Source organism: Carex rostrata, chromosome 6 (genome assembly GCF_964058835.1).
Source record: "Carex rostrata chromosome 6, lpCarRost1.2, whole genome shotgun sequence".
NCBI lineage: Eukaryota > Viridiplantae > Streptophyta > Magnoliopsida > Poales > Cyperaceae > Carex > Carex rostrata.
The window spans coordinates 6,576,668-6,637,056 of NC_135923.1; the positions used below are offsets into that span (position 1 = coordinate 6,576,668).

The 60,389-nt window shown below is 34.0% G+C and overlaps 5 protein-coding genes and 1 long non-coding RNA gene across 9 annotated transcripts; 3 read left to right on the plus strand and 3 right to left on the minus strand.

Annotated features, from left to right (window-relative positions):
- Positions 1 to 12,684: 12,684 nt before the first annotated feature.
- LOC144555882 (uncharacterized) lies at positions 12,685 to 15,754 on the minus strand. Its single transcript, XR_013512147.1, has 3 exons — positions 15,511 to 15,754; positions 15,316 to 15,417; positions 12,685 to 14,731 (listed from the first exon to the last, which is right to left on the minus strand). It is a non-coding gene; the product is annotated as an uncharacterized LOC144555882 (long non-coding RNA).
- A 15,022-nt stretch (positions 15,755 to 30,776) lies between these two features.
- Positions 30,777 to 35,032, plus strand: LOC144555188 (putative inactive receptor kinase At5g10020). Its single transcript, XM_078303431.1, has 3 exons — positions 30,777 to 32,101; positions 32,413 to 33,830; positions 34,159 to 35,032. Exons 1-3 carry the CDS (start codon positions 31,267 to 31,269, stop codon positions 34,768 to 34,770), a joined length of 2,865 nt encoding a protein of 954 aa, XP_078159557.1. The 5' UTR covers positions 30,777 to 31,266; the 3' UTR covers positions 34,771 to 35,032.
- Positions 35,033 to 35,234: 202 nt separating this feature from the next.
- On the plus strand, positions 35,235 to 37,636 carry LOC144556143 (guanylate kinase 2, chloroplastic/mitochondrial-like). The gene is made up of 4 exons (XM_078304633.1): positions 35,235 to 35,553; positions 36,415 to 36,546; positions 36,659 to 36,850; positions 37,203 to 37,636. The coding sequence occupies exons 1-4, from the start codon at positions 35,314 to 35,316 to the stop codon at positions 37,539 to 37,541; spliced, it is 903 nt and encodes a 300-aa protein (XP_078160759.1). The 5' UTR covers positions 35,235 to 35,313; the 3' UTR covers positions 37,542 to 37,636.
- Positions 37,637 to 39,006: 1,370 nt separating this feature from the next.
- Positions 39,007 to 40,795, plus strand: LOC144555869 (membrane steroid-binding protein 2-like). 2 transcript variants are annotated; one of them, XM_078304307.1, is made up of 3 exons: positions 39,007 to 39,438; positions 39,596 to 39,910; positions 39,950 to 40,104. In XM_078304307.1, exons 1-2 carry the CDS (start codon positions 39,101 to 39,103, stop codon positions 39,891 to 39,893), a joined length of 636 nt encoding a protein of 211 aa, XP_078160433.1. In that variant the 5' UTR covers positions 39,007 to 39,100; the 3' UTR covers positions 39,894 to 39,910; positions 39,950 to 40,104. The 2 variants fall into 2 exon arrangements, with proteins under 2 accessions (XP_078160433.1, XP_078160435.1); XM_078304309.1 differs by lacking the exons at positions 39,596 to 39,910; positions 39,950 to 40,104 and adding an exon at positions 40,311 to 40,795.
- A 17-nt stretch (positions 40,796 to 40,812) lies between these two features.
- LOC144555866 (uncharacterized) lies at positions 40,813 to 46,192 on the minus strand. 2 transcript variants are annotated; one of them, XM_078304304.1, is made up of 14 exons: positions 46,036 to 46,192; positions 45,747 to 45,894; positions 44,772 to 44,845; positions 44,580 to 44,663; positions 44,374 to 44,454; positions 44,201 to 44,281; positions 43,136 to 43,228; positions 42,523 to 42,699; positions 42,342 to 42,409; positions 42,162 to 42,213; positions 41,866 to 41,919; positions 41,691 to 41,780; positions 41,321 to 41,387; positions 40,813 to 41,156 (listed from the first exon to the last, which is right to left on the minus strand). In XM_078304304.1, the coding sequence occupies exons 2-14, from the start codon at positions 45,883 to 45,885 to the stop codon at positions 41,065 to 41,067; spliced, it is 1,152 nt and encodes a 383-aa protein (XP_078160430.1). In that variant the 5' UTR covers positions 45,886 to 45,894; positions 46,036 to 46,192; the 3' UTR covers positions 40,813 to 41,064. The 2 variants fall into 2 exon arrangements, with proteins under 2 accessions (XP_078160430.1, XP_078160431.1); XM_078304305.1 differs by lacking the exon at positions 46,036 to 46,192 and having other exon boundaries at positions 45,747 to 46,029.
- Positions 46,193 to 47,279: 1,087 nt separating this feature from the next.
- On the minus strand, positions 47,280 to 52,968 carry LOC144555208 (bZIP transcription factor (DUF630 and DUF632)). Of its 2 annotated transcripts, none has more exons than XM_078303450.1 (6): positions 52,607 to 52,968; positions 51,140 to 52,059; positions 50,464 to 50,538; positions 50,056 to 50,270; positions 48,813 to 49,036; positions 47,280 to 48,278 (listed from the first exon to the last, which is right to left on the minus strand). In XM_078303450.1, the coding sequence occupies exons 1-6, from the start codon at positions 52,966 to 52,968 to the stop codon at positions 47,594 to 47,596; spliced, it is 2,481 nt and encodes an 826-aa protein (XP_078159576.1). In that variant the 3' UTR covers positions 47,280 to 47,593. The 2 variants fall into 2 exon arrangements, with proteins under 2 accessions (XP_078159576.1, XP_078159575.1); XM_078303449.1 differs by having other exon boundaries at positions 50,056 to 50,273.
- Positions 52,969 to 60,389: the final 7,421 nt, after the last annotated feature.

Sequence of the window (60,389 nt, forward strand, 5' to 3'; positions counted from 1 at the left end):
GGCGCTAAACACGATCTTCGTATAAAAAATGTGCTTGAATGTTAAATTTTATATGTTCTAGAAATTTTTAACTATTTTTTTAAATAGATAGAAAATAACTTTCAATAATCAAGTTGGTTTAGTAAACTTTATTTTTTTCATTTATGGTTTCTAAAAGAAATTTTTTTTTTTGGGATCCAAAAGTAAAATATATAAAATAAAAGAATTAATCATGATCCGGCTCCTCTCCATTCTAGATCATACATCTCAAGTTAAGATTACTGCATTACTATTCTACAAGTGAGCTATATCTTTATTCAAAGTCCAATAGTCAATGGCGCTAAACATGATCTTTATATAAAAAATGTGCTTGAATGTTAAATTTTATATTTTATAGTAATTTTTAACTATTTTTTATATAGATAGAAAATAACTTTGAATAATCAAGTTGGTTTAGTAAATTTTATTTTTTTCATTTATGGTTTCGAAAAGAAATTCTTTTTTTTTTTAGGATCCAAAAGTAAAATATATAAAATAAAAGAATTAATCATGATCCGGCTCCTCTCCCTTCTAGATCATACATCTCAAGTTAAGATTATTGTAGTACTATTCTACAAGTGAGCTATATCTTTATTCAAAGTCCAATAGTCAATGGCGCTAAACATGATCTTCATATAAAAAATGTGCTTGAATGTTAAATTTTATATGTTCTAGAAATTTTTAACTATTTTTTTAAATAGATAGAAAATAACTTTGAATAATCAAGTTGGTTTAATAAATTTTATTTTTTTCATTTATGGTTTCTAAAATAAATTCTTTTTTGTTTTGGGATCCAAAAGTAAAATATATAGAATAAAATAATTAATCATGATCCGGCTCCTCTCCCTTCTAGATCATACATCTCAAGTTAAGATTATTGTAGTACTATTCTACAACTGAGCTATATATTTATTCAAAGTCCAATAGTCAATGGTGCTAAACATGATCTTCATATAAAAAATGTGCTTGAATGTTAAATTTTATATTTTATAGTAATTTTTAACTATTTTTTATATAGATAGAAAATAACTTTGAATAATCAAGTTGGTTTAGTAAATTTTATTTTTTTCATTTATGGTTTCGAAAAGAAATTCTTTTTTTTTTTAGGATCCAAAAGTAAAATATATAAAATAAAAGAATTAATCATGATCCGGCTCCTCTCCCTTCTAGATCATACATCTCAAGTTAAGATTATTGTAGTACTATTCTACAAGTGAGCTATATCTTTATTCAAAGTCCAATAGTCAATGGCGCTAAACATGATCTTCATATAAAAAATGTGCTTGAATGTTAAATTTTATATGTTCTAGAAATTTTTAACTATTTTTTTAAATAGATAGAAAATAACTTTGAATAATCAAGTTGGTTTAATAAATTTTATTTTTTTCATTTATGGTTTCTAAAATAAATTCTTTTTTGTTTTGGGATCCAAAAGTAAAATATATAGAATAAAATAATTAATCATGATCCGGCTCCTCTCCCTTCTAGATCATACATCTCAAGTTAAGATTATTGTAGTACTATTCTACAACTGAGCTATATATTTATTCAAAGTCCAATAGTCAATGGTGCTAAACATGATCTTCATATAAAAAATGTGCTTGAATGTTAAATTTTAGGGAAAATTTCTGGTGTACCCATTAAAACTTTTAAAATAGCCAATATCCCCATCAAAACAACATAATATCCTATATCTCCATCAAAACAACACAATATCCTATATCCCCATACAAACTTTGTTTTATTTCTTCTATCCCCTTATATCTATTTACTTATTTATTTAATTATTTAGAATATTTAATTGGCAAATCTACCCTTCTCCTTGTTCAATACTCTTTCTAGCTAATTTTTTCCATGTCCGTTCCTCTCAAGCCACCATATCTACTCTCCCCCCCCCCCCCCCCTTAATAAAGAAAAATTTGCTACTTCTGCCTCTCCTCCTCGTCTCCAGTACTCTCTTCATTAAACGGCAGCTCGATCGAGAACAGATTGGTCCGATCAAATCAGAATTCTGTTTCTTCCAAACAATAATAATGAAATAACCCCCTTTGGTGCTCCGCTCCATTTGGATCCAGTGGAGAGCTATTCTGCTTGATTTGTCTCTTATTTATTTTTATTTTTCAAAATTGTAGTAAGAAATAATTTTTTATTAGAAAAAAGTAAGAGAAGATTTATGTCGTGTAGTTATAATGAAACATAGTTAATAAGATCTGTCAATAGTATCTATTTACTTTTGTTTGTCATTGTTTGAATTGTCAGTTTTAGGTGTTTGTCTTCCGTCAAAAATGGCGGAGAGGGCTGGACCTCTTTTTGATCGGAGGAAAGGGTATATATGTCAGTTCAATATTTAAAATAGTTTGATTAAGAATTAAATAGATAAAAGGGGATATTGGAAATAATATAAATTTTGTATGGGGATATAAGATATTATGTTGTTTTGATGGGGACCTCTTTTTTTATATCTTCTAGAAATTTTTAACTATTTTTTTAAATAGATAGAAAATAACTTTGAATAATCAAGTTGGTTTAATAAATTTTATTTTTTTCATTTATGGTTTCTAAAATAAATTCTTTTTTGTTTTGGGATCCAAAAGTAAAATATATAAAATAAAAGAATTAATCATGATCCGGCTCCTCTACCTTCTAGATCATACATCTCAAGTTAAGAATATTGTAGTACTATTCTACAACTGAGCTATATATTTATTCAAAGTCCAATAATCAATGGCGCTAAACACGATCTTCGTATAAAAAATGTGCTTGAATGTTAAATTTTATATGTTCTAGAAATTTTTAACTATTTTTTTAAATAGATAGAAAATAACTTTGAATAATCAAGTTGGTTTAGTAAATTTTATTTTTTTCATTTATGGTTTCTAAAAGAATTTTTTTTTTTTTGGGATCCAAAAGTAAAATATATAAAATAAAAGAATTAATCATGATCCGGCTCCTCTCCATTCTAGATCATACATCTCAAGTTAAGATTATTGTAGTACTATTCTACAAGTGAGCTATATCTTTATTCAAAGTCCAATAGTCAATGGCGCTAAACATGATCTTCATATAAAAAATGTGCTTGAATGTTAAATTTTATATGTTCTAGAAATTTTTAACTATTTTTTTAAATAGATAGAAAATAACTTTGAATAATCAAGTTGGTTTAGTAAATTTTATTTTTTTTCATTTATGGTTTCTAAAAGAAATTATTTTTTTGGGATCCAAAAGTAAAATATATATAAATAAAAGAATTAATCATGATCCGGCTCCTCTCCCTTCTAGATCATACATCTCAAGTTAAGATTATTGTGGTACTATTCTACAAGTGAGCCATATCTTTATTCAAAGTCCAATAGTCAATGGCGCTAAACATGATCTTCATATAAAAATTAGTTTTCGGATATAGGTAATATAGGTTCTTGCCCTACCCTAAAAAAATGATTTGCCTTACCCTGAGCAGTGGTTGAGCCAGTAAGGCCAAGGCCTGGATTTTAAATTTTGAAAAAGATTCTCAGGTCACCATTTTCAATTTACCTTGTTCTCTTTCTCTCTGTTGTTCTATTTTTTTTTTCAAAAAATTTCAAGATTCTGTCTACTTTCTAATGGAGGAGACGATGAGAAATATTAAATGGAAGTGGTGCACATGAGCCATAGAATCATTTCATAAAGAAACTATGTGAACCGAAATAAATTAGAAAATTTCATAAAAGTGGGATCCGTCAGTCAGTATTAATATGAGAGAAGGCCCAAACTTTCCATTTTTCTCCTCCAGTGCACTAGCTGAATCAACTAATTCAATTTTCTCTCCCATTTCCTTTCACCCTCTCCATTTTAGTGAGTGAATGATACCTCCATTTCCACTTAATTTTGTTTTCCGATTTGCTTTTAATTTTTTTTCATGTTTTATTTTTTATATTTTTGTTGCTCCTTATGTTCTTTATTTTATTTCTTTTTTTATTTTCCTTTTTTTACATTCTTTATTTTAATTGAAAGTATATGGTTAATCATGATTAATTTCATGAAAATCCTAATCTAAATAATTTTATGAATATTATCTTGATAGTTATTTGAGATTTTACAGTTATCAATTTAGGAGTCAACTATATACAGTAAGAGTTAAGGTTTAGAAATTAAATTTATCCTCATAATTATTGTTTGGTTGTCATTTTTTTTTTGTATTTTATGAGAGTGCCTCTAATGAGATGTAATTTGTCATGAAAACTAATGACTAATTTAGCTAATAAAAAAAGTTTAGATGCATATGGAATACAATTTTTTGAAAAAAAATATGTTTTTATCAATTTTGTCCAACTTTCTATTACAAAACAAGTTTTTATCTAGTACCCGATTAGTTAATGAGTTTTAACCCGATTGACTATTTTAATCCGATTAGTGCCCTACCCTGATCGAAATCCTGGATCTGCCCCTGCCCCTCTCCCATTTAGATCATACATCTCAATTCTCAAGTCAAGATTATTGTAGTACTATTTTACAAGTGAGCTATATCTTTATTCAAAGTTCAATAGGCAATTCATTTTGCTCAACACGATCTTCATATAAAAATGTACTTAAATGTTAATTTTTACATTTTCTAGAAAATTTTTAACTATTTTTTTAAAATATATACAAAATAACTTGATCTAAAAATTCTTGACCATTCGAAAGTAGTGATTTCTACCTATCTAAAATATAGTAAAATTAATTCTAAAAAATGTAAAAGTTAATTTCCAGTACCATTTTAAATAGAGATCATGATGAATTAATTGGATCAATTATTTAAACTTTAAAAATTAAAATATAAATCCATGGTACAGATCAAAATACGCTATGTATGGACCGTAAGTTCACTCCTATTTTATAGTTTTATATAGCTAGAGAAGAAATATTTTTTATATTTTTAATTTACCTCAACTTGTTTTAGACTAAAGATTGAGTTGTTGTTGTTGTAAAAAAGAAGAGAAAATATTCTTTATGTGGACATTTTATATGAATTATTTGTGCTGCTAAAGAATGATAGAGGGTAAATAGTATTGTGTGCAAAATTAATTAAGATTCCTCACATTTTTTAACCGGAAAATATTTCCTCTCTTTTCTAAATTTGTTAAAAGTTCATCTCGGTTTGACAAAAATACTGGGCCAAACCAAGATTCCAAAACCGCTGCAACCGTGGCATGGCACATGAAGCAGGTCCCAGCAGCAGTTGACTTTGCGCAAAGTTTTCGACTTTTTAACATCCTGACAAACAATTTTGTATCATTCGTAATTGTTTATTTCTGCAAAGGCTGTGCATATCTGACATCAACGACTATAAGAAAAGGAGAACTTACAAAGTAATTTCTATTATTGTTTTATGTGCAGGAATAGAAATTTTGAATGAACAGTAACAATATTTACATGTAACTCATGTTGGGTTCTGCACTTCTAGATAGAATCTTCACCTTTTTAGAATGGGATCATACTTATCATGATAGTCCTGTCTCAGATCTTAGTAGTCATTTTCTGACCATTGTCCTTTAATTTTGCAAACACATGGCATCCCTCCTTCCCTTTCCAAAAACTTTAAGTTTGATCCTCTATGGCTAGAACAAGACGATTTCCTCCAGTTATTACCTAAATGGTGACAGAAATGCCCTCTTCAATTACCAGATATTGCACATTCTTGGAACTGTAAACTTTTTTTTTTTGAGAAATAGTGGTATTTATCACCGATTTCATTAAAATAAAAAAACCATTGCGTATCTGATCTGGTACCTAAAATTGGTACCAAAACAAATACAACAAGTCTGTACAGCTGTTCAAAACAAAAAACAGAAAAAAAGAAGGAAAAACCAAAGACAACATAACATGCCCACAACATAAGAAAGTGCAAAAATATCATAATGTGCATAAAACTAAGTACTACAGATCTAACAAGTCTTCATCCTCCTCATCGCCATACATTAGAGATAGGGGGTTGCCATCCCCAGAACCTTGCACCAGAAGGTCCAAAGCTTGGGTCGGTTTTGGACTTCTGTCCACTTTTAAGTTTTAAATTTTGAGTTATTAAAGTTTTTAAAAATTGAGGCATGATGAAGGCACAAAATATTGAGGCATTTGAACCCTCCTCTTTATACATATATGTATGTATGTATGTTAAATTGCTAATGTATGTACGGAGATGATACATGATACAATAAAATTTTCATAATACAAATTAGTTGTATTTATTATCATTTTTTTTGTTTTGAAAAGTAATTTATCGAAAGCACAAATTGAAATGTCAATGGCACTTTTTTATTCATTTATCTGACTCGTACCATATTTGAAAAAAAAATGCTATCATAATGAATGCGGGTATAGAAATATCTCCACCCAATTACCTGTTGACATCCTAACCAGGATTAAATAAAAAAAAAACTATTTTTATATATCAAGGACAAAATATTTTGTTATTTAATTTATTTTTATTTTATTTCTGACTAGGCTTAGAGTTGAATGTTTGGTCTTGAACGGAGACATATGCTTCTTGAGCTGGGTTCAACACGTAAAAATATATAAAGATTCTCTCGTGCTATCCTAATTTGTACGGGAATGATTTTAAAAATGCATCTACCCAGAAAAGAACAGAAACCAGTTTTGATTTCTAGAAGTTGACTTTAATACATCATTAAATAAATATGATTTCTGAAGATAAGATCTTGGAATGTCAATTGTCATATGCCCCTGTTGGACGCAATGGTTGAAACTTGAAAATGAAAAAAAAATATCTATGACTGCTGATGCAACAGTTTGTTTGTTTATTATTAATTTATTGTGTTAGGTTTGAAGATTGTTTTGTTGGACTCGGATCATTTAAATTAATAAAAAAATAAGATATGGTTAACCGTGACCGATGTTTTCATAATACCGTGTCTCGAGTTATTCACAATGGTTTGACGGATACTGAGAGACAAAAAATATTTAATTAAAATTAACAATATGTTTTTATATATTTATATAATTTTTTAATTTTAATCAGTTACTTTCATTAATGTGAAGGTCACTAGTAAGTTGGTTTTTATAATCATTTAAATTCCTTTCATATTAAAAAAATAATAATGGTCAAATAACTCCATTTTATGTACGTAAATTCGTTCAGCTGAATAACTACTGCTCGAATAAATTTATAAACCCAAAAATCATAAATTGAAATTTTTGTGTTAGATTGGTAGTTGATGGATTGTCAATTTCAGCGGCCCATATATCACTTATGAGAAAGAAAGTGCTTCTATGATGGCATTTTTTAGGCCCATTTGAAAATCTAATAGCATCAATTTCAGCAAGTACGATGCATTTCAATGTTAATCTACTCTACTGTTTAGTTGAGTTAGTAGAATAGCATGCTAAATTACAAAAGACAAACAAAAAATAGTTTCTTTTTGCTAATCCAAACACATCCAAATGTAAAATAATAGTTCAAAATAGTAATTTACCCGGGTTAGCACTATTCTTTGCCTCACCCTAAGTTGTTATTCTGAAGTAGATTATTGACTGTAATTGTTAGGCATATTATGACTTTGCTTTTGATGCCAAACAATAGTAGGCGTTATTTCTATGTTTAATTAGTGGACTGTAGTCTTATTATTAGTTGCTTGTTTTGTGTCGTTTGATCTAAGAATTAATTGTTGATTGTGAGTCATAACACAGTACAGGGGCGGAACTCAACTTTAAGTATAGGGGTGCTAACTGACTAAACATCATATATTTAAAAAATATTAAAATCAAAATCAAAACCTATAAAATACAAGATAATATGATTCTTCACTATTTGATTTTATAAAAGTTACAATAATTAATAAATTAACGCCAATAAATGACATGTTTAACAAAATTAAAAAAAAAACATAGCATATTCATACATCATATTTTTTTATATTATTCAAATTTAGACTTATGCTTTATTAAAACATCAAATTCTGCAATAATCTCATCTAAGCTAATCTTATTAGTTATTTCATTCTCGATATAAAAAAGCTCGTTCTGTAGTAGCAGTTGAGACAGGAAGAGTAGCAATTAATTTTATCTTTCTTATTTTGAATTTTTTTAACCTCATAAACTAATTTGTTACTTTTTTAATCCGTCATTGCCTTTTCCTTCGCTTTTTATTCTTATAACTTCTTTTTTAGTTCTTCTAACATTACAATAACTTTTCTTTTTTTGGTAACTGTGCACATCACGTTGTCCTTTTTCTATTTTAGTTTGTACCTCTCTATATTAAACCAGTGTTGTAAATAACGATATGCGCTCGTCAGACTGACATAGTATCGCTAAGCAATTAATCAGGAATAATCAGTCACAATGGGAAAAATTCGGCCGATTAATCGGAAAATTTCTTAACGGTTTGATCACCGCCAACGACTAATCGGATGATTAATCGGCCCGAAAGGAAGTTTTTTACAACACTGTATTAAACAACTTTCCAAGTTTTTAAGTGAGATGTTTTAATTTACTCGGTCACGTGATCTAGTAAGTTGGAGAACCAAACTACCAAAGCAAGTGAAGTTGACGTTATTCTTATACATATACCCTCTAATTTTTTTGTAGAGTAGAACTAGGGTGCTCTTAAGCTCACCAAAGTTTTGGTGAGCTTAACTCTAAAACTCATCAAATCGATTTCAAATGACGAATCCGAACCGTTGAAACCCGCCTACCTTACGTGTGATGCATCTACATGTGAAATTTTTAAATATTCGAATTAATTTAGTATAAAGTCAAGCGGTCAAAATTAGAAGGTTAATAAATTAATTTTAGTGCATTCATTTTTTGAACGTTTTTTGACCGCTTGACTTTATACTAAATTAATTCGAATGTTTAAAAATTTCACATGTAGATACATCACACATAAGGTAGGCGGGTTTCAACGGTTCGGATTCGTCATTTGAAATCGATTTGATGAGTTTTAGAGTTAAGCTCACCAAAACTTTGGTGAGCTTAAGAGCACCCTAGTTTTACTCTTTTTTGTATTATCACAGGGGGCTGAGACATATAAATTAAATATTTTAATAAATTTTCTAGGTACCTTATAGAAAAATTAAAAATCTTTTGATTTACTCGGCTAACTTTGACTACTACTACCTTCTGCCACTGACACAATAGCCATTTCAATTTGTAACTGGTTCCAAAAATTTCTCTAATGAGACAGACAATAGCCTTTTATTAAAAAAAGTTTGTTAACCTTGTATTAGATACTAATTATAAGTTGAGTTTTCTTTTTAATGATGCTTGCAAGATTTTCTATTTTAAATCTGTTTATGGTGGAATTTTCTTTTACATTTTGTGTTGGTTAGCAATTGGTGAAAATCGTAGTATTGAAAACTAATTTAATATATCTTATATACATTCCTTGAGTCTATTTTCCTCATTTATTTAAAGAAATTTGTTGTCCCAGTTAGGAGTGGATCTATGAAGACCAAGGTAAGCACCTGCCTACCTCTGAGTTTGAAATTTATTGTAGATCCAGTGTAATTCTATTCAAGTGTCTACCACTAGCCCAACTTGATGCCCACCCCTGATCTCAGAAATAGAAAATAACACAGGCCCATAAAAAAAATTTAATTGTCTGCTTCCCTATCTATCCGATCAGAATTAATTGTGTTGGCTCCGCTGTTGAGAAACCCAATCCAAAAAGAGAAGATTCGCTCATCGCTAGACAGTCAAAGACCAAGAAAAGGAAAAGACTTCGCTATTCTAGTCTTCCTACACAGTCAGAGAAGAGCAAACAAAAGGCGTGCGCGTTAATTGAGATAAGATATGTCTCACTCACGAAGAAAGTACAACAATCGCTAGTGAAATTATAGCAATCGGCAGCGAAACAGGACCCGTGTGGTGTAGTACTTACTGTAAAACGGAGGAGCTTGTCCAAGAGATAAAAAAAAAAACTTGCGCTTGGAACCCTCACCTATTTTAATGTTTTAATTGTTTTTCTTTTCTTTTAAATTTCTTTCCTTTTAATTTATTTCATTCAATTTCACCTATTTGTATACTTAATGTATGCTGATGTAACCTTGGACAATTTTCATTAATGAATTACACATTTACACCTACGGGTTTTCTCTAAAAAGAAAAAAAAGGCATGTACATGCAAGATAAGTTAATGGGTTTAAAATCGTTGCATATTTTATAAACATATTTACTAATCTGTTATTTGATTTTCATGTCGATTGTTTTTGGAGACAAATTTCATGTAAATTGTTTTTTCAGATTTACTAAAATCATGCTATTTATGTTGATTTTTTTTAATCTAGTATCCGATTAGTTAATGGGTTTGAATTCAATTAGTGTTCTATTCTGACAAAAACTCTGAATCCGCTCCTGATCTCAACTACACATATTTGGACCAAATTGGATAAAGATATTGACAACATTGTTTCGGCTTCTTGCATATTACTCGTGGCTCTATATGAAGCCCAAACAACGCTATCTCAAGGGTTGCAAAATATTGATAGTTATTCAACTCGCCTAGGGAACTCCACAGAGAAACAAAAAATTGATCAAAGATTCAAAGGTGAAGACGAAGACAGAGCTGGTTTGAGAGTCGTTTCGTGATCGGCTGCTCCATCCCGCCTCTCCATCTGTCCTCCCTCGTCAGCCCGGTCTATCTTGTTTCGTCTCAATCGAACGGATAGCTTCATTTAAGGGTTTCGTCGCTTGTTATCTTTTTCGTTCGTCTCAACTCTTTGGGTTTTACTGAGGGTTTGTGAATTCATTCCACCCTGTAGTATTTACTATATCTATATATGAATAAGGTATGTGGTTTTTATTGTTGCTGATGACGAGAACACAAATAGTTGTCTCCTTCTTTCTCTTTGAGGGAGTGGTGACCGTCCTGGTCCGGTTGATTCAGTTCCCGGTTCCGGTTTGATTCAGTGCCATCTCGGCTGACTGGTGATTGTCCTAGTTCGGTTTGATTCAGTGCCCTCTTCTTTCTCTTCTCTGAGCGGTGACTGTCCCGTTCCGGTCTGATTCAGTGCCTCTCGGCTGTGAATCCCTCTAGGCAGCGTCGAATTCGAAAAGAAGAAGACGTTTCGGCCTCAAGGAAGTGTTCGATTATGCAACTCGAAGAAATTACTGCTGTGTCTACATTATCAGAGAAGAAAATCGGAAGGCCTACCTACTTGTTATTCGGGCGCGAATATACCAATTCGCATTCTCTGACTTCACGTATCTTTTATTTCTAGACATAGTAAATTAGATGATTGTACAAGTAGCTCAATGTATAGGTTTTAATGCTTTTCAATTTAAACAAAAGAATCATATGTAATAGCTACTTTGTAAATCATCGGATCAATGCAATTGCCTACGGGCTTTTAAACAAAAAAAAAAAAAAAAAATCTTGATAGTTGATAGAAATTGAAATCATGATAATAGTTATTGGGGCGTCTGTTATATATTATTTTAAATGAGAATCTACTGCCAGCAGAATAACGAGAAAATAATCAATCGCCAGCAGTGTTGTAAGTTGGGAAATTATAAATCTAATTCACTGACAATATCAAGACTAGTGTTAGAGGGCGACATGATAGCACATCATTAATAGACAAGTCCAGAAAATCAAAATTAATTTGATAGTGAGCCACAGAGCCTCTATTTTTATTTATCTTCTGGATTATTTTTTCAGCGAAGCTAGCTATACATTACATCATGTTATAATGTGGTGGACCCACATTGTTTTAGAGATAAGCAGTGAATTTTGAAAATTTAGTACAAGTCTATGTACAATTAGATTGTTGCTTATTCCTAAGAATTTTTTTGCAACCTCTGAACAATTCACAATCTAAATTAACTAATTCACAACAGTCAAAAACCCACTCGTTGTATTAGTAATATTTTTTCCTATCCTGATAAAAATTGTGACTATGCCCACGATGCTATTTATATTCGATAACTGTTATTTTTATTGGAAGAAAATCACTTAAAATCTTAAATCTCGGGAAAAAAAAATCCTAGCCACTGCCGCATCAAATCTCCATCCTCTCTGCCCCGCTCCTTAGTCTATCCTTCTTGTTCTCCATCTCTGCCAGCAACTCACTTTCCATCCTCCGTCCGAAAGGAACGGAGGACAGAGACCAACAGTAAGCCACCCCTAGCTCCACTGATCTTGTCAGCAAGTCATCTCTTCCTTTTCATTCCACGGTCTATCGCAACTTCTGCACCTCCACATTGTGCTTTACACTCTTCAGGAGAAGAGAGAGTCGACGATGATAGCCCTATCTGCTAGCTCTCTCGTCCCCTGACACCTTCGTCTGGAGTTTCAGGGAGAGTTGGCGACAATAGCTCTAGCTGTCATCCCTCCCGTCTCCTAGCGCCTCCAACCCTCCCAACCAACACTCTCCCTATACAAAACCCTTGATTGAAAAGGGGAGGCTGAGGTTGCACCGGCCTCTCCCACCCGCAAACCTAGTGGAAAAAAAAATATATATGATGCCCCATTTCCTCCAATCACTTGCCAGTCTATGCTGAAGGTCGTCGATGTCTACTATCGATAGAAATGATTTATTTTATTTTGTTATTTTAGTTGTTAGATGTTAAGCTTTAGATGTTAATGTTCAGATATTGATGTTGATGGGTTCAATGTCGATGACGTTTTGGATATAGAACGAGGAATGTAATTTATGTTTAATTAATGAAAATTATACTTGGCAACCATTATCAAGGTTTAAAAAAAACATTCTCAACGAGTGAATTAGATACAAGTTACAATCGATTCACAAGCTACCGGCTTTTTTTGTCACTCCTAACGAAAACTGATGATCATCACTTCAAGTCACCAACTAAAAGTGAAAATGCTGTACACTTTTTTTTTTTTTTTTTGAGGAAAAACCCCTTAGTGAATAGTGTACACAGGTAGTCAGGTATGGGAGAGGGGGGTGTCCGATGCCCATCGGACCAAAGTCTGTTCGATTGGCGGTTTTCACCGTCTGATTCAAATTTTCGATCCTTTGTTTGATTAACGGATCTCTTCCCAAATTATCTCTTACACCCGCTCCGTTTGTCTCTCCGTCTCCCTCCGTTTTCCTTTCTCACGCTTCGCTACAGAACGAGAATGTCGCCCTCCTTATTTCTCACGATCCCTCCTGCCGCCCCCATCGAATCCACCTCGAACCCACCAATCCCTCTCTCCTATCTCTACTTCTCTGACCACAACGGCATCCGTACTGCTGCCGCTACGTATTTTGAGTCTTGCTGATCTTCTGACAATAATTGTTGTTCTAAGCTAGATTATATGAAGCCCGACATCACCATAGTGGTCTCCCTAGTCCTCCCAAAAGACAGAAATATCGAATTAAATCCATATGACTAATGCATGCATATAAGTAGTGTAAAAGGAAACTGGTAATATACTATTAAGTTATTAATTGTCAATTGATTTCTTGCATGTGCAAAGTGCACTGATGAGTACTCCAATTGACAAACGAGTTTAGCATACAACCAATAGCATTTCCATGCAAGAAGCTTTACTATCCTTTATGTTGGACCTGGTACTGGTATTTTAGTTGTTGTGATTTTTTGGATAGGGTACAAGTTGAAAACATTATTTGTATTTTGTGCAGTTACTGGAAAAATATGAAAAGAAAAAAAGAAAATGAAATGTACTGAGACAAGAAATTTGACAACTCAAGACACACTAATCTCTTGAGGCTATTGAGTTTTAATCATAATCTACCTTTAGAAGGTGTTTAAACCTTCAAGATATGAGAAGTGTTCAATTTGGAGAGTTCTAAATGAATTAAGGTGTAATGGCACTCTTTCAAATTTAATAAGGTAAATAAAAAATAAAGGGCATTTATTGGGTAATACCTAGAAGTAGCATATACTGATGGGCACCAATACAGGTACCCTTTGTTTTCTTCTTCTGAAATTAATGTAGCCTTTTTTTTTTATGTTTATGTGAATTCTAACAAACTTTTTACTCAAATTTTGAGATGTGGGTTGGTTGATGTATTGAAGCAAACAGAGGGGGTTTCCTGAAGACATTTTTTTGAGTTTTCTATTTTGTGGTTTAATATAATTTTTTTACTTTATCTGAACCTAATCTGAAGCCCCGCCTATTTGACAGCATGCAATTGATCACAGTGGAGGCATGCGGGGAACATTTTTTAGCGGCTCTAACATAAGCAATACAAAATGAAGAGGATTGAGACAACCTTCAAGCGATTGAGACCAATTGCCCAGGATTGTTCAGGAGGGTCAAAATGGGTTGAGACAAACCCTGCTTCACCTATGAAAATGACTAGTGATGGTTCAGATCTGGAGGTGCTGAGCCCCAAGAATGAAGCTAGAAGTGGGTTGGTTGATGTATATATGTACCCAACATATATATATATGCCTGTAGTAACTCAAAAAAATGTTGGATACATATATATATATCCTGTAGTAACTCCAAGCATCCCCTTCTCTCCCTTCATTGCCAACTACTATGCCAAATCATTTTGGCTCCTGCTGACATAGAAACAAGTGTATACCCATTGTTTTCCTTTATCAATTTTCATGTCTCATATTTTTTTTCTTTCTAAAAGCTATCCAGTTCGCCTCTGTTGGTGGTTTTAGAGCAGAACAAGCAATTGCCAGTGCCTGATATTAGTGTAGAAGTTAAATGAGGGTATAACCTTCTATAAAGCGTACTACAGCTTAGCCTCTATATTACTAAACATAACTTATTTGAGGAAATAACAAGTAGAGTGGCTAAACTTCTCTAAACCTGCAAAGTAAATAACAAATAAGTTATGTTTAGTAATATAGAGGAAAAAAAGTTATTACTTTCTATCAAATTAGATGGTGTGACGACGATAAGTGAATCTAAAAGACTAGATTCTAGTAAGGATGTTATCGGGTTCATTAGAGCATATAATACAATTGTTTAGATGTTTGGCCCTCTTTTAATTTTTTAACCTCCTTGACCTAAGTTGTGGAAGACATTCGACAAGAACTTTTTTAATCTTCTGAACCTAATAATTAATTATTATTGTTTTGCATTAATATTTATTATTCTAATTAATAAAATAGTAATCACTTTTGTTATTAATAGGTTGGTTTTCATGAGGCTAGGAAGTTGGTGGATACAACAGAACTAATCAGCAATTAAGGCTGGTAAGGGAACGGGTCTCAATTGAGATTTGGGAGCAACCGATTATTAAAAATGGAGTATCTTTTATTTTTATCTAATACTTTGATGCCAGCCTTTGGAAAAAATTTATCATCAAATGCATCAGGATTATATGTTTTTCTCAAAATCCTTGTCAATTGGTGAAAACAAAAGAATTAATTGGTAATTGATTTGCTAACCTAGTGGTGGACATGCAGCTGCGGTCGGAGAACTAGGACTGGACCTAGTGGCTGTAAAGGTAAGTGGAATCGAGAATGGAGAGCACGACGCCGGAGGCGAAGCTGAAGGACGAGGATAGGTCATTTTTTAGCTTCTCCAATAGAATAGTCCAAAATAGGATTGAAGAGTCAAAGTACGAGGAGAGAACCACGTACCGGTGGGATCGAGCAGGGATAGAGTGAAGAGGAGAGCACCGCCAGTGGGGTCGGGGAGGGCGACCGTGACTATGCGAAGGTTTGTATTTGGTGCGGAAAGAAAAGTTGGAGGAGACAGGAAGACGGAGAATAATTAACCGGATTTTATTCGAGTTTAATGAAGGATCCGTTAATCAAACAAAGAATCGAAAATTTCGGATCAGACGGTGGAGACCACCCATCGAACAGGCTTTGGTCCGATGGGCATCGGACACCCCCCTCTCCCGTCAGGTATTGCACTGTGAGGCTGTGATGCTAAAAAGGCAACAGAGAGTCAGAGACAGGAGACCACAGAACAAGAACGGGGATGCTGGATGCATGCGTGACAAGGCTGCAGCAGTGCTGAGGTGTCACTTTGACAGCTGTCACACTTCTTTCTTTTAACCTAAAATATAAGCAAGTGCAGATTGGGCCAAATCTGACAGCTGGGAATTACAGTTTTAGCCCTTTATCCACAGACGTATCACGTATCTAAACTGAAATCGAATGGTCTGTCCCCTGGGGGCAGGAAATTCCTGTCCCGAGAGTCTTTGTTGAGTGGGACCGGAGTGGGACCGGTTACTGTTTAAGAATTTAACTATTGTTACTGTTTTTAAATGAATCCCACCCGCAGAGATTCTGGAAACAAACGATTCGGTCTCATCTAAACTGGGCTTGTTACTTGCCCCATTTCTGTAGTGAGTATATATTTTTTCTCTCGAAAAACAAATTGAAAAGGAAGAAGAAGAGTATATATTTTTTTAGAGTGAAGTTATTGTGCATATCAATCAATAATAAGTGAAGTTATTGTGATATACAATGCATATCGATCAATATTATTGATTGGATTCATTTTTTATTTTTATATTCGAATTGTTTAATATGATTTTTATATAAAAATATAGTTGAAGATCAGAATTTATTTATTTTCAATAAATCATTCAGATAAATAGAATATCACTTAATCTATAAATTTTGAACTATTCGAAAGCAGTGATCTTTTACTTATCTGAGAAAAATATTTCTTTTTTTTAATGAAAAAATTGGTATTTGAGTATGTATTCATATTGAGATCATATTAGTAGTTCGGATCAACTGTTTAAATTTTGAAAATTAAGATGTTTATAAATTTATAGTACCAACCAATCACTCATATTTTTGGTTCATTGTTTGATGCCGATAGATGTTTTTAATTATTTATTACCGCCGCCATCATGATTATCTGCTTTAATTAGGATTATATAAAGAAAAAGAGCTATTGATTGCAATCCCGCCTCAGAAATGTAATTAGTAGAACAATAATACTCGAAAAATGAAATGATGAGTAGAGCTAGTGATTAAGCATCTATCCATTCCCTTAATTTGTAAGCAATAATGAAAAAAATTACCTTGTTATGTAAGAATAATCATACGATCTTGAATGACATTATTGGCCAGTAGGTTTTGTATCATGATTTCTTTGTTGTGGCTATAATTTGGACCTAATTTTTATGCAAAGCGGATTACACGAGTGAACTAATCTAGTAATAACTTAATTGTAATTTTCTCTAAGAGGACCAAGAAAGCTTTAATTAAATAAACATTTTATACAACCTTTTATATATTAGTCCACAAAAGTATTGTTTTTTTTCTCTAGAAGGATGTCGGAATCAAATTCTTCTCGGTAGAGGTGTCAATGGGTACGATACGGGTAAGGTGGAGATATTTTTATACCCATACTCACTAGGGACGGAACTAGAAAATCTTAATATGAGGAATTATAACTCTTAAGCACTAAATTACAAGTAAACATTTGATATTTTATGAGAGAGTTGGACTATATAAAACATAAAAAAAAAATTAAACTAAATTTGAGAATTAAAATTTTTAAATTATTAAAGTGGCTAAGCCACCTCTGACTAAGCTTTAAATCTGTCAGTGAAACTCACTAAATTTGATCTTATCCATACTCAAAATTATATTGACATGAGAAACACAAATTTCGATTACTTTGTGATTAATTGTATATATTTCACTGTTAAATCCGTTAATGATTTTTTTGAATTTTTAAGGGCTAAAAATAAATCTCTCAAAAGGATTTAGAAAATAAAAATTCTACGAAAAATAAGTCTTTTGCTGGATTGTTTTAAAAGACGAAATCACTTGCAAATGATAACTTGACGAAGAGAAACTAAATTGGATCAGAAAACTGTATTTGTACCAAATAAAAACAGTAAATCATCTCTGTTCAATATTCATATGTCCAAATAATATGACAATAGTCTACTAGATTATCATAAAAAAAAATGTAGCTATCTTTATATATCTTTCTAATATTTTTTAAGTAAAAATTAGAGATCAAGTTATCAAATTATTTAATAACTCTCTTATTATAACAGGAGATCTTCTCCCACATCAGAGATCATCTGACTTTCTGTATTTCTGCTTTGGGCTGCTCTGCATAAGTGGTAGCGATACATACTTCATGTGCTGACGTGGTGTAACTAAAAAGTGGTGTCAAAATTAGTACAGGTGCCAATAGTGTGGGATAAAAAAGCAGCTAAGCGAATTTTTTTACAAATTATAATTAATTAAATTGATTTTAGTAAAGCAGTATGATTACTTTTTTTTTTTTTTTACAAAAATCATAAGGATCAAATTTCTAATTTGGTCTCGAAATTTTATTTTTTGAAGAGACTAAATTGGGAATTCGGTCTCCACATTTTTCTCTGTTTCGATCTATTTTGTCTCCTGTTTCAGTCTATTTCGACATCTATTTCGGTCTGTTTCAGATTTTCTTGAACACTTTTCCAAAATTTTGATACAACAGGATAAACTTTTCCAAAATCCCTTCGGCACTTCATTTTTTTAAGAGAGGATTGGATTTATTTTTCAAGTTGGTTTTCATCGTTTCGATAATTCATGACAAAAATAAATTGGTCGAACTTAATTTTATTTTCCCACGATCTAACATGTTGCTCTTTTTATCTCCTCTAACCTCTCCTCGTCAAATCGATGACAAAATATAATCAGATTTTCAAGCTATGTTGATCAGATATAAATAAAGATTAATCATATAAAATTTTAATACTGCGAATGAGAATTAATTTACATTGTCCGTAATATTTTACTTCAAAATATAAATAAAATCTACAATATTGAAAATTAACGAGGATCAATGTTCTATGTCAATCTATCCCTGAATACAATCACAAAGTTTATAAAATAAAAGAGCTCTGATTGTATAAGAAAGCTTTTTTTTTTCTGCATTTTGTCTAGAAATATCGCTGATCTTGTCGCATGTACTTTTTTCTTCGTAGAAGTTTTATAATTATTGTATTTTCTTCATGAAATATGTTTTAACAACTTTTCACTATTTGAACGATGTTCATAATTCAACAACTTTTTTTTCAAATATTTGAATGAAGAAAAATAGTTTTAAAATATAAAATGTTAATGATTATTAATAAAAAATAATATGGATATCAAGCTTTAAGAAAAAGAAAAAAAAATAATAATTTCTTTCACGGCACAACTTAAATAATCATTCATACATATTTTCCATAATTTTTTCCCTGCATTTTATAGATATAAGTTATTGTAACTTAATTTATTGATTTCGTTATTTGTAAATTATCACCCCCATAATATCATGATAAAGAAACACTTTCAAATAAGACGAGAAATGTTGATGATGACACTTTTAAATGGACCCCTCACGAGGAGTCGACAATTTTTATTATACTCTAAAAAAAAAAAGATTTTTTTAAAACTGTCCCGATCGCCTGGCCCACACGCGTCCCGCCCTTCTAGCAAACCGCCCGGGGCAAGGGCGGTCCACTAGGGACCAGACCGCCCCTCTGCTGGGCGGTTCTCTCTCTCTTTACAGATTTTAATATTTTCATTTTTTTTGTTTAGGGTGTATGCCAAAAAATAAGACATTTGATATATTTATGAGTGATGTCGTAACTTTTTTATAACGTTGATTTGATTTGACAATTGGATATCACAAGTCTAAAGATAACATTAATTAAGGACTTAGCTTTGATTCAAAATTTTCCAAACTCTGACAGCATGTTGATATTTTAAATTTTTTGATTAAATGATGTCTTAGAGCTTTGATCTTCTTCTCTTTATTTCTGGTACTAAAACAGTATTGTAGAGCTACTAATATATGTTCAAACCTCAAATTAGATCTCTATCCATACACAAAGCACTCTAGACTGACCTCTAATATGGTACCAAGTCCAAACTCAGCAGCCAAACAATAAGCAAAGTCCACTGGTATAGTGTAATGCACTAAAAACACCAAATTTGACCTCTACTGGTAAATCAGCAAGTCTGGACTGATACAGGGATCAAATTGCAAAAGTGATTATACCAACATGTAGAGCATTTAAATATACACATAATTGACACAAATTTTATAGTTAGTTATGAATTTTCAAAGTTCAGCTTTCGAAAAAACTTTAAACAGTCATAACTTTGGCTAGAAAAGTCGAATTTACGCGTATGACCAATTGACCACTTTTTGGATAGGGGGGACGAGATGTTACATTCCGAAATTTTAAAACATGATTAAATTGATAAATCGATCAATTGGCTTAAATAAAAATTTTAATTAACTTAACGATCGTTCAGAAATTTTCTGACCGACTAAAATGAAACTAAAATTATGAAATGTAACAGGAATCAGGAAATTATGTATATTAAAAATTTAGAGATTTAGAAATAAAATAAAATATAGCACTAGGAATAAAATTAAAATTATTCGGTAAATTAGAAACTCAGAAAATCCGTTACAAATTTCTTTAGGTTGTTAGAAAAAGAAGAAATTTATTTAATTAGATTCGTGTGAATAAATAAATAATTTAATTCTAAGTAAGAATATAATTATACGAAATCATTCGTACGAATAAATTATAAAATTTACAAATCTCATTCGTTAAGAAATTATAGAGATTTAGTTAGGAATGTGTGTATATATATATATATTGTTTGATAACGAATTATTTAGATTTTAAATTGACAAATAAAGGTCCGAAATATACATACGAATTTAATTGTAAAATTTTACGAAACTTCGACTCGAATTTATAAAAGAAACGGACCATAAATCAATTAAATGAGACTATACTTGAATTTCAGAATTGTTGAACCCTTAGATTTATTTCAGCACGGATCTTAAAGCATTCCCTTTAATACACCTCTCCTCTCCTTCTCTTTCTCTCCTTCTCTACCGTGACAGACCCCCCCAACCCAACCCGTCCCCTTCCTCTGCCTACGCCAAATCAGAGGGGTTCCGCCCCCTCTTCCCTCTCCCGTCATCGGCGAACCCCACCGGACCCGCCCCCGTTCTCTCCTCTCTTCCTCTCTGTCCGTGAGAGCCCAGCCACCCGCCCCCTCTCCTCTCTTCTACGCCAAAAACAGAGGCTCCGCCCCTTTCCCCGTTCGTCGCTGCAACGGCCACCCCACCGGCCGCCACCCCACCCTCTCCTCTCTCTCCTTCTCGGTTCAGGAAACCCCCATCACCCGCCCCTCCTCCCCTCCCCTCCCCTCCCATGAAACCCAAGAAACTAGGGTTGAGATGTGCGCTGTCTCGGTGCTCGATTGGTGCTGTCCCGGTGCTCGCTTGGTGCCGTGCTGGTGTTGGCGTGGTGCTGCCCTGGTGCTCGCTTGGAACCGGCCGTTTTCTTTGGTGAATTCTGCCGTGTTGTGAACATCTCTCTAATCGGGTAATTTTCTTGCCTTTCTTGATCGATTTGTGTCCGATTGGGTTTACGGCAGATTTGATGGCCTTGCCGGGTTGTTGTTTTTCCCGAGGGCGACTCGATGGAAATGCTCTTGTGATCTTGGTCGGGCTAGTGATTCCTTTTTGTGTGTGTGCTGCCTTGTTGTGAAGTTTGCGTGTCTTATACCTTGACTTGTACCTATTGACCCTCTATCTAACTTCCTTGATTTCTGCCTCGTTGTGATGCCTTGTTGATATGTAGTATAGTGCAAATTACCCTCTCTGATTTGTACCCTTGTTGTCCCGAATTGCTCTCTATGATTGTGTTAAATTAGTTGGTGCTTACACATTCCTTGATCTCTATCTCTGGTTCTGTGTGTATTCTAATGGCTTACCAGTAACTGCAATAGCAGTGGCCTTTCTCCTAAATTGTCATAAATCGAGATTAGAATTGTAAAATGATTGACCTTGTGAAATGGTGTAATTTAGGACCAAATTTGTATATGTGATAAATTAGGCCGTGGCCGTTACTGTTGGCTTGTGGATGAATTGATTAAATGAATTGGGGGCCTTTGTTTATGTCATTGGACTAAATTAAATAAGTAGGCCATTGGATTAAAATGTATGACATGCATGAGAATTTTATACATGGGCCTTGAAAGTGAAAATAGTTATAATGGACTTGAAATGAATTGTAAATTTTAAATAGGAGGCTTAAACCTTTACTAAATTATGGGCCTTTAATTAATTTGAATTGGAATAAAATAATTGACACGTCAAATGGGACAAAGTGTAAATTGGTGAAATTTATATACACGGTCGGCCATATGTGAATTGAAATAATTGTAAAGAGGTCTTAAATTGAAATGTTGGTAGATAGGCTTTGAAATAGCTTGTTATAACCATATGTATGAATTTATGTGAGATTGTATAAATGTTAAGTAATAAAGAGGAATAAAAAGAATTGACACCAAAAATATATGAATTTCGTTGAGGAAAGTATAAAGAAAATAATATCACTCAAGTAAGCAGATAAATCGTCGAACAATGATTTAAATTAAGTATACGTGTAATATAGGTGTATGCTCGGTCGAGCAAGACGTTGCGAGGTAATTCGAGACGTCCGATCCTTAATTAAGCGGTACGCTCGTCATAATAAGATGCGGGATTCTTGGACTTGTTTGATACTTTATTTTCAGGAATTAAACTGTGTATTCGTTTGTCATGTTGAATATCATTGATTGCATCATTGAATTGTGTAAAGCATTTGCATAGCCCAATCAAATTAAACTCGAATTGATGTGACTTGAGTGATTTGCATGCTGGTATGGTTGTAGGTTGTGTCGATCTATTATGATCTGATTTGATTGAAAGTCACCACGATTTGGATATGTATGTGAATGGATTTACGAAGTTAAGCACTTGGATCCAATAAATTTGCCAAGTCGAGCTGTATGCTGACTTGGATTCCCAGGATCCTAATGGCCTTAGGTGAACGGCCCTCGATGTTCCCAGTACCGGTTGGGACGAGGGAGGGTGATTATGTTATGATATGTGATTAGAATCGTGGGTGACATGTGTAACGTTTATGGCTCGGTGGCATTCTCCTACGTGTTAATGCATTTGGAAGGTCAATTGAATATTACGACTATTGGAATGATTCCAAAGAGGATTTTTTTTATATGATTCGAACCAGACCTTAATAAACTGTTAAGCCAAGCGATTGCAGATGAGTGTCAGATAAAGGGTCCAGCGATTGGCCATCTGTAGGTGTCAGTAACCCTACAGATGTGGGTTTGATAAAGGGTTCAGCTCGAAAGAACATTTGCAATTGCTACAGGCCCTAATTGATCGAGTTAAGCCAAATATATGTTGTGTTTGAAATTCATTTTGGAAATTCCGTGAACTGTGTTTCAGGTTGATAAATTGTTGTCGAGCACTGGCATTCTGTTATTTATGATTATATATATATATCTGTTTGCATTGTTATTGTTTGGGTTTCATTTTTGAATATAGAGTTTGATTGCAACTCCAATAATCTAAACTGTGGCAAATTTCGCACTGAGAATTTATTCTCACCCCCACCCTTTGGGTTATTTTCAGGTTTATTACACGGATACAGCAGATGAGGATATTGGTAATGCATATAAAAGATCCACTGTCTTGCGTATATATATGTCTTGATAAATATACGCGGCAGGCTGTCAGACCTGGGATTTGGGGTGTGACACGAGACAGATTCGAATATCACCCCGAGGGTCGCCCCCAAATATCCGAAGCATCAGAATTTCAAAAAAATATCATTTAGTGCCTCAAAAATTCAGTTTAAGTTTTCGTTCAACGGTAGGCATACAACGATCGGTATTTTGTTTAATCAAGAGCCTAAGAGATTATTCAAGAATTATCTATATAATTATTTTAAAATGCAATTACTATTTATTGTGTTCGTTTGCCTATCTCCGAGCAAATGGTATATGTTGACAATAATCAAATAATTTAATTATTCTCTAAAAAAAAAGTTGACATCATTGAAACAATCTAACCATATTTCCTTGTGTATATTTGAATAAAATAAATTATTAAGAATCAAGGTCGAGTCATTAAGTAGTGTTATCTTTAGACTTGTGATATTCAACTGACAAATTAAATCAAAGTTATAAATATATCACTCATAAATATTAAATCAAGAGAAAAGGTTTCTGTCCACTGGGTTTTGTCCACCATCTGTCCACAACCTTATCCAACTTCCATTCTAACTGTCGGTCCTCCACTTTCTTCTAACGAGCTCTCTTTCCGATCTCTCTTTCTCTCTTCTTTCTCTCTTTCTCTCTTTCTCTCTTTCTCATCTCTCTTTCTCTCTTTCTCATCTCTCTTTCTCTCTTCCTGATCTCTCTTTCTCTCTTTCTTATCTCTCTTTCTCTCTCCTTTCTCTCTTTCTGATCTCTCTTTCTCTCTTCTCTCTTTCTCTCTTCTTTCTCTCTTTCTCATCTCTCTTTCTCTCTTCCTGATCTCTCTTTCTCTCTTCTCTCTTTCTCTCCTCTTTCTCTCTTCCTGATCTCTCTTTCTCTCTTCTCTCTTTCTCTCTTCTCTCAATTGAATATCTCTTTCTCTCTTTCTGATCTCTCTTTCTCTCACAGAAACAAAAGTTTCGATCTCTCTTTCTCTCTTTCTGATCTCTCTTTCCAATCTCTCATTCCCCTTATTCGATCCAGATCTACACGACACCGCCTATGACAAGATGAAGAAGGCGCTGGTTTTGAAGTCCATTAGCGACAAAGGAAGGGATGGGAATAAGACTTCCATCAATAAAGCGGCTACCAGTATCATTGGGAGCACATAGATATCCACATACTCAAGGTTACACTTATTCTTATAATTTTCTGTAGATTTATGATATTTTGACAAATTTCTTTCTGAAATATTACGATTTTGTGATTTCCAGCTTAGATTTGCGATTTTGATATTTTAAAAATGTGAAGTACATTTTTTGTAGGATTTGTTATTTAAGTTACAGCATTGAATGATGAATTTTACAGTATTGGTGCATATTGAAAGTTTCTGGATGTTTGAAAATTTGAATGACATTTTTTATAAGATTTGTTATTTAAGTTACAGCATTGAATGATGAATTTTACAGTATTGGTGCATATTGAAAGTTTCTGGATGTTTGAAAATTTGAATGACATTTTTTATAAGATTTGTTATTTAAGTTACAGCATTGAATGATGAATTTTACAAGATTGGTGCAAGTGAAATGACACTTTTTCTTTATGTTTTGAAAATTGTTATTATATTATTTTAAGCAATGTCCTAACAGCAAGGTCCTAACACTGATCCTTTTCAAGCAAGGTCCTAACAGCGCCAAACGGGTGGCAGCAACGGAGTACGAACATACGACAGGTGGGGGCAGAGACTGGATTTGCTCTTGCTACTGGTACTAATACTTACAAGAGGGAAGTTAGGGCTGAAACTGGAGGGTTGCTTTTCGGGGCAAGAAAGGAGGTAGAATTGATCTACACGGCTTTGATTTTGCCGTTAAAGATCAAATCGCGGTCTGAATCCGAATCCGGATTTGATCTACACGTCCTTTGATAGATTTATATATGTCTCAAGGTAATTAAATGCAGTTCTTTTCTCTTTTGATCAAACCGATTTTGAATTTTGATTTTCCTAATTAATGCATAGGTGACAAACGAAGAGGAACAGCAGCCTCAATCATTGATTTCCCTTCATCAATTTGTTGTTTGTTTTACCTTTGCTCTTCACGAATTTTTGAGTTCAATGGGATTGGAGATCTATTTTTAATCGTGTCTAGTAAATTTACTACAAAATTTGAAAGATTTTCAAGTTTGATTACATTGCACAATCGTCTCTGGTAATTTTCAAGTAGTAGCAGCTCAATTGTCTATGGTAATTTTACATGATACATGAAGTAATTTGATACATGAAGTAATTTTACTTTACTGGATATATGAAGTAATTTTACAGGATACGTGAAGTAAATTTACAGGATACATGAAGTAATTTGATATATTAAGTAATTTGAGTAAAGCTAGCGTGTGACATGCTCACCAAGAAAGTTTGGTGAGCATAACTCCAAAAGTATATCGGATCGACATCAAATGCCAAATCCAAACCGTTGAAATCCATATACTTCATGAGTGATGCATATACATGCAAAATTTTGAAAGTTTCGAGTTTATTTGCTACACGGTCAAGTGGTCAAAGAAATAATAAAAATTGAATATATAAAATAACTTATAATAAAATGTTCATTTCTTTGACCACTTGACCGTGTAGCAAATAAACTCGAAACTTTCAAAATTTTGCATATATATGCATCACTCATGAAGTACATGGATTTCAACGGTTTGGATTTGACATTTGACGTCGATCCGATATACTTTTGGAATTATGCTCACCAAACTTTCTTGGTGAGCATGTCACACGCTAGCTTTACTCAAGTAATTTTACTAGATATATGAAGTAATTTTACTGGATATATGAAGTAATTTTGCAGGATACATTAAGTAATTTGATATATGAAGTAATTTTACTGGATATATAAGTAATTTTACAGGATATATGAAGCAATTTTACTTTCCTTGATACATCATTGATTTTGATTTGAATGTTTTTGATAGTTTGTTTTGTAGTTGGTTGAAATGGTTCTGAGTGTCATGCAATTTGAGACGCCTGTCAAGGATAAATGGTTCTTCATTAATCCTTATTTGTCTGTAAGTATCTTTTTATTTTTGCTGTTGAAATACTTGAGTACTCTTTAATGCGTTTTATTTTGTATGATACAGGTTTGTATGCATGATTACACTGCATATGCTTTTCAGTTAGGTAAATAACTTGTAAGATTATTTTGTAATTCTTATTTGTTATAAATCGAATTTGTTTCATTGTTTATTTTATTATTATGCAGAATGACATCTCAAAAGAACGTGTTGTTCTTGTGATGAGGCTTCTTATTCATCCGAACAATGAACACATGAGGTTTTTAATGTAAAAGTTATTTGTCCATAGTTTTTTTTGTTGCTATTATGCTATTCTGAATGTTACGGTGAATATTTTTATCTTGTGTTGAACAGATGTTGTTTGTGGTGAACAGATTTTGTGTGATGATGGATGTATGTATAGATTTAGCAATTTTATAGTATACATGGTATTATTTTATGGTTTATATTTTGCAATTTTACAGTATACATGATTGTTTGCAGGTTGTAGTTTAAACTGAAATATAGCATTTTTTACATTTTACAGTATAGACAATTCAATTGAAAATTTACAGTATTATTTGAAAATTTTACAGTATACAAGATTCAATTTTACAATATATATTTTACAGTATACAAGATTCAATTGAAAATTCTACTGTATACAAGATTCAATTTTACAGTATACAAGATTCAATTTTACAATATACAAGATTCAATTGTAAATTTTACTATGTAGAAGATTCAATTTTACAGTATACAAGATTCAATTGAAAATTTTACTGTATACAATATTCAATTTTACAGTATACAAGATTCAATTTTACAGTATAAAAAATGCAATTTTACAGTATACAAGATTCAACCCAGTGCAGACGCTAATAACTCTAACTGCCAATAATCGCTAATAACTAACTCTAACTGCCAATAACTTCCTATAACTGCAATTTCCGAAAGTACAGTTTGAAAGTACATTTATTTTGTCATGTTGTGCAAGTTGGAATCTTTTTCTAACTATCATGGGACCACTTCAAATAGTTGATGGATGTTTTGTGATTAAATGATATTTTTTATGTGATATATTGTATAATTATACAGCATGTAGAAGTAATTTTACAGTATTCGCGCAAGTCAAAGCTGTGGACAAATGGTGGACAAAAGGCTGTGGACAATTAGACGCTTCCTTAAATCAAAGTCCTTAGTTACGACATCTTACTCATAAATATATCAAATGTCTTTTTTTTGACATACGTCCTAAAAAAAAAAAAAAACTTTATTTAAATGAAAATATTAAGATCTCTAAAAAAAAAAAAAGAGAGAGAGAGAACCGCTCAGCAGAGGGGCGGTCTGCTAGGAGGGTGGGCCGCTCGTGGGTCGGGTGGTCGGGACAATTTTGAAAAAAAAAACAGAAGGCGGAGGCAGTTTTAAATTTTTTTTTTTAGGGTATTAATAAAAATGGCCGACGAGGGGTTGAGTTCACAGGGTTTACTATTTTGGATAATTGGTTCTTCAGAATTCCGATTATATCATTTGTAGATGTTGTATGGTAGTTGTAAAATCAGACCGTTCATTTTAGATCAAAAGGATTGGCTTGTTAGCTGGTTCATAACTTCATATTATCTCTTCAATGTATGGCCTGTTGATCCAGATTTCATTTGATTGAATCAGATAAAGTTTCTTCATGGCGCACTTACCCTTCTTTTCCACAACTATTCAAATCATTACTTCTATTAAATCGTCAATTAATTCTCGCCTATTTTACTGATCTTTACAATATATATATACAAAACCCATTAATATAACCACAAGTTCTGAATTTAAAATTGAAAAGCAAATCATTTTCATGAGAGTAATTTTGCGTTATTTCTTTGTCCTGGCGCCGTTGTTGCTACTTGTCAGGGACAGATCTCAGTGTATTAGAAAGGTAGCCGAGTCACCCTTATGATCTTAAAATTTTAATTATATATATTGAAATTTAATTAAATTTTTTTTTTTAGAACTTTCTATATAGTCAAGCTCACCTCAATAATAATCAAATGTTTACTTGTAATCTAGTAGTTAAAGCTTTGTCTTATGGATGAGAGGTCTTGAGTTCAAATCTCACTTACCACATTATGCATTTTAATTACATTATGCATTTTAATTTTCAGCTATCAAAGTTTTTTAGTTCCGCCCCTGCTACTTGCTACCTTTTTTTAGAAAATCAGTAGTTCACTTCAATGTCAGGGAGGCACCACACCATATTTAACTCCGCAGTCGCCTCAGAAAATCTTGACTCAAAGCATGCTAGACGTTCCACAATATTTTGGTTGTCCTTCTATCGGAAGAGGAAAAAAGAAGAGGCATCCAATGATCCAAGGCAATTGAAAGAAAGGCATCCAATGATCCAAGGCAATTGAAAGAAGGGTAAGTATAAATACAATTTCATAGATTTGGGTGCATGTGATTTTTTATCTGATAAATTTCTTGATGTGTTCAGTTTTTTTTTTTTTTTTTTTCAACTCATCTTGAATTCATATTTAAAGTTTATTTTCATCCAAAGTATAAAATGATGGAAAAAATAATTAGTTTGCTTCAAAGTTTTTCTTTTTCCAATAACTTGTGAGGTTTGTGATTGATTTCAAGTAGTTTAACTTATATGTCTTTAATTTATATTTTACTTTAATTAATCTATTATTTTAACTAGTCTTTTTCAATTTGTTTTATTATGCTCAGCAGTAAAGTATCATTAGCTTAATTGTAAATTATTTTTGTCACTATCACTTAGAATTTTACTTTTTACAATTTAGTTATTTATCTGTCTAGATTTTATCATGTGTTAATTGTTAAAAATTTAGATTATTAAAATCAATCAAAGAATGAATATCGTAACATGCCTTTCAAAAATTAAAAATTCTATTTTTATGAATATATTTTTCAAATCCGAACTTTTCACAATTATTTTACAGTACAGCTGAATATTTATTTTAACATATTTTCATAATTATTTCAGTAAATATTAAATTAATTTGTGATTTTTGATACACGCCAAATTCTATCTTCCGTGATTCCGAACATGTTTTGAGGGAGAAATGAAGGGGAGGAAATGAAAGAGAGAAAAAAAAGGAAATGTAGTCTTTCTTGAGCATAAGTATAGCCGTACTGTGTTTGGATCTTAGGGAAAACTACAGCTCTGCTTGGGGACCAAGGTACAGCGCAGAGAGAAGCTGTCCGTTAGTCCGTACAGGCGTACAGCTCTAGTTGTCGCCGTTGCCAACTTGCCACACAACCTCAGACAACTCCGTTTCGATCTTGGAATTTCTGTGGCGATTTCAGAACGTTTGAACGTGCGGCGAGTGCTCCTGTCCTCAGCCCTTGTGGGTCCCCTTGTCAGAGAGACACGGCGGCCTACTATCTGAGTCAAACCCCGTTGGGTCACTTTCAGTCCTTAAAATTATCTCCAGCTATTTTACCTTTTTACGGTCTTTCCAATCACAAAAGAGATTCTTGAAGGGTAAACATAAATTGAGATAAGTTTTTTCTTCACGCAGGGCATGGACAATAGAGCGAGAACAGCGCTATATATGATACTTGCGCTGCATAAAGTAAATTCTTCTCTGTCAATATATTTACCCTTCTTTTACGGCCTTTTCATAAATCTTTTAACAAAAATATAATAATGAAACACTAATGTCGCATGCAATTAGTAAACATTCAGGGGAGTTCGTTTTCAATTATTCAAAGGGATCCTTTTTTTTTATCAGGAGGAGCTCTTGAAATTTTTCTTTTATTTTAAAGTAGTCTTCTAGGCATTTTCATGCACAGCTTCTTAAAAATGCCAGAGAACTATTTTTTTATATTTAGTTATAAAGATATAATCATATAATAATTAAAGGTTATCAATTTATCACTGCCTGATGAGTGATGATGCTTGGCAGTGATAGTGCTACAAACATTGGAGGTAATAATTTGCAAAATAGTACAACAGTAATGGACCTAGATAATTATTTTAACAGGTTTATCTTTTCCCAACAAGCGTTGATCCCTCCTTGAACCCCGTTCCATAGAATGCCACATGCGATTAAAGTTTTTGGGGACCGTCTTTTCTACAATAAAAATAATTCGAGGGTCATATCTATAAAGTTGACCCTAGAAGAACGTCAAGCTTCTCAGCCTTCTCTTCTTTCTCTGGCTACTCCACTTCACTTCCACTTCTCAACATCTCTCTCTCTCTCGCTCTGTGTTCCTTGGTGCTTGCCATTAGAGAGAGAAATAGACCACTCTTCCACACCTACACTATATCTGAAAAGGTTTCAAAAGCAACCAATCAGCAATTTCTGTTTTGCAGCAAAAAGTTGCGACCTTTTTCATCTCTTCATCAACTATTTCACTTCACTCCACTAAACACCAACAAAAAGAAAAAGGACCTTTTTACCACCTTCTTTCATCCCCATTTCAACATTCTCCCCCTTCCAATCATTCTAATAATTTTCTTTTACCTAGCCTTTTGGTTAAAATCAGGAATATAGGTTCTTTTTTTAGTTTGAATGCTATCTTGTGTCGATTTTTTTTTGTTCCAGTGTTGCAATTCAATCTAGGTACCATTGAATTTTAAGTAATTCCTTAGTTTTTTTGTGTACTAAACTTTGTATGTCATGCTGTCTGAATATAATTACTCTCAATTCTCATGCTAAATTACATCCCAATGCCAAACTCTGCATGATTTACCTTTGGCTCCTCTTGTAATGTTCACTATTTTTCTTTGTCTCTGATTTTCTATTAGCATTTAGACTGTGTCTTACACTAGTTTCCTTCTTTCTCCCAGTAATGCAGCTTATTGCTCTGATCTTTTTGATTTGGATTCGATTGGTTGCTTCAAACACCGACTTGAATGCACTACTTGAGTTCAAACAGGAATTGGGTAAAGACCCATCTGACCAAATTCTTAGTTCATGGAACCCAAGCAAACCACTGGATTCCTCCAATTGCCCGACTAACTGGCATGGAGTTCAGTGCAGTGCTGGCCGAGTAATTTCTCTCTATTTGGATGGAATTGGTCTAATTGGAAATGTATCTCTAACCCCTCTTTCTAAAATCACCATGCTTCAAAACCTCTCTCTGTCAAACAACCACTTGTCCAGCCTAATTCCTAGTGAGTTAACCAAATTAACGAACTTGGTCTATTTAAACCTCTCCTTGAATAATTTCACTGGTGCTTTCCCATCAGGCCTCCAAAACTTACACAAATTGCAGTATCTCGACCTGCATGGCAACATCCTTTCAGGCAAATTAGACGACATTTTTGCCCAATTGCATAGTCCAACATACATCGACCTGAGTAACAACCACTTCTCTGGTTCTTTAAAACCAATCTCTGACAGTTCAACAATTGTTAACTCGGTAGTGCATCTAAATGTGAGTTTTAACCTATTATCTGGTGCAATTTTTGGGGAAGAGCCGGTACCCCTTTTTGATGCCTTAGAGGTCTTTGATGCAAGTTTTAATCAGTTCAGTGGGAATGTGCCTTCTTTCAATTTTATTGTTTCTTTGAGGATTTTGAGGTTGAGGTGTAACCAGCTTAACGGGGCCATACCCGAAGCTCTTTTTAAAGAGACATCTCTGGTTCTGACTGAGCTTGACCTAAGCTGTAATCAACTAAAAGGTAATTGATGTTGAAATTTCATAATTCGTATGCATTTATATTATCTTGATATTTCTGTCTAAAGCATCTTTCCATTTTGAGCAAAGCAATTCCATGTGCCCTATAATAAATATCTCATCCCTACACATTCATGCACAGCAGCAAACCTGTAAAAACAGACAGATAATATAAATTGTTACAGGTAACATCAATGTTTTATTGGGTGATATGAGGTATTCTCATTTTGTAGAGGCATGCATGAGATTCTCAGGTACCAGTAAATTGTGTCATGGCAACAATATAATGTTAAATTTCTTGTTCATTTAATGAAGGTCCTCTGAGGCGTATAACTTCTACAACTCTAAAGTACTTAAACCTCTCATCCAATCAGCTCTCAGGCTCTTTACCAATAACCATGGGGAGTAGTTCAATCATAGATTTGAGTAAAAATGCACTTACCGGCAACTTATCTACAATTCGAACTTGGGGCAACTACGTAGAATTCATTGACTTGAGCGCAAATCAACTCAAGGGCACTCTACCAAACGAGACAACTCAATTTTTGAGACTTGCCACTTTTAGAGTGTCAAACAATTCTTTAGAAGGAGAGCTTCCACTTGTAATTGGTACATATCCTGAGTTAATAACCATAGATTTGAGTTTAAACTGGCTATATGGTGAGTTACCGGCGAGTCTGTTTACTGCAGAGAGACTTACAAGTCTCAATCTCTCAGGAAATAGCTTTACCGGGTCCATACCTGTTGCCGGATCACAAGATACGAATCTCACCATTCTTGATCTTTCAAGGAACAACTTCTCAGGGGCAATACCGAAAGAAATTGGCACGCTACAAAATTTGCAGTACCTCGACTTGTCGAACAATGCTTTTGTGGGGACCATACCCAGTAATTTACCTGATACACTTACCGGGTTCAATGTTTCTTATAATAGGTTATCAGGGACAGTCCCGTCAAACTTGTGGAAATTTCCAGAGTCATCGTTTCATCCAGGAAATGATGCGCTAATAATCCCCAATTTGTCCCCATCAAGCATCCCCAATTTACTTGATAACAGGAAATCACATAATCATCAGATGAAACGTGCCATTTTTTATACACTCATTGCATGTGCTGCTGCTGTTCTTGTGGGCATTCCAATTATTGTAATAGTCCATAAAATCACATCCAAACAAAAAAGGGAAGGAGAAGCACATGCTGGTAAAATCAATTCATTTCGGGATGAGAAATGCTATGGGACACCACAAATCCCCCCTACCATAACTCCAAGACAAGAACAGTCACCTCAAGCCCCCATACCGGAGACCCATGGGTCGCCAGTGGAAATTTCACAACCAGAACCATCTTCATCTTCTTTGGCACTTCGGGTTTACTCACCAGACAAATTGGCAGGAGATTTGCACATTTTTGACAGCTCACTCGTTTTCTCGTTAGAGGAGTTGTCACGGGCCCCAACCGAGATTCTTGGCAGGAGCTGTCATGGCATGACTTACAAAGCTAGGCTTGATAATGGAAATGTTTTGGTGGTGAAGTGGATAAAGGAAGGTATTGTAAAAAGCCGAAAGGAATTTGCCAGAGAAGTGAAAAAGCTCGGTGGAATTAAGCACCCGAATTTGGTGTCTTTAAGGGGGTATTATTGGGGATCCAAAGAGCATGAGAGGATTATTATCTCAGATTATGTGGTTGCGTTTTCCTTGACATCTTATCTTTCTGGTATGATTTATATTTTTTTTCTATTTCACATGATTTTATGCAATTTTTAAGTAGCTTTTATTTCTGATATTACTATATGATTGCAGTGTTCAATATTTCGTTAGAATCAGGTTCCTTACGTTAGTAAAAAGTAGTTCTATCATTATTTTACTAATCACTGTAAATAATATACTTCATTTTTCAAAGATGTTATTTTTATTTAATAGTGAAAATTCTTCATTTAAACATTTATTTCCAAATTTCTCCCTTCATAATTTAGATTTGTATGTCTTCATGAATATGCATGTGTGTATTTTTCTGTTAGGTCATTTCTTGTCCATGTTTTTCTATAAAGACTGACAGTGAAATATTACTTTGGAATATCTTGAAGAGACAAATTTGAGACCTCTGTCTCTCCAGCAACGCCTCGCAATTTCATTAGACATCTCCCGCTGTCTCGACCACTTGCACAACTCCCGCTCAATCCCACATGGCAACCTCAAATCCTCGAACATTCTCATACACACCCAACCCGATAATACAACACGCGCTTTGTTAACTGACTACAGTTTGCACAGGCTAATGACACCAGCTGGCATGGCTGACCAGGTGTTGAATGCTGGGGCCCTAGGTTACTCCCCGCCTGAATTCAATAGCACCTCGAAACCGTGCCCTTCTGTGAAAAGTGATGTGTACGCATTTGGGGTGCTGCTGCTTGAACTTGTGACCGGCAGGGTTGCTGGTGAAATCATCTCTGCAACCCCTGGCGTATTTGATCTGATTGACTGGGTGAGACTAATGGTTAATGAGAACTGTGCATCAGAATGCTTTGATAAATGTGTTTCTGAGATGAGTGGTGGATCTGAGACTACTCATAAGGTGCTTGATGATATGCTCTCGGTGGCGCTAAGATGTGTCAGGTCAGCAGCTGAGAGGCCAGAAATAAGAACTGTTTTTGAAGACCTCTCGGCAATGATCTAATTCTCGGAATGGTACAAAAATCAAAGTGTACATCTCGTGCTCCGGTAGTAGGTTTCATTTCACAACAGTTGGTAGGATTAAAATTTTAAAGAGAGCTTTTATTTTTCTTTTGCATGTGTAATTAGGATAGCAGATTGCTTTTCTTGATTTAGGTTGGCTTGATTCGTTGCTTCATTTGTTGTAATTTTTGTAACTGGTGCTTGTGCCTAACATTAATCTGTTGAGCTTGTGATAGTTCCAATTAAAGAAGCAGATTGTGTTGTTGTTTTACCCTCACTTGTCATAACAAAATAGCTGTGTCAAAATTGTTTTCAACTATAAAGAAGAATTGTTTTCGAGGAAGCAATTCTCTAGCTTTAACGGGCCTTTGGGCCCACTTACAGTGGTTATTTTATTGCTGGGCCCCAATGCACCTTGTGCCTTGCTTAGTAGTCTTGTCTTGTATATCCGTTTTCGCTCAGGCATAAACCCCCATCTGGCCATCTCTTTTCTTCTTTCAAGTTTCAAGGCCATACGGTCCCAAAACTAACCGCCTGTTTTTCGATGCTTCACCTGAGAAGGCTCTTCGCCACTTCCTTTGCTCGGTCGCATATCCACCGTGCGTTTCCAGGGCCCATTTCCTCACCAATCAAATCTCAGGCCTCCTTCGTTCCGAATCGCTTCGAATTGTCGAAAAACGGCGTGCGAGTGGCCCCTCTTATGGCTTCCCCCGCATCCTCTACTCCTAATGACGAGGCCAGGCGTGCGCCGCACGTGCCTCTTCCTCCATCCACAGCTGATAAGGCATGTTCCTTCTATTGATCTCATTCTACCCTTTCTCTGTGGCGGGGCTTAAAATTCAAGTAGGAATTTGGCAAATAGATTTATATGTTTTGGTGCTACATTAGTAGTTGTATGATCCAAAATTATAATGGTGTGGCTGCCAGCCTGCCATAGTGCAGCAAGGAGGAGGAAAAATAAACATTTCTGACTGAGTTAATTTCATTTCATCTTTTCCATTATGAACCTGAAATATCCGATCTTAACATGATTGCACTGTTGCACAAGCTGATGACATATGCCAAATATTGTAGTTGGTTCAGTTTGGAGCATAGAAATAGAATTATATGAAGAGATAATGTTTATTATTTCATACAATTGCATCATGATTTAGATTGAATAAATATTTGGAATCTGATGCTAGTTAACTACATAAGTGCACATTTGGCAACTATGGAATTTTTAAGATGTAGAAGTTATCCTTTGCTTTACCTTGAAGGCAAGTTTTCAGCACCGTGTCTTCTTTGTGTAATATTCAAAATAATTTATTTTTTTCCCCTCACTTCTATTAAGGGAACGATTGCTATAATTTTGCCATTACCTGTTATCACTCTAGTTATCAGAATCATCAGTCATTTTCAAAATCTTTGTACTTTACATGATTTTCTATATAGTTTAGAGTAAAATGTTGCGGGTACGGTAAAATTGACCCCCATACGCAGCATAAAATTTTTATATGATTGAACCCCATTCACGTTTGACCCCCATATCTTGAAAGTATGGCTCCGCCCTGATGCTACATGCATGACCTGCCTAAACTTTGGGTTTACATTTTCAATCATCAACTGTAGGGTACTAATTTGTTTTTCTTTTGTTGCCTTTTAGAGTGAACTGTATCAAGGACTTGAAGCAGTGCTTGGTTCAAAATTCAGCTCCGAACCTTTAACTCCACCTCCTCACCCTCTAATCATTGTTATTAGTGGTCCAAGTGGCGTTGGCAAAGATGCTGTTATCAAGGTCTCCTCTGCGTTTGCCTGTGTTTGTTTTAACATTTCTTTTGGTACCAGTGAACTACCCGGTACAGTAATGATTGTTGCTAAACCATTGCTTTATGGATTATCTTTCTCAGAGGCTGCAAGAAGTCAGAGAAGGACTACATTTTGTTGTGACGGCCGCTAGCAGAGCAAAAAGGCCGGGTGAAGTTGAAGGAAAAGACTATTATTTTGTAACAAAAGAAGAGTTTCTTTCTATGATTGAAAGAAATGAGTTACTTGAGTATGCTCTTGTTTATGGAGAATACAAGGGTATCCCTAAACAGCAGGTATATTCTTTTTCTCTCTCTTTTTTTTGGGAGAAATGTTAATGTCATCTCCGGTACCTTGTCTCTCCTCTTCTATATTATTTTCTTATTTTTTTGTTTTGCTAAATGTACTTATTTTCTCACTCATTAATAGTGAGGTAAGTATGAAGGAGGAGGGTTATTTTGGACATTTTTTAAGAAGCGTAAATAGATAGACCAAGAGATGCTTTGCATTCGTTGGAGGTATTATCCATGATATTATATCACTTTACAGGGTACAGGATTTAAAATTAGGTTTCTAACTTACAGTTGAAAGTACTAAAATAAAAACACTATTTTTTTTTCTTTTTTAATTTCTTTTCCTTACCTATAGATACGTGAATTCATGGCAAAGGGTTATGACATAGTCCTGAGAGTAGACATTCAAGGGGCTGAAACACTGAGATCCATTTTCGGCAAATCAGCCGTGTTCATTTTCTTGGTCGCAGAATCTGAAGCTGCACTTGTAAAGAGGCTAATAGACCGAAAAACTGAGACTTCTGACATGCTTCTTGTCAGAGTCGCAACAGCCAGAGAGGAGATGAAGCATTTGCGAAATTTTGATTATGTTGTGGTAAATGAACAAGGAAAACTCGACAATGCGGTAAAATTGGTCGAGTCAATTATTGATGCTGAGAAGGCTAAAGTAGATCAACGGAAGACGCATATCTAGTTTGATTTGATTTGTTTTAGTGTTTTGCTGCAACAGTCTCTAACAGACGTACTAAATTCAGAGACTATTGCTATAATTCTTATTTCCATTTGCTCTTCCTTTTTTCATTCATTATTTTTTGTATGGATCACCAATGTCAGAGAAATCAATGAGATAACAATGTGCTGCCTTTTTTTATTATTCATCAATATATGAATACACAAACTTGTGATCAAATAGATTTATACATTAATAAATGGTGTGATTGCTGTTTCCCTTTGGTGAACAATTTCTGAACACTTGGCTATGTACTTTAGATAAATGCGAAGCGCACACACAAAAAAAAAAAAAAAAAAATCTGAAAAAGCAGAACCAAACAGAAAATATCGGTACATCGTAATTGCATATTGATCTTTTACTTAAATCGGAATCTATGGGCCTTTCTGGGCCGGAAATTGTAACTGCTTTTTTTTTTTAGGGGAAAAGCCCGTAGGCATGGAAATTGTAACTGCTGCCTTCGGGTGATTGATTGTACTTACCTGCCACAGCATATTGGTTTAGACCGGGTATAAATTTTAACAGAGTAGTTTCGACTTCATGCAGCGCACAGACTATACAATCAAAACAGCAGTGGTGTACTGTAGCATATAGTTCGTGCTCAGAAGCCAAAACTACTCTGTTAAAATCTTTACCCGTTTGGACCGGTTCGGTTCGGTGATGGTTTTGATACATTACTGGAGGAACAGATTTATGAACGAATTATAAAATCTGAAAATCTGAAAATCTCTTCTTATTTCTTTGCTGGATTTTTCAGCGGACTCTTTCGAACTCAACTCGGCAATTGGCTGGTCGTTGCGGAGAGTGCTTATCCTCTGAGATATCTCAACTTTTGCGTGACCGACGTGTCCGGTGCCTATTGGGGGTGATGTAGGGGGTCAGTATTATATGTGCTTTGAGATTCGTGTAGAACGTATTTAAACGGTTGGAATTTCCCATAAAGTCACGCACAGTTTGAGATATCTCAAAGGATACGAATTCCGTTGCGGAAGCGTATCTCTGCGGAGGTTTTACCTGCGGTGCTGTGCGGTGGTTTTGATCTGATCCGTTCGTTTTGGATCGGACAGATCAGATCAAATCTTGCCCGAATTTTAAAGAAACTCAAAATTTGGTGAACCCTTAATCCAGCCCGTCCGATCTGAAACGAACGGACCAGATCAAAACCACCGCAGGTAAAACCTCCGCAGAGGATAGCATTTCTCGTCGTGAAACGCTATCCTCTGAGTTCTCAGATTTTACCTGCGGTGCTGTGCGGTGGTTTTGATCTGGTCCGTTCGTTTCGGATTGGACGGGCTGGATTAAGGATTCACCAAATTTTGAGTTTTTTTTAAATTCGGGCAAGATCTGATCTGATCCGTCCGATCCGAAACGAACGGACCAGATCAAAACCACCGCACATGCGGTAAAACCTCCGCAGAGGATACGCTTCCTTCTGGTCGTTGCATTTCCTCGACCAAAGTTCTCTCCTCACCAACCCCCCTTCTCTCCCCTCTCATCTCCGCTCCAAAACCAACCCAATCGCCATGGAAATCTACTCGTTTTTGTCAGAGACAATACACGCCTACACAGGTCTCTCGCTGGCAGCTTTCTTCACGATACTGTCACTCATGATCGGAGCTTACTTTCTCGTCTCTTCCTTCTTTGTTCACCCCGATTCCGTTGCTGTTACCGAGAAGAGTGCCGTTGCAACCACTACTCCATCGGCGGAGCAACCGCCGTCTCCGCCGCCGGCGCTCCTGGCCCAGCCCGTGCAGATGGGTGAGATGACACTGGAGGAGTTGAAAGTGTATAATGGATCGGATCGAAATAAGCCTCTCTTGGTCTCCATCAAGGGAGATGTCTACAATGTCTCACGTGGATGGTAAATTTATTTATTTTATTTTATTTTTGAATTAACTAACTTTCCAGCCTGATTGGTTGTTATTCAAGTAATATTTGCAATTGAAATCAATGAAATGATATAAACGGGTCTAGTAATGCTGTGTTGGGACATATTAACTGTAGTCAATTTATTATAGCTCAATTTCTGACATCACCGTTGATCATGGCACAACTGAGCTGCCAATTGAGATATGCAATGCATCTCCAGTCAGTGCTGCAGAGTTAGGCTCGCTCATGAGGCGCCTTTCAACGGCTATACAATACAGCAGAAGTGTGGTTGAAAAGGGTGGTTATTATGGGGACAAGGAACAGGAGATGGATAAATTTGAGAATGGAGTTAAGGTGGATTTGAAGGCAATGAGTTTAAGGAAACTCAAAGCCATGTATAAGAAGAAACTTATACACCTGAGCAGCTCTAATAGTGTTTTGAATTAAAATCTCTCTGTGATTTTGTGTTTAGGGAATTTGAGGGATCCAAACTATATAGTTAGTTAGCGAGAATTTTGACGAGTGTAAATTCCTTTTGGAGATTCATGGTATTGTCTCGGACTAGTGTCTTTGCTGTTATTGTTATGTCAACCATTATTGCAATGGAATTCCAATATATGATTTGAGAGAACTGAAGATAATAAAAATTACTGCTCTTTTAATTGGAATATATTATACGTAAACCAGCAAGGGTGAATTATAATTTCACATCACATTGAAGTGTGGAATAGTTTCTAATAGTGTGAATTAATTAAAAAAATCCCTAGATACAATAAAATGGGGAACAATAAAGTTGTAATCAATCTTCTGTGTTAATTTTTGATACTTTGTACTTAATACATCTTTTATGTCCGTAAAATGTAGGCTGTTCTATGGGCCAGGGGGGGCATACCATTTCTTTTCTGGCAATGAGATAAGCCGGGCCCTTGCGCTGATGTCATTCGACCCGAATGATTTTACAGACAACCTAGACGGGTTGGGACCGAATGAAATGGAGGTGTTGAATGATTGGGAAGAGAAATTCAAAGAGAAATATGTCAAGGTTGGCCATGTTGTTAGAAGAAGGGAGAATGACACTAGTGAGCCTGAGTCATTGACTAATGATGTGGCAAATGTAGGGGCTGATGCTGATGAGTAATTTGCATCTTGCTTTGAGAGCCGGCTTGATGGTTTCTTATTTAACTTATTGGCTGTCTTGCACCTGAGCAGGTTTTTTAAATAATAAAATTTTAGGTACCTTATGTTTTTAACTCTTGGTGGTGGTTTGTTTACATATAGAAGTGCATATGTATGATACACATACGACACGATGTACTTGCAAATTATTTAAATGAACAAATAACATGTTATTCTTTGGAATTAAAACTCAATTGTTAAGTAAAGATATTTTCATAGATAAAACCTCAAATGTTCTCGAACTAATTTACCATATCCAAATAGTTTTGCAAAAATTTTGGTGGAACAAGGGCATGTAATTAAAGGAAATAAAAAAAAATTACATCTATATGCAACCCCAACATAACTAGTACTCAATGTCTTCTTTTTTGTTTAGTTTTGTCTAGTTGCTTTTTTCTCGAGACACCATGACTTGATGAACTTTTAGCAGCATGAATGGAAGTTATGTTAACTTCCCGATTTCCATCTTCTTCTTAATCGCTTTATGACCATGATATACAAACGAATCAATAATGCCAGCAACTGCGAATATACCTGGAAAGGTGCATAAAAAGGCAAAAGTGTTTAACTGCTTTGGAGGCATACACTTGTATGTAAAATAAAACAACCTTTGACTTGTTCTTGCTAAAGAAATTTAATATACTAACAACACTGCATGCAGTTCTCTATTAAACTGATATGTGGCAATATCTACTAACCTCCAATTATAGCACAAAGGTTGGTCAAGAAATGAAGCAAAGACGTGTTCTCTTCTGTTAACATCACCTGCACAAAGGAAAAGTAAAACACTTAAATAAAGTGGCATTCAAATATAAGGTTTTCGTTCAGCTATGTTCCAACTTTATTTCAAAATTTGCTTTGACAAATTGTGCCCCATCCCAAACTTTGCTTTGATTAATCTAACAGACCATGCTACTAAAACTAATGAAGTATACATACTCTTCACTTGTTAAAAATGAAAATAAAAATCTGAAATCTCCCGAATTAAAATTTTTACCTTCATTTTTCAAAGGGGCCAACAGAAAAATTAATAAAAATGAAGACTATAAAGCCAAAATGAAATCTAACCTTGATTGGAGAAAATTCATAAAAGAAGTATACTCCTTGAGGGGGTTTTGGATATCCAGTAGATTCTCTAAAATGCTCTGTCACTGAGAACTACAACCAGCAAATATACAATAATAAATCCCGTAATTAAATCAAATATATTAAAGAATGTTTAAAGAAGCCTTAAATGCTTAACCTGATTTGAGTGGATTTTACGACCAGTGATGTCCGTGTATATCGTAGGAACCACCTGAGAACACAATTCGCAAATCTCAATAAATTAAGTCAATACTCTGTAAGTTTTATCAGAGATCTCAGCTGGTTTCATGTGTTTTAAGTTGTTACTTCTTCCAGCACATGGTTTTGATTGGAAAGAGAGAATTTTAATTGAAGATTATGTATTTTTCCAGTAATCTTTACCTCCTTAAATGGCCGACATAATCAAGAAGAAATTAAATAAATGTAAAAACAAAGATATGATCAGATACTCACTTTAATAAAGTACTGATAAATTCCAGGTTCTCCCTTGTGGATCCACTCTACACTGAATCCCTCGTAAAATTAATGTGAAAATAAAGAACTATCAGGTTAGAAAGGCCATACAGATTTAACATATTTTTTCTTTTTCTTTTTTACCTGCTGATCTGAACAATGCTTAAAAAAAGAACTTACCCATCAAGTGGATTTATAACACCAGGAAAATCTCTTCCAAAGGAAACTTTGTTGATCTTGTGACTTATCTGGTTTAAATCAGAAAAATGTATTGGGTAATAATCAAAGTACACTCTGGTGTAAGCATTAAAAAGTCCCTAATTGTGATGCCCGAGGAATACCCAAAGGACGTCAAACTCACATTATAGCTCTCTGCCTGAATGTTAAAAAGATCTTGAAGAAAGTTGAACTGGGGCAAACCCTTTCCAGGGGCAAAATGGAAATTTCCTGCCACTTTATTGACATCTACAAATCCATGTATGTTGCATCCTTCGCCTTGCTCATCTTTTACCCTTTGAACAAATCCCTCTCTCTTGCACTGTTTCACATAGAAATTGCTTGGTTACGTAGCTAACAAATGCTGGAATTTGAATCCCGATATTAATATAAAAATACAACTTCAAAAAAATTCTATAATACATGCAACATATCAGACCCCAACTAAACTTCCCCGCTAATTCATTTATTATTCTTTTCTTTCTCCATTCTAAAAACATGCACATACATACTAAGAAAAGTCTTTTTATTTTTTTTGAATACTTGCCAAGGTTACATACTAAGAAAAGTCAATTGGAAAAAACAATGAAGACAATTTCATGTTTTCTACAGACACAGGTAGTTAGTACTTTGCTTTATGGTACACCATGACATTTCTTGCTTTGAGGCATCCATGATATTTTCACATTTTGTAGGGCAACCAATTAAAAGAATAAAAAACAAACAAAGCGGTATAAATTCATCAAAAGAAAATCAACCTGATCAATGAGTTCTGGGTTTGTGAGTCCCCATCCTTTTTTCCTATATGCATCTCTGACTTCATCACACGTATTGCAACATTGATCATCTGACTAAAATTGCACAAAAATAAAAACTAAAAATAAAGACAGCTTGACATGTGAAGATAAGTTATTGCATAAAATTAGAGTTCTTCACCGGCCTATATTTCACTGCTCCAAACCTAATTACTATATACTAGGTCAGACTAGAAAGTCATTTGTTTAACAATACACTAGGTCAAACAGCAAATTTCTTTTATTTTCTCTTTTACTTTTTCCTTCTCGGCAGATCACACCAAACATTTCATAATAAATTTCATGTTACACCTACTGGGTGTCAGATATTATCTAAAAAAATTTGCAAGTAAAGCCCAAAAAGTAGGCTGTATGTAAAAGATATGGACCTTTAAAATGATGACAGTTTTTTTCTCCTAAATCTAACAAAACAGCTCGGTTTGCTTAACAAGTTAGTTAATATTTCCCTGAGCCTAATTGTAACTAAAAAACAAGTTAGAAGAGGTTTTATGTTGGTCCAATGAACTTAAACTGGTTACACATGAAGAGACATACATCGGTTCCCCTTTTGCAATATTTGCAAACAACAAATTAAATTTCTCATGTTTACAAGAACAAACCAACATTATTTGCAATAAACAATCAGATTAGTACAAATGTAAAGATATGTTCAATTGATGAACAATCTGATCCTATCTCCAATGTTATTTTCTCCAAGCCTGAACTTGACTATATCAAGTCTAGTCAAGCTTAGAAGTTGCCTATCAAGCTATATATGCTCAATACAAAGTGATTTGGTTTAACAATATGAAAAACTTGAGGGAACTCTGTCACTGGTAGCATCACTTAAACTTGGTTTTAACCATCTGCTGATACTTGAAATTACCACAGACTGCTGTTCTGGGTATTGGTTATAACATTCAGATATATTGGATGTTATTTTCAATAGAAGAAAATATGGGGTACAATTGCAAAAGAAAACAATTCAAAAGGAAAAAACCACTAGTAAGTAAATTTCAGGGAGAATACCTCCTCAGAACCAAAACACGAACCGCAGTATTTCTCATTGTGTTCAAGCCTTCCTCCATGCTTTTGCAAAGGCCTCTCTATCTGAAGCAATGATAAAAGTATGAAAGTAATGAGATTAACCATAAATTGAGAAACCATGAAATAAGGCATAAGATGCTTGAGGCAGAATATACCTTTGGCCCACCAACGCCATCCTTTCTTGAACTAATTGTGTTACCAACAGGATCCAGCCTTTTCTTACTTATATCATGCCTCTGCAAGGAGTGAATATCATCATTTAGTGAATCAAGGAATGAGATAAGAATTTTCACAGGATCATTGAACCAAAATAAAAAATAAAATATTAATACTGAACAAAAGAAGAGGCAAAGAAATATACAATGTCATAATGTTGCTCCCCACTGACATCCATTGTATCAACAGCAAGAAGAGAGCAAGCTATGTGAGGAAAGCTCACATCAAACTGCACCAAAAATATTTCCTTAATTAGTCAATACTTCTGAAATTCTTCTTGCTAATATCAATCCATGAGATTCCTTACAGCCATCAATTCAAAGAAAATAGTACTAACATTAATTCGAAGCCTATCCCCTCTTGAAGTGTCTACTACAAGCTTGGTCTCTTTTGAGGAGTATACATATAATCCTGAAAGAAAGACAAAAATAGTATCATAACAGCACATCTAACAGAAAAATGAACCTATGGATAATTTCACCAAAGGTCACTATACCCCAGGTTTCATATGGTTACTCAATTGTGGTTTGTCCCTAACCATGGAACATTTGTGTCAATTAAATTGGGCACTCCATTCTTTATTAAAAATGAAATCACCCAAGGATTATGAATTTTATTTGTTGTATAGGATACAAGAAAAACCATTGCTACTGGTTATTTCTGAGAAACATGTGAAACCATGACATTCACATGTGAAAATTGTTTGATGGTGGTTATTTCTGAGAAAAACATGTAACTATATTGCCCTTCAGATATGCAAATTCCTTTATTTTTCCCAGAAATCAATTCCATACAATTTTGAGAAGGTATATATACCATACATGTGGAACCTTTACTTTCATATATTAGGGGACTAGAGTATCTAACAAATCAAATTACAACTGTAAATAATATAACACAAAAGAATGAGCTGGTTTGGACCAAAATGGAAGTTCAATGGTTGTAGTGTAGGACAATCAAAGTTAGGCAAGCTGAATGAATTAATAGATGGGGTACAGTTGGATAACTGAGTCTAAGCCTAAATTCAAATTACTAACATTCAAATTGTTTAATGAATGTATCTCAGCCTTAAAATAAAACATTATTCCAGCTTATTAACACAACTTAATCCGAGTTTATGTTGCTCAGAACTTGTACAAAATGATTTAGTGCGAGTGAGGAAAAAGCTACTATTAGTGCATATAATTAAACATAAATTCAGACAAATTCCTGGCAGCATTCAGCGATAAAGCTCTACAAAATCTCCGAAAGAAAATTCTATCAAATTGATCTTAAACATACATCAATTAGACAGAAAAGATAGGTAACTCACTGATCTCAGAGAGAAACAAGAAGAGAATTGCAATGGAAGAGAGAATGGTGATCAGGCCACCAGAGAGCGTACGACTATAGAAATCCTCGTTCACCTTCGGGTACGCGTCGAGATTCCTCAGCTTCCCCAAGATCTCCATTTCTGGAACCTAGAATTTACGGAGATAACAGAGAGAGAAGGCTAGGGTTTGTTAGAAGAGTGCATTTGCTGCTTTCTTCTCCGTCTCCCTTCTACGAGAAATGGGGGAGTCGAGAGAGGGTATGCTTCTTTCTGTGAATTTAAATTTTACCAGGGTTGACTGGAGAAATTTCGACAGGAAAGATCGAATGACAGTGAGATTTCAATTTCCTTTTTCTTCTAATGGCAAACACCAAAACGACTAGATTCCGATCGGGGAGAGAGGAATCAGATTTCCATGAGATGAGCGCGTCTGCGCGTATGTGTGAAACCGTAGGAATAGACATGTACGTGGGTCCCACTAGTTATGACTTTATTACTATAAAGTGGGCTCCAGATGTCAACAATCCATCACAGGCTCTTCCCACGGGATTAGAGGTAAAGACTAACTGCTTTCTTGAAGCTTTTAGCTGTACTTTCTAGCCGTAGGTAGATCTGAGTCATTCATTTCAGATCAAACATTTAAATCAAGTGAAAGTTTAGATCTAAGATCGATCAGCAGCAACGTATGATGAAAAAGGTACAATAGTCATAAGACATAACTAATTTGGACTGACCGAGCTATTAGGCGTTCCAAATCTGCTTGACAGTTCAGACTTTCCAATAAAATCCATACCAAAGGGGAGAAGACCATAAAATCTCATAATTTGCGGTTAGCAAAATAAAAATTACGGTTCGCTGTGCAAGATGTGATTTTTCAGATTAAAAAATTTACAAATTAATTTACGAAAGCTCATACTCGTGAGTATACTCAGTGAGTGAGTTATGAGAATGTGCTGAAATAATTTTTTGGTTGTATCATGAGAATAGTCGTAAAAAATCATATTTTTTTTCTAAAATGCTTGATATTAATACAACTATTCTTATTAATAATTATTAATATAACTAAATAAAATGATTAAACAATAACATAACAATACTTATTAATTATTATTTCAGATATTTTTGCTCATAAACTTGTTATTCAACCAACGCAAAAATAAAACTGAAATTGAGAGGATTCAACACAAAAACATAACCTTGGAAAAAAATAAATAGAAGAGATACAAGAGCTTTCACCTTGTACAAAACAATTTAGGTCTAACACGATGTCATTTTCTCATCAATTTACACTATGGCAAAAATGAAGAATGGAAGAAAAAAAAAGGCAATATTATTTCATACAAACTATCATTGGAACGGATTATGAGAATTAAATCCCAATTAGTTCAAAACCCAACCCATTCCCATATGATTTTGAACAAACGAACAGTCACTAGAGGTTTACAGACAGCTTTCATTATACAGCAAAAAAAAGCTGAGAAATGTTGAAGGTTTTTGAAAGAAAAGAGAAATGTTGAAGGTTAAAACAAGATATAAAACTACAAGAGCAAAGTTAAATATAATGCATATTATTGTATGGCTACACTGTTTCTGCACAAAAATAATAACAATCCTATTAACAGACCATGGGTTATCTATATCAAACAACTCAACCGCATTTTATAGCTGACTTATTCTATCGCATCTACAGTCAATCAAAATGACCTTTATTTACCATAAAAAAAATTATACCCAACCCTAACCTGGCCTTCTATGACAAAAATAAACAAAAAATACAGTAATTATTTCTGCACTAGATTTACAAACTGAAAACTTATATGACCAAACCACCCAATCGTCGTCGCATATCATTGCCTGTACTGCTGCTTATCTTTCGCATAGTTTTCCTTGGCAGTATCAATCGACTTCTTTAAATCCTGATAATTATCCAGGGATTTGTTTGCAAAATCTGTGAGTTTTTCCAAAAAGAAAACCAGACGTGATTGAAAATTATCACAATTTGAACTCCAATCCACTGGTGCATCATTGCTTCTCCCATTCTCCCCCCTTAAAGTTTCACCAGAGACACCTTTATGTAATGACAGCGAGCTCTTAAAACTTCTAACCCGCTTCTCTTGGTGGGGTACAAAATGGTTCGCCACATTTACAAGATCTTTTACCGCTTCTGCCACTTGAGGTAATGGTAATTCTGTAAGTAATCTGAGCCAATCTTCACATGTGGCAAATATGGGGGGTGCACCGAAGCTGCGTAGCGAATCCTGTTGTTTCTTCTTCCTTTTAGTCTTTTGCTGGAGGGGCGAAACACATTTGTGAATCCATGTGTTGATGCTTACAAGATATGACTTGTGGGCTGAGATCCACTTGGTGAAATTTGAGGATAGGAGGTTGAGTTCATGAGAAAGGGTTAAGGCTGCTTGATTCTGCAATTCCTGTTCGTTCGAGAACTTTATGGACACATTTGCTGATGCGTTCTGGATTAAGTCGAGTTGGTGTCTATGGCACTCGTGCATCACAGTCCACATTCGTATTAATCTGTGATTAATTAATAAACATTAGGAACAATAAAGTAGCAACTCTACAAACAAAAACAGAATCAATGTACTTCATCTGTCAATTTACAAAAAAAAAAATAGACAGTATCCATGATTCGTGAGTTTGAAAAAAAAGGGCATAATGTGTCTCTTAGTTAATATTTCTTGGACATAACAGCCCCTCTCATAAATCTTGTCCTGAAGACAATGCTTAATTGCTAATTTTAAAAAGGCATGAGAGGGAATACAGATTAATATAAGGAATTACAGTAGTAATTACAAATTAGAGGCAGGATGATGGTTCTAGTTCTTGTTCAATTATGTGCAAAACCGAACGAAAGACAAATCAAGTATTACTAAGCTGGCAAACCTGCCCGTCAATTTTTCAACACCCATGTTTAGTGGACTAGTTTTAAGGGTGTCTTGTAACTGATGCAAATGAATCCAGCCTTTTGTGAAAAGATAAACATTTAGAAAGAACCCTAAGAATGGGTAAAATGCTGCTAAAACAATATTATATGAAATCTAATCATACCCGTCGATCAATTCTTCTAGTTGAGGCTGGAGTTCTTTATCCCTAATCTCCTCAATTGTCTTAGAAATTCTGTCGATTCGTTGGATAGCCACGCGGATTCGTGAGTGTAGATCTTTAACTGCTGCACGGGTCTTGTCGATTCTATGTGGGCTCTCTGCCTGAGACTCCTGCTGTCTCAATAGCTTGCACTTAGAGTCATAATTCCTCCTAATTGTCCCACTTGCCTAAGTCCAATAAATAATAACATAAATGCTTTTTCTCCCTGCTTAACAATTAACTATATTTAAGATTTTGCACATCTAATCTAACTCGCAACTATATGTTACCGGTGACCGCAAGGTAGCATCAACAAAGAAATGACCGAATTATATTAGGTTGATCAATTATATCCTTCTATAGCTCGTATAATTTGTGGCTTGATACAAGAGTTCAGTTTTGTTTTGATTTATCTTAGGCTTAGGAGCAAGGAGTCGAGCAGTAAATTTATAATAAAAGGGGGCTGATGAAAAGCACAATTGCATAAAATTTTGTTGCTAGTTTATTACGTACAATGGACATATTAAAGTAATAAACATTATTCAAACAACAAAACATGGATTGTCAATTTGTCATTAAAAGATTTATAAATTGGATTTAATGATTATTAAAAGATCACTACATGAATTCTTGCTTGTCATAGAAAAACAACAATAGTTGTAATACATTTATAGATTGAAAATGTTTAGTAAATAGTATGTTTGCTTATGACAGAAAATGACACAAGAAATTTTATGTATATGGAATACCATAAATCTAGATATGCACAATATATTTTTAAGGAAAGAACTAGAGAAAAATATACAATCACTTACTAACATTATGATAATATTAGGACAGTGGGAGGCTAATTTGGCAATGTTTCAATTACAAATAGCAAAATGTGCATAACTAGTTTTTGCTTTTACCCCCACTAAAACCATCTCTGTAGGGGGCAAACAACTAATATGTTATTTCAAATTACTTGTTAATACAATGAAGATAGGAACGGCCTCAAAAGCATGGAAAAAATGTATGTACCATTCTTCCCATAATTTTGCAAAATACCAAAAATAACCCTCCTATCTTCCTGCTTTGTTTGTAGAGATCACGAGCCATACACAAGGGGCAATGAAAGAATAATTTTGATATTCTCCAGTCACAGGGGTACAAGTGATATTGCGCAATTTACAAACAAATAGTAACAAACTATTATCTATTCACATACCTTGACCTCATCATAAAGCTTCCTTTCCCATGCCAACAGCCTATCTAAGGTTGAAGCATGGCTTCCAGAATTCATGTAGACCCCACCAGCAACATAGCTGTTGATACTGTCTATATTGTCTTTGGTTGTTTCCTCGACCGGAATTCTTGATGAAGAAGAAAGAGATGAAACTGATCGCGGCCAAGTAAGATATTTCATCTCGCCTGGAGCTGAAGCTACTTTGAAAAAAGAAAAAGAAAAAAAAAGAATGCATTAAATTAGTATTACCGTATAAATAACTTTGACCTGAGAATTACTATTATTAGTTCATACTGGTACATCTATAGTAAAATCCTTGTCTTATGTTTACCAATTAAATCAGCTTACTGATTTAGTTATTAACATTATAGGCAAAACTGTCATTTGTACCTTGAGGCTCAAGTGGCTTCTCCGTACAGCAAATTAAAAATGCCATGAGATAAGTAGATACACCCGACCTTTGTGCTACAACAACAAAAATATTATACTAATTATTATACAATAATGGGAAAAAACAAACAATCAAAAGAACAAACTAATTATTGCACAGCACGGAGCTGCTTAAGAAGATGTTTTGGTAGATGGCAGATTCTATTGCTATTCAATTATAGAATCTGCCATCTAACAAAAACCTGGTAAACCGTGATTTCAGTTCTGGTAAACCGTGATGTAGAGGATACCAGTACGTGTTTTTAGATGTTTTGTTAGATGGCAGATTCTATTGCTATTCAATTAAATCTTTCTATTTTAGCAGAAACCTGGTAAACGGTAAGTGTCGATTTAAAGTTCTATTTGTTTACCAATTAAAAATTAAGATACCAATAAAAGAACCACCCTAGGAGATAAGGAAAATTGGTCTTAATGCACTTTCTCCCATCTAGGTGAGTTCCATGCCAGATTTGGCTGGGGTTTAAAATGAAAAAATGGGGCCTGACCCCTTCCTTTACTCAAAGAGAGAACTGATAGAATTCTGCCATGTGTCACAACATCATTTTAGCTAGCACATCCTGTGCAATGCCAGTCAAATTGAATCAAGAAAAACTAAACAAAAAGAAAATGTTAGAACCAATTTCATCTGCAGTGAAAGGTCGAAAATGCACTTTGTCAGCCTCTAACATCCTCGGAACTTCTCTTCCTGACTCAGCTGCCTTCCTAAATAACTCCTCAATCTCCTTCAGGCATGAACCAAAATCTCTCAGCCTGTTTCCAACATACTCCTCCTGCTTTCCTCCATTTGCTGCACTTGGGTTCACACCTTTCTGGTTCACAACTCTAGGTGGCATCCGTACTGGTGTCCTGGTATGGCTCTCCTCGGTAAAAACATGGGACATGTTGCTCTCCTTCTCTCCATTCTCCCGTGGCTCTGTATCAGAACCGAAATCCTCTGCATCATGGTTTCTAAAAACACGTACTGGTGTTGTGGTTCTGCTTTCATCCGTCTCGTAGTTGCTGGGGCCAACAATTTGTGGCTCGGTATCAGAACCCAAATCCTCCAATAAATCATGGTTTTCCATCAGATTACGGTTTTTGAATATGCGTACTAAAGGCTCCTTGGAGGATTCGTCAAAGTCATCCTCATCAGTACCCCCGAAATCATCACCGCTCTCATCTCCTGAAGGAAGCTTCTCTTTTTCGTCTTTCTGTTCAACATCTTGTTCTTCTTTTTCTTCTTTTTGTTCAACATCTTCTTCTTTTTCTTCTTCCTCTTCTTCTAATTCAGGAATACCTTCCTCTTCACGGAGTCTGCTAATGTCATCTACAAGGTCAATCCCATGGTCATTATCTAGTGTGTACCGGTCATCCACTGGCTGGAACAGTCCAAAGTAGTCCCATGGCGGTGTCCCGGGTGGCGGTGGCGAGGGCACCTCGTAATTCGCAGTCTCTTCTGGACCTGATGTCGGTGGTACAGTTTTTCTGGGAGATGACGATTCAAGTGTTGCGGTCATGATAGCTGGTGGCTTCTCTTGCATGACTTTCAATGTCATCCTGTAAGTGGTTGTGAGTGGATAGGCAAATCAAGGATAGCACATACAACTACTGAATTCTCATGGCTTACTGGTCACAAGTCATGCTGGACAACTGACATCCATACTAACAAAAAATCATATTTTGCTTATCTGGCGTTCAATGGTATATTAATAAAAATAATAATAAATCAAAGAAAAGGAAAAAATAAAGAAATGAAACGATTTCTCCTAAAGTAACCCAATTTTTGAGTTTAGATCAGGACCGTCAGATTAAAAGGGCCCCATGTGCTCCACCTCGGACCGGATTGGCCCGGATTCGAATCAGACAGTCTGGATCTAAACTCAAAAATTGGGTTACTTTAAGGGATCCGGACCCACGATTTAAGGGGTCCTAGTGGTAAGTATACATAATTCCCAGATAAGAGAAAAACCAGGCAGAATATCTGACAAAAAGCTTGACAACCCTTCCATCGCATAAATCAATTTCTTTTATTTCTTTTAATCTAATTTACTCTACAAAATCAAATGGCCGAAAACCAGAAACTCCAATAGCGGATGACATTTACCTCACGGCCTTCATATGGTTGACATGAAATTGACGCGAAGTAATTGGTGAAGGAGAGAATGAATCAGTCATCTCCACATGGCGATTCGACTGAGGCGATGAATTTGAAACATGGGACACTGCCTTCTGCACTGGATCTGATGTGGCTGAGGTCAACATGGTGAAGCTTGACAACTCTGTCTGCCAGTTGGGCTCGGCGAATCTTCTCAGTGCTATGCCGGTGTTCCTGAGGGATTCGATGTATGAAAAGTGGGCTGTGGCGAGGCTGCACCGGCCGTCCAAGGCTTCTCTGACAAACCGTTTTCTCTCGTGGCATAAAGCCAGGGCTTTGTCATCTTCCATTGTGGATGGTGCCGCACCCATTGTTGTGGAACTTGCTATTTTTTTCACCTGAAAGGTACATTGTATCAGAAACAAATATACAAATCAATTGAAGAGTTAAGATCAGACTGTCTTTAATTAGCCCCTTGAAGTGTGCATAATTTGGGATTTTAACTGACTAAAGCAATCCAATCGTTGCAAAAGAAATGTACTGATCCTGAAAAAAAAAGTAAAGAAAAGCCAAAGCGCACCACTTGAAAACTATTCCTGAGTGTTACCAACTTGACAGATTATTTGCTAAATTATATTCACGGTTTCAAATTCTATAGCCAATCTCAAACTGTACTGAACGCCGACTCCAAAAACTTCACAGTACATTTTGATAAAAAAAAACTTTTTGCAAATTTTGATGAAAAACAAAAACAAAAAATCACCTAAGCTATTTATAGTTAGTTCAAAAATAGCAAATTCTGAGGTAAAATAAAACAGAGACCATATTCTTTTTTGACGATAATAGACCAACAACGCCTAAATCAGATTCAATTTAGCAAAAGCAAACTCCAGAAACTTCCAAACGTTGACAGAAATAAAGATAAGTAATTTTCTTACCAAAAATAAACCAAAGCTATTTATAATTTACTTCAATCCCAGAAAAGGAGAAGAAATGTCCCGAAACCAAACAATCAAAAGTACGATCTTTAAAAGAAGCAGAGTTTGGAATTGCGATTGGGATTGGGATTGGGATTGGGATGAGGACAAATTAAAACAAATTATGACGTGTTTCACATGTAAAAAGTACAAATCAAAGTCCGAAAACATCCGAAGCAAATTAATACCTCTGGCCCATGAGGTTGTACGGAGCTCTAGGCGAATTCTCTAAAAATTGGAAGCAAGAGATCTCACTGGAGAAAGAGAGATTGAGGCGGTGAAAGAGGTGTGACTCGTCACGACTTCTAAATTTCCAAATTATAAATTATGAATTATTGCATGGAATGTTTAGGATGCTCTTTTTTCTCTCTCTCTAATCCCGAGAAAAAGTGGAAAAGACACGAGAGAGACGAAAGAGATAGGTTTTCTCCGAGTGGGTGAGTGGGCCCATGGTTCCATGCTCCACGTGCAGGGAAGGATTTGTAAATATGTGTCCCCATAAGTAGTTACTAGTGAGCATATATGAACAGTGAACCCGGAATAAATATTTCAACAGAGTAGTTTTAACCTATGCAGCGCCGGACTATACAATCAACACGGTGCTGCATATTATTTTTGCGCTGCACGAAGTCAAAACTCCTTTGTTAAAATCTTTACCTCTGAACCCCTTTCTACTGGAATATAGAAACAAGAGAATCGGATATGGAAGGGAAGGATCAAAGGTTTGTGGACCTAATAGGTAACTCGTAAATTTAAGAAAGCCAAGTGAAATAAATATAACATACTGTGATTTTTTATTACGAACCTCGTGCGGCTATCCATGCTGCTCTCCTCTTTTCATTAAGTCGCAATTTAAAGAATTAATTACTTAAGTTTTATAACCTTAAATGGCATGTCAAACATCATTTGAATGCTAATTGAAGCGTCGTCTATAATAGATAAATTATTAGATCTATATGAAGTGCAACCTCTAACTATATGAAGTGGAAGTTATCATTAAATGAAAATTCAATTATTTAAGTATTCAACAAACTATAAACAAATAATAAACAAAAATACATTATTCTAATTGAGTAAAGCAAAATCTTTTTTGAGTAATACAAGTCTCTTATTATATTGTGCTTGCTCAAACATGCCGTTTTTTTTTAAGTACCACTCCAATAAATTGGAATTAAATAAATATCACCGGATTTCATAAATTTAAGATTCCGCCACGTTCGCGAAATGAATTTGCGCACCGACCTGTTCCCTGACCCGTTCACAAAACTATTCTGCGAACCGACCCGTTCCCGACTGACCCGCTTCAGAGACCCGTTCTCAAAATGAATTTGCGGACAGATCCGTTCACAAAATGGTTATGCGGACCGACCCGTTCCTGATAATTTCTGTTTTTTAAATTATGTTTTTTAATTTCTGTTTTTAATTTCTGTTTTTAAAATTCTGTTTTTTAATTTCTGTTTTTAATTTCTGTTTTTTAAATTCTGTTTTTTTATTTCTGTTTTTAATTTCTGTTTTTTTTAATTCTGTTTTTTTAATTCTGTTTTTTAATTTCTGTTTTTAATTTCTGTTTTCAAATTCTGTTTTTTAAATTCTGGTTTTAATTTCTGTTTTTTAGTTTCTGTTTTTTAATTTCTTTTTTTAAATTCTTTTTTTTTAAATTCTATTTTTTAAATTATGTTTTTTAGATTTATTTTTGAAAATGTTAGATTTATTTTTGAAAATATGTTAAGTAATTTAAATGAATACCACCCGAACTACTAAATCTAACACCCCAATTACTAAATCTAACACCCGAATTACTAAATCTAATTCGGGTGGTATTCATTTAAATTACTTAACATATTTTCAAAAATAAATCTAATCTATTTAAAAATAAATCTAACCTATTTAAAAATAAATCTAACATTTACAAAAATAAATCTAACCTATTCAAAATAAATCTAACATTTACAAAAATAAATCTAACCTATTTAAAAATAAATCTAATATTTACAAAAATAAATTAAAAAACATAAATTAAAAAATAGAATTTAAAAAACAGAAATTAAAAAACAAAAATTTAAAACAGAAATTAAAAAACATAATTTAAAAAATATAAATTAAAAACAGAATTTAAAAAACAGAAATTAAAAAACAGAAATTAAAAACAGAAATTAAAAAACAGAATTTCAAAAACAGAAATTAAAAACAGAAATTAAAAAACAGAATTTAAAAAACAGAAATTAAAACAGAAATTAAAAAACAGAAATAAAAAAACAGAAATTAAAAACAGAATTAAAAAAACAGAATTTAAAAAACAGAAATTAAAAAACAGAATTTAAAAAACGGAATTTAAAAAACAGAAATTAAAGACAGAAATTAAAAAACAGAATTTAAAAAACAGAAATTAAAAACAGAAATTAAAAAACAGAATTTAAAAAACAGAAACTAAAAAACAGAAATTAAAAACAGAATTTAAAAAACAGAAATCAAAAACAGAAATTAAAAAACAGAATTTAAAAAACAGAAATTCAAAACAGAAATTAAAAAACAGAATTTAAAAAACAGAAATTAAAAAACAGAATTTAAAAAACAGAAATTAAAAAACAGAAATTAAAAAACAGAATTTAAAAAACAGAATTTAAAAAAACAGAAATTAAAAACAGAAATTAAAAAACAGAATTTAAAAAACAGAAATTATCGGGAACGGGTCGGTCCGCATATCCATCGTGCGAACGGGTCGGTGCGTGTAACCATTTTGTGAACGGATCCGTCCGCAAATTCATTTTGAGAACAAGTCTCTGAAGCGGGTCAGTCGGGAACGGGTCGGTTCGCATAATAGTTTTGTGAACGGGTCAGGGAACGGGTCAGTTGGGAACAGGTCGGTGCGCAAATTCATTTCGCGAACGTGGCGGAATCTTAAATTTATGAAATTCGGTGGTATTTATTTAATTTCGATTTATTGGGGTGGTACTTAAAAAAAAACGGTCAAACTTGAATTGAAAACTTCTCAAAAGTCAATCTAATAATTTACTAAAGTTACTAGTTGAATTAAGCAAAGCAAGAACCTAGTATATTTTTAAGCTAATATTTTACAACTTAAACGAGTCAATCAGTGAAATCATTTTTTCAATGTATAATTTTTAAAATACATTACTGCAGTTTAGCCATGAAAAAAAAAATTCAAAATCAAAACAAAACTTGACCTAAAATATCAACTGAGTCGAGTTCAGCAGCAGAATTAGAAAATTGAGATAGAAAGAGCTACATGAACAAGTGTCATGTAATTTTTTTTATGAAGACTAATAATATTTTTTTTTTTTGTAGTAGTTTAAAATTAAAAAAAGATAAAAATAAAAAATTCATAAGAGTGACTTAGCTTCCATTATATCATGGTTCTTTGATCTCACCCATTTGCCACATCTACTAGTTCATAGTCAGCACCTTAACATATATTTATTGTTTATATAGTCACCCATTTGCCACATCTACTAGTTCATAGTCAGCACCTTAACATATATTTATTGTTTATATAGTCACCCATTTGCCACATCTACTAGTTCATAATCAGCACCTTAACATATATTTATTGTTTATAGTGTAGTGGTATGATGTAACATCATTAATTTGTTCTTTCTCCTGTCTTTACCACTGAATAACGATGATTTTTTTTAGAGGAAAGCAACTGGCGTTTGTTTTCTTCAAGGGCAATTGGGACAGCAATGATAAAATAAAGCAAGAAGAAAAGAATTTGCACCTTCGTAGGATCCACGCAATTATTTTTTTTTTCTTTTTTTTCTTTTGTTAATCTAACGAAAAACATCTTATTCTTCCAACCAAAAGGTAATTCCGTAAAAATATGACCTGAAAACGGGAATTTAAATGGTTTTCATTTCATCGTGAGATTAATAATTGGAAATAACAATGATCTATCTTGATTCTTGAAGATTTTTAAATCCGAATTGAAAATAAAATTGGATCATTGGAAATACAAATGTTCTTGCTTTTACCTCGTTAATCGATTAGAATAATTAACCGAGATACACAAAAAGAAATTCCGATGTGATAATATATATGATTAAGAAGACATATTACCCTGTAAAAAGTATATCGAAGGAATGATAGATAGATTATTTAAAAAAAAATAGTAAAAGAAATTTAAAAAACTGTAAAATTCGGTCTTTTAAGTATATTTTTGTACAAATTTTGTGTTTAACTATAACATAGATCGATTTATAATATACATATTATCATAATCTCACTCTTGTTGCCGTTGATATATAGCACTCATTTTCCCAAGAATAAATAGAGAAACAGCGATACAAGTATATCAAAGCGATATATGGAGTCATATATGCGTATTCGGTTATAATATGCACAGAAATCTGTATGAAGTCAATATATGTGGTGCCGTATATTCAGCCGTATACTACTATTGCATATCCGGCCGCATATTATTACCGCATATTCAGCCGTATATTACCGCGTATTTGTTTGTATGATACCTCATATTACCGCATACTTGTTTATATATATAAATTATCATTTTAAAATCCGCATATATATATCCACATAAAATTTCGCATATGCGGTATGTGGTGATCTTCCGCGTACCGCATAGAAACTGCATTTAATAACATTGGTTACTTAACCTACCGTTGATAACAATATTGTTTAGTTATCACAATTGTCAATATATTTTCTTTCAAAATATCTAATTTTCATAATAAATTAAAAAATGTGTATATTTGCAATAAATAATTTGATCTGGATAAATGAAATCTTTCAATAATTAAGTTTGGTACTGACATATACCAAGAGACAAGGAGTTGCAACCTCCATGCTCTCTCCTAATCAATGTTGATCAGATCTTACAAAATAATTTGTTTTTTAACCTTTTTTTTTTCCAAAATTCTTTGTTGCTCCACCTAGAAATCTCTAAAAGAGAACCAACAAGAGAAACACCTTTTTTTTTTTTTTGGAAACTAATTAAGAACAATTTAATTAATAAATTGACTGTACATGGATGAGGTTAGGTTAGATTGTCATGAGAAGACAAACGTGAACCATATTAAAAGGAAAGTGGATTTTTGGGATAATCACTCTAAAAATAAATATAGGTCGGCAATAGAAAATAAATAAATAAATGTTATTATTAAAAAGTAGAGGGTAAAGGGGAAAAAACAGAGAATCTCTATGTACAACTGACTCAGCAACACGACGATTGGTAGCTAATAATCTCAAGTACAAAAATAGAGAATCTTTTTTTTTAGATTTGTCGCATAAATTACTAATGATTAACGAAGATTAACCTATTGGTGCTTAAATAGTACTGTCACGCCCCGGCGACCGGGCCGGGCACGCGACGCGACAGAACAGCACCCTCGCATCCATCCGCCGTCCTATCAACCTACGTCGCAACAGAAATAAAACAAAAACAATACGAGGTCAGCTACAAAGCCGAGTAACCAGTTATTTAACGACGCAGCTTCTCTATAATTGACTTAATAACAGTAAACAATCATTTCAACAGGATTGGATTAATCCACACAATTAAAAATCAAATTACATATGCAAATTTAACCGATAATATCAGTTGGATCTAGGTTTTCAGTAAAATCAGTTCCATTCTAGTTGGAATCCCTGAAACAGGCGATTCCCAGTATTTTCAGTCCATTAAAAACAATTTCAGTATCTAGACCCCATATTTCAGTTAAATATGCTATCATAATCCGATCACCCAATTCAATAGCAAATAAACCATACAAATCGAAACCACAGATTATAGAGAAATCTGGTTACCTGATAGCGATCGATCCAGAAATCCAACTCAAGTTGCAATAACTTTTCAGAATCAATGCGACGTAGTCGAAATTCCAATCGAATATACAATCAAAATATTTCTATTTATTTTTTTCTATTTTTCTTCTCTTTCTCTTTTATTTTTCTTTTCCTTTCTTTCTCTGTTTTTATTTTTTTAACCGAGTCATATGAAGATGAAGATGGAAACAAATTAAAAGGGTGTTAAGGAGATGAATGCATGGAGGCCACGTGGCCTTAGTGCCACGTTTATATTTTTCTTTTAAGTTTTATGTTTTAACATTTAAACCTTATAATTTTTTTAATATTACAAATAAGTACAAAATAATTAAAAATATCCGGGGTGTTACAAGTACAAATTAAAGTTTGTGGGTTTGCCTATATAATAAATTTCATATATGTGCTAACGTGCATGATTAAATGAAATTTCGGTTGCTATTTCCTGTTTTAATTGTATTGCCAAAAAAAAGCAAAAAAAGAAGAAGCAAAAATAAAGATATGCATTCTAGCTATATATATTATTTTTAACTATATATTATGGAATTTTGAGAAAGGAAAAGTAGTAAATTTGATTAGAAAAAAGTTCTAAACTATTAATTATTTAAAATTAAGAATTTGATTCCTCCCCGCAACTTCATACCTCCTGTCAAGGTTTTATAAAAAGAACTTTTATGGAACTTCTAATATCTAGTTCCATCAAAGATATAAATGAAAAAACATTAATTTGTCTTGAAGCTCTATTTCTCTTGTGTTGCATCAACTCACAATAAAATTTGTCACAAAAAGTGAGGAAAAAAAAAACTAAAACTCTCCTATAATTGAAAATTTATAATTTATCTGTAAAAATTTATAAATTTTACATACATTAATATTCTTCAACTTTTTTTATAAAATAAAATTATAATGTACTAAATTATCCAACTTATAATTTCAATTTTCGAGAAAAAACATATCATTATTTATCACATGAATACAAATACAATTAAATTATAGGTTCCACAAATATAGAAGCCTTT

Coding starts and splice junctions, on each gene's coding strand:
- LOC144555188 (XM_078303431.1), top strand. CDS start 31,267: ATGCAGCTTATTGCTCTGATCTTTTTGATTTGGATTCGATTGGTTGCT. Junction 32,102..32,412: donor AAGCTGTAATCAACTAAAAG/GTAATTGATGTT, acceptor CATTTAATGAAG/GTCCTCTGAGGCGTATAACT. Junction 33,831..34,158: donor GTATGATTTATATTTTTTTT/CTATTTCACATG, acceptor TGACAGTGAAAT/ATTACTTTGGAATATCTTGA.
- LOC144556143 (XM_078304633.1), top strand. CDS start 35,314: ATGCTTCACCTGAGAAGGCTCTTCGCCACTTCCTTTGCTCGGTCGCAT. Junction 35,554..36,414: donor CTCCATCCACAGCTGATAAG/GCATGTTCCTTC, acceptor GTTGCCTTTTAG/AGTGAACTGTATCAAGGACT. Junction 36,851..37,202: donor AGGGTATCCCTAAACAGCAG/GTATATTCTTTT, acceptor CCTTACCTATAG/ATACGTGAATTCATGGCAAA.
- LOC144555869 (XM_078304307.1), top strand. CDS start 39,101: ATGGAAATCTACTCGTTTTTGTCAGAGACAATACACGCCTACACAGGT. Junction 39,439..39,595: donor TACAATGTCTCACGTGGATG/GTAAATTTATTT, acceptor AATTTATTATAG/CTCAATTTCTGACATCACCG.
- LOC144555866 (XM_078304304.1), bottom strand. CDS start 45,885: ATGGAGATCTTGGGGAAGCTGAGGAATCTCGACGCGTACCCGAAGGTG. Junction 44,282..44,373: donor ATGGCGTTGGTGGGCCAAAG/GTATATTCTGCC, acceptor TCATTGCTTCAG/ATAGAGAGGCCTTTGCAAAA. Junction 43,229..44,200: donor CGTGTTTTGGTTCTGAGGAG/GTATTCTCCCTG, acceptor GTGCAATTTTAG/TCAGATGATCAATGTTGCAA.
- LOC144555208 (XM_078303449.1), bottom strand. CDS start 52,968: ATGGGTGCGGCACCATCCACAATGGAAGATGACAAAGCCCTGGCTTTA. Junction 52,060..52,606: donor AACCATATGAAGGCCGTGAG/GTAAATGTCATC, acceptor AACCACTTACAG/GATGACATTGAAAGTCATGC. Junction 50,539..51,139: donor TTTCACTGCAGATGAAATTG/GTTCTAACATTT, acceptor TTGTTGTTGTAG/CACAAAGGTCGGGTGTATCT.